This window comes from Salvia splendens, chromosome 14 (genome assembly GCF_004379255.2).
Source record: "Salvia splendens isolate huo1 chromosome 14, SspV2, whole genome shotgun sequence".
In the NCBI taxonomy this organism is placed as follows: Eukaryota; Viridiplantae; Streptophyta; class Magnoliopsida; order Lamiales; family Lamiaceae; genus Salvia; species Salvia splendens.
The window spans coordinates 8,202,140-8,274,228 of NC_056045.1; the positions used below are offsets into that span (position 1 = coordinate 8,202,140).

The window sequence follows — 72,089 nt, forward strand, 5'->3', positions numbered from 1 at the left end:
CTGTGAGGAAGCCACAGGACAGCAAAAGCATTCAAACAGTACACGCTATCAGCCCTCGGAAACAAAAGTATCCGGAAAAGAAATCCTTCAAAGAACCACCCTCTGGTTCCACTGAAGGTGAACAAGCCATTAGAAGGGCAATTATGGAATTTTACCAGCCGTCACAACCAGTCGAGTCAAGAGAGATTACCCAACTAAGAAGGGTCGAGAAACCACCTGACCAAGCAGCCCCATTGAAAGGAATGCTGAAGGAAGATCCCTCACCTACAAGGCAACTATTTTCCGTACCAGCATCGCCGATGACTCTCAAGAACCTTACCAACCAGGCCAGTCAAAAACCAGTCAAATCAAACCTGCAAGAACAAGGAGGACAGCTGATAGAAGAACTGAGGCTGAGTCAAGGGGTAGTCAAGTGGAAAACCCATGCCTTGATAGAAATTTACCCAGAGCTGTACATGCATCCCATGATAAAAAAGGGAGGGACGCCTCACTTTGATCGACAATGCAGATTTAGCCCTGCCCTGAGATTGGAAGAGTTCATGGTAGGGGAGGAAGAGTTATTCTTCCAGTGTCAACCGAAACTAACACCCAAAAGGCGGAATTCGAACTGGGCAGACCCTCGAATAATCAAGGCAATGCACGCGCAGGCAGTAAAACTTCCATGCTCAACCGACCAAGAGGAGGTCAGAACCTTTTTGGGACGCGCCGGAATCTATAGGAGATTCATCAAGAATTTCGTAAAAATAGCCCAGCCTCTGACGAAGCGTTTCCAGAACGACATGAGGATTGAATTCTCTGATGCCTGCAAGGCCGCGTTCACATTTCTGAAGTACTGATTTGTAAGTTCTCCGATTATACGCGTCCCCGACTGGAATTACCCCTTTGATTTGATGTGCAATGCTAGCGACTATGCTGTGAGGGCAGTGTTTTGTCAGAAAATCAAAGGAAAGAGTTACGTCGTCTTCTACGCGTCAAAAACATTGAACCAAGCACAAAGGAGCTATGATGTGACCGAAAGGGAAATGCTATCGGTAGTCCTCGCCTTTGAGAAGTTCAGACCATACCTGCTTGGGTCTGAGGTGATAGTTTATACAGACCATGCGGCCGTCAAACACATCTTAGCAAAAAAGGAATCAAAGCCGCGGAAGATCAGATGGGCACTCCTTCTATAGAAGTTTGATTGGGAAGCATTGGCTAAGAAAGGATGCGAGGACAGAGTGGCTGATCACCTGAGCCGAGTTTTGCAAGAAGATAACAGTGAAGGCATTCCAGACGTTTTTCCTGAAAAGCACCTGCACCTGATCAAGTCAACATCCGAAAAACAGTGGATCTACCAGGCAGGGAGAATTGCTCAACACGAATAAAAAATCAAGGAACAACACAAGCGGGAAGCGCCATGGTTCGCGGACAGGGCCGGCTACTTGGTGGCTAGCGAGTTGCCCGGAAGAGACGGAACGGAGGCAATTTGTAGTGGACGATAGTCCACTACTCATGCCTAACTCACACAAGTGAACAGGTAAAAGGAGTGATCGGGTGTTCATGGGTAGTCTGCTTGATCAAACAACAAATTCTGAATCTCTTAAACTGATCAAGTGACATCCCAGGGGACCCGGTCAAGTCCTAGTTACTGTAAATAGTTTTTCGTATGTTGATTTTTTAGAAAATTAAAAGTCGGAAGTAGAGGAAGGAACTGATCACGTGGAATTATGAGAATTTTATCTGGATTTGAGTGCCCACTTGGTCAGTATGATTTGAATTTAATTGGTGGTACAATGATTGAGTTGATAAGAGCAGGTGATGATAAGACGTGTGCAGTAATTAGAGAGGTGTCAGGTAGGGGTAGGAAATTATACCGAAATACCGTAATACCGGACTTACCGTACCGGAAAAATACAAAAAATACCGATTTTTCGGTATACCGCAGTTTCCGGTACGGTATGATACCGTACCGCAGTGTTTCGGTACGGTAACGGTATCAATTTTTCTATACCGCGGTATACCGAATCCACGGTATACCGGTATACCACGGTATACCGAAACTTCAGTATATACCGAATCCACGGTATACCGGTACACCGTGGTATACCGAATATTCGGTATACCGTGGTATACCGGCATACCGATAGATTATTATATATATATATATATATATTAATATTAAATATGTTGTAATATATATATTACATTTATATATATATTATATTAAAAAAAATTTAATACATCAATTAATACGATAAAATTAAACATTCAAATGATAATTTATTTAAACAAATTCAAAATTAACCTGAATTATTTTTTTATCAACTCATCCTATTAAATATAATAAACACAATACCACATAACACCGAAAGAAGATTGGAAATACGATATCGGGAATATGTTTCAACAGAGCACATTTGAAAGAATTTGTATTAACTCACACCATTTAGTATATGATTCTTTGTGTAATGTCATATTCCAAATATACAAAGTAATTAAAAATTTTGTTTTATTCTTCGTCCCACTTCATAAAATGTCAATTAAAAATATGTGCAGCTGAAAATGAATCAAATCGTTTAATTAGTGTTTAATTCATTGTATGTTATCTTATTTTATATACTACTTAAATTGAAGGATGAATAAATAGGATACTGATCAGTCATTCTTAATTCTTAAAGAGAAATAAATGTCCAATTTAAATTACTAACTAGTGTCACGCCCGTGCGATGCACGGGTCATTTTAAATATCAGACTTAAAATTAAAAAGCATTTTAAATCTGTGAAAATATAAATTAACCGTTGAGTTATAACTGTAGGAGCAAGTTTACGTTGCAATAATTTAATATTGCACTAGTGAGACACTTTCTAGTCGAGATTCATTTCATTGCAATATAGCGACCCTATACACTAAAAACCCAATCCTTGAAACCTAAATCCTAAACCCTTGACTTTAAAATATACTCATCATAACCAACAAATGAGCTAAATTTTGATATATGTTGAATTTTAGTATTTTCACATTAAAAAAATATTATTTGCTAGTATTTTAAAAATTTATTCAAATCAAAGGAAGACCGTGCCTTGTTAATATTTTTGAGAATTTGTATGCATGTTTATAATGATAGATTGAAATTAAAGTCAAGGGGGAAAAAATTGAATCTTTATTTCATTACACTTGTAAATCAAAATAGCCAAAAATAATCAATAAGTACCTTCATTTTATCATTAACCATGATTATGGGATAAAATTCTGAATATATGTAATCAAAATAATCCATAAATATATATTAAAAGATACTTAAAGATCAACATCTTCGGCAACAATAAATATAATATGATACTTGATAACATGCTAACCAAAATATAAAATTGAATAGAGTGATGGACGAATTACCGATAGCAAAAAATAATGAACAATCGAGAAACCAATTAGTAAATGAACAAATCAAGAAACCAATTGTTTTTCGGTATACCGAAACACGGTACGGTATACCGTAATAACGGTATGGTAACGGTATCAAAAAATATCATACCGAATTTCCGGTATACCGGAATTTCGGTATACCGAAAATTTGGTACGGTATCGGTATTGAATTTTGTCATACCGTACTTTCCGGTACGGTATGCGGTATGGCACGGTCGGTACGATATACCGTACCGACCCACCCCTAGTGTCAGGCGGCGCCAAAATGAAGGGACGTCTTGGAGAGAATGAGGAAGCGTATCGGAGAAGCTTTGCCACCTGGCACTCTGAAAAGGCGTGCATATGCGCAGAGAGTCGCAATGATCTCAACAGGCGGGGATCTCAACAGTCGGAACTTCAGTATAAAAAGGATCTCTCTAATCCCCCTTTTCATCAACCGCTGGCAGAATATTTGTGCTATCCTCATCTAATTCTCTCCAAATTCAAATCACCTCCAAGGAATCACCGGAAGGAGATGCAGAACATTCAACTCAATACTTCCCTTTCTTCCTCAGGAGTCGGTACCAATAGTGATAATCGGAGATCCTTGTCACCACTCGGCCCAGGAAGCTCTAACCTTTCCCCACCGACCACCAGAACCCCATTATCGCCTCCTAGATTCATCGGTCCACTCCAATGTGTAGACCCAGCTTACATAAGGCGTGTGGACTTCGTACTCAGAAATTGTCCCACCAGCACAGACCCCGCAGAGGGCACGCCCACTCAAGACACCCAGTTACCACCTAGTGGCGGGAACCTTACACACCTTCCCAAAGGGCTGCCTCTTCCCAGTGATCTCCTACTACGACGAAGGGAGGCAGAATGGAACCTCTCTTCGACTATAGAGGATGACTCCATCCCGAGAAGGACGCGCCGCCGGACGATGGACCAACTGCTTCTTGAAGCTGAGGGTTCAAGGTAGCAAGTGGATGAGAAGAGACAAGCAAACCAAGGGACCAGAGCAGTCATAGAAGCAAGCAAGACTGTCGAGGGCAACCAGGTGAGAGCAGAGGAAGAGAGCAAGAGGAAGGAGGAAGAAAGTATCCTTACACCCCCGAATATGGGCCACCGTACCAGTCGAAGTATGGGGCTAACCAACGCTGCCCAAGCTTACCCCTCCCCGCGAAGGAGATAGAGGAAAAGATACCAAGGAGGAGGAGCTCCGATAAACGCGGACGCCTTAGAGGCAATAAGGTAGGCCTGTGTAATGGAGGCTATAAGGAAGGCGTGCAACATCCCCTGATTCAACCATCTATAAGGAAGTAGTATCACCCTTAACTTTGTTTATTTGTGTAAATTATGTTTTTGACTCCGTTCTCACACTTAGTCCTGTTTATGGACTAAGTGTGAGAAGTTTATGGAAGTTATTGTCTGTTTTGCCTATGTGTTATGTTTTTCTATATTTGTTAGCATGCGTTGATCGCTGGCACGGTCTCACACTTAGCCAGTGTCTGGCCTAAGTGTGAGAAGTTTTCCTTGTTTGTTGTTGTGCCGTTGCTTGTGACTAACCCTTTTTTCCACTGCATCCAGTCCCTCGAGGACGAGTTCATATGTAGTAGGGAGGGGGGACAGGTTAGTTACAGTAGAATCATATATGCTAAAAACATTTACAAAAATAACAAATTCCAGTTAGTAATAAAATAGGCAATATGCATGAAATTGGATAAATGGAAGACTTGATTACTTTTTGGAAGAGTTAGAAAAAGGATTCAGTATGCTCACATGTAAAAACTTGATTGCAAAAACTTGATCAATTTGAACGACGCAAGTACGATGGAAACGCTCAATTTCTAAACCAACTGTGAAGCCTCTCTATATGTGAGTTATAAGACAAAAGTAGAACACTTTCTACTATTTTTACAAAAGAAAATTTTACGAGAGGCTGACTTTTAATATTGAGATGAAAATTGCACAAGTAGTAAGGACTAAAGGCACTAGGACTTAGCCTTTTGAGCCGTTTTTCTTCCTTCGTTCCGCAAATCCACCTCATTAATCAAGGCACCCCTTAGTTAACCACGTTTGAGCCCATACACTCTTACCCATCCTTTGAAGCCTTAAAACCAAATTCAAAGTTTCATATCACATGAGGAAAGAGGGTCAAAGAGATGAAGTTTGTCAAGGGAAACAAAAGGGGATATCAATAGAATGGTCGAAATAAAGGGTAGCCGGGTTGATCAAGTTAGACAATCGGGTTGATCATATTAATATATATATATATATATATATATATATATATATGGGCGCGTTATAATGATAACTCCAATTTGTGTGATAACCCTATAACTAAATCTCCACCACACATTTAAAAATATGTGGTCTGGATTTAATCTAACAAAACTATCATTTTAACAAATAAAACTATCATATTTCGGATATATTAAGGGTAAAATTGTCATTTCGTTATAAAATTGGGCGGGTAAGAAGAAAATGTGAATCAAACGCTGCATTCAAATGATAAAATGATAGTTTTACCGGATAGAATGATATTCTGAGTTGATAAAATGATAGTTTCAAATGATAATATGATACCAGGGATATCACTTTATCAACTCAGAGTATCATTCTATCCGGCAAAACTATCATTTTATCAACTCAGAGTATCATTCTATCCGGCAAAACTATCATTTTATCAACACAGAGTATCATTCTATCCGGCAAAACTATCATTTTATCAACTCAGAGTATCATTCTATCTGGCAAAACTATCATTGTATGCAGGAATGTACATACCTACAAATCAATAAAACTATCATTTTATCAACTCAGAGTATCATTCTATCCGGCAAAACTATCATTTTATCAACTCAGAGTATCATTCTATCCGGCAAAACTATCATTTTATTAACTCAAAGTATCATTCTATCCGGCAAAACTATCATTTTATCAACTCAGAGTATCATTCTATCCGGCAAAACTATCATTTTATCAACTCAGAGTATCATTCTATCCGGCAAAACTATCATTTTATCAACACAGAGTATCATTCTATCCGGCAAAACTATCATTTTATCAACTCAGAGTATCCTTCTATCCGGCAAAACTATCATTTTATCAACTCAGAGAATCGAACTGAAAGAGAGTGAAAGAGTGGAGCGAAATTCAGAAATTAAATGAGGGAAATGACATATTTACCCTCTGCGCCTTTTTTATGAAGTAAATCTAAGTTTGAATCTCAGCCACAAGATTAGAAAATATGTGTGGTCCAGATTTGGTTATAGGGTTATCACATAAATTGGGGGTTATCATATGATCACAACTATATATATATATATATATATATATATATATATATATATATATATATATATATAATGAATGAATGAATGAAGAAAAGGTTTGAGAAAAAGAAAGGGTAGGAAATAGTTGTAACCTGACCCAGGAAATCAAAAGTCAGAAAATAAGCCGAAAAGTTATAAGGCTAAAGGTCGAAATTTGACCGAGAAGGAGCATCAAGCAGGGAAAGAAATAAATATCCCAAATCAGATCCAGCGAGTTTAGTCAAATCTTTGGCTTTTTGACTCATTTGATTTTTCTTTTTATAATTTAAAGTTTTTATTTTGAACTTAGAACCCCTAGGACCCCACCCTAATACGTTACTACCCTTGAGACCTGTTACAACCAAAAATAATGACCTTAAGGAACTATCTTGTGCAGTTCGATTCAAGATATTAAATTTGTGGCAATACCGAGTGAACAGTCCTAACATCTCTGGTGAGAAATGAGTGACTGATTGAATCCAACAGTGGTTTTTAAATTGAGCAATCTTGACAAGGTGACACCATGATCAAGCAAAAGCGAAAAAGAAGGAACACAAGCTACTGGAAAATGGATTGACCTCGACCTTGGGTATGATTGTTGGAAAATTATTCGGTCTAATGCATACATGTGAATATGTGTTTTTGTTTCGAGTCCTGTTTTTCCTTTTCGTCTTCTTTTACTTATGAAATAAGTAAACCATGCCTGAAATTTGCCTTATCTTTTTTTTCTGTTTTCTTATACTTGAGGACAAGTATGTTCTAAGTGTGAGCAGTTTGATAAGGCTCATTTCATGCATCGGTTTAAGGGTAAAATGTACGCTGCTTGATCGGTTTATCGCGCAAAACATGTGCAAATGTGCAGGACTGCCGCTTGACCAAGGCAGCAAGGCCGAACTGATCAAGCAAGTACAAAAGGCGATAAAAGGCCAAGAATCGGGGGAGTTGATCAAGGGGGAGTAATCAAGCAGTTAGGCGGGGACCGCTGGCTTCTAGAAGAAGAACACGTGAGGAAATGAGATGGATGTGGCACACCATTCTGTTATCAAGGACGACGTTCTAGAAGGGGACACGTGCTAGCTTATGAGACGCAAGGACGTAGCTGAGTCATGAATCTGTTACTCAAAATCGTCGTCATTCTAGAAGAAGAGCACGTAGCAATCAATGAGTCGCTTATTCTCAGCATGAGTGAATATTCCCTGTCAAGATCGTTATCCAGCTGGAGGCCGAATCGAGCTTATAAATAGAGGGTGTGCCATCACAAGAAAGAATCCGATCTTTTACTTTCTGTCTAGTTTAGCTTAGTTTAGTTCTCTAGCTTAGTCCAGTTCTCTAGAATAGCTTAGCTTTAGATAAAGTAATGCGTAGTTAGAAAGGGAAATTAAAGAAGCGATACAGAATACTTGTTATCTGTCGGCGTATTCCTAAATTACCCGCCGAGATTCTTCTCGGTTTTACTTGCTTTCTTATTTTCCGAAGTATTAGCTTAGTTTCAATTTCACGCTGTACTGCTCTCAGTTTAGTTTAATCAAAGTAATTACGTTTTCATCCTCGCATTTACTGTTACGTTTTCACCTGAAATTCACTTGACCCAGTAGTTAAATTTACCTTAATCAAGTTAGCAAGTTTAATTCTGCCTAGAGTAAAAACAGTAGTTAAAAACTCCCAAGTTAAAGCGTGGCAGCAGCCAACCCCCTATTCACTACACACACTCTCGACACACCAACTTCTCTATGGGATCGACCCCGAACTTGCCGCTTTACTGTTAAAGTAGTGTAAAATTGGGAGTTTACAAATTACATTGGAAGGAAACGAGCGAGAGCGAGTTTGAATCGATCAAGTGGCAACGACATTTGCTAACTGATCCAATCGGTTCAGTTATTTTCAATATAACTTGGTCCGAATTCACGCCCCTCTCAATGCCTTCCATCATTCAATTTCATTTATTATTTTTATTTCTAACAAATTCAATTAATAAAAACACACTTCATTAAATAAAATAAAATTACAACTTAAAATCCTAAAAGAAAATACATAATTAAATTCGTGCAAAATAAATAAAAAAGACATAATTTAAAATACAATTTTATAGAAATTATACAAACTACTCCGTCGGCGAATCATCCCCCGAAGGCGGTGGCGGTGCACTCAAGCTACCTGGAGGCGGAATACCAATTTGTCTTGCCATATACTCAATTCCGGCAAGATGGACTTGATATTGTAGAGGCGTCATGCGGGAAGTGTCCGCCATCGTGGCGGTCAAGTACATGGACAATAGGGTGTTCGAGCCCGAGACTGAGCCCGAGTCAACCTGGCTTGATTCGCCTCGGCCCCTCCTCCCTCTAGCCGCCTTGGTCCCTTGCGGTTGACAGCGCCCATGGGAGGAGCACCCTGCATCGGTGGCCGTGTCCTCAACCTCTTGTGAGGCGCTGCCTGACCCGCCCTCACTAGACGAGTATTGGCCACCCGCCGTGTGCTTCGTGCGCTTCGAGCTCGAGCCCTTGCTGGACTGGACACCGTCGGCCCACCTTTCAACGTCTTTGACGGCCTCCCAAACATCGACATGTTTGAATTCTTTGTAGTTGTCGTCAAAGAAGACTCGCAATGTCGCTCTTATAATGTCGGCTTCACTGGCTCCGCTTTGGTATTGAGCTGCTTCATTCATGTAGATGCTGCAAATATTTTTTAAATCTCTGTCGAGAGGAAATGGAGATGATTTGACAATAATAGATGTGTGTTTGTGTGTATAATGAGGATGAAAAAGGAGTATTTATAGAGTAAAAAAAGAAAAAAAAAATTACCGTCCAACGGTAATATTACCTTCCTTGCTGGCCGACGAGTGGGCGTCACACCTATCGCCACGTGGCGCTGGCGCGTGGAGAACTGTCGCACGAGCGACCGGGACGGAAGGCTACAACACTGTCTCGCGGTCGTCTCGTCTCGGAGAGACGAGACCGAGACGCCCGCGAGACGCGTTGCGGATGCTCTAAAACTATAGGAACGCCAAACCATTCCGACATAAATTTCCTCACATTACTCATGCAAGACACCACCGGCAGCCTCCAAATTCTACGCCAACGCCAATGGCTCAACATCTCCCCAGTTCGCGGAACCCTCGTCGCCAATATTTGCTATCTCATGCAGGTACTCAAAAATTGAAAGATATAAACTGACATGCACGAGAATTACTCCATCCATCCCTTAACTTTTATTACATATTGACTATGCATGGGTTTATAAAAATGTAATGAAAATGGGTTGAAAAAGTTAGTGGAACGTGAGTCATACTTTTTAATACTATTAGTTTTATAATGCAGAGTGAGATTGAGTTAGTTTTATACATTTGTATTTTATTTTTATTTTATGGAGTAAATCTTAACTCATGTTTTCACATGTCAAAATTGATTATATGATCTATTATCATATATTAAAAATAATCAATAATAAAAAAATTATACTCTTATCCTAACTACAATAATTAATTGCTAACTCACTCTCTAGTTGCTAACTACAACTAATTTAAGACCATTGGATTTTAGAAATTTAGTGGTCTAAAATTTGTCACGTGTAGTTTTCATTTTTATTAATTAAATCGAAATAGATAAAAAAAACTACCAAATTATGATTTTGGATGAAAATGTCAATATAGTGTTTTGAAAATATCAACAGTTTGCTTTGAGAATGTCAACACATTGTTTTAAGAATGACATTCTACGTGTATTTTAATAAATAAATATTGGTTTTGCAAAAACATGATTTTAATATAGTACCTTTCCGTTGTTTAAATTATCTTTATTTACACACTTGTGATGTTTCATCGGATCGAGCTTCATGATCACGCATGATGCACATGGTGTGTTTGCTTTGATATTAGAAATAAAACCTCATCTTACTGGAAATGTTTATTGAGGGACGTCTTTCTCATTTTTAAAAAATGCAATCCAACACGGTTACGCGATAAATTATTGCATCGCACCATGTATTCGTGAGGGCTCTACTTCGACAATATTAAAATCAATGTAATGACAAGTACATATATAGGATATAGCCATCCAAGTTAGACCTCAATTACGTTTCTAATAGTAATATTAATTTCCCTAGAAACCCTAATGTTAATTAATTGAGTCACATACTTTAATTTTTAAAATACAATCCCAACGCATTGCACCTGCCCATGTTAGTGAGGGATCCTTTTATATAGCCAGCCAAATTAGACTCCCGGTTGCCAAGGCCTTTCTAATTACATCATCCATCCACTATAAACCTGCATCAGATACAAAGATACCCACTATTTATAAGCGGCTAAAAAAATCCTAAAAACAGAGTAAATAATTATTAAGAAAATTTAAAAAATAGCCCAAAAAAAAAGAAATTGTCTCATCTTCCTATCGGATGGCCGAAATCCATCATATATCTATCTTTGATTCTTCAACGCGATTCATAAGCACTATGCAAATTTCAAATCATTCCGAAAAATAGAACGTTTTTTTGCGCATTTTCAGCCTCAACGGCGTCTACGGTGAAACTACATCTTTAGGCTAGAGGTAATATTTTGTTATAATTAAATGCCAAAAACTCCCTGTGGGATATACTCCCTCCTTCCCATAATAGCTATCAAACTTTCATTTTTACTTTGTCCCATAAAAGGTACTATCACATTTCCTTTTCTAGAAAATATTTTTTATCTCACAATAATATAAATATAGTATTTTTTTTCTCCACTTAACACACAAACTTCTCCTAGATATTGTGCCATTATCCATGTGCCTGTCAATTAAAACGTATTTTTCATTTAATTTTTAATATTATTATATTTTATTTTTAGTTTCACCTATTATAAATAGTAAAATTAAATAATAAATTAAATGCAAAACTATATTTGGAAAAAAAATTTACAAATTTTATATTTACAAATTTGTACCACAAAGCTAAACATATACTCCCTCTGTCCCATAATAGATGTCACATTTTCTTTTTCTGTTTGTCTCACAAAAGATGTCACATTTCCTTTTTTTGGAAAAAGTTCCCTCTCGCATTAATATAAATATATTATTTTCTCTTTTCACTTAACACACAAAACAACACCTCCTAAAATCACGTGACAATCCCCAAGTGTGACATCTACTATGGGACGGAGGGAGTATTTTGTATTAAAATTAAATAATGTTTCACATAAAGCAACAAAACACTCTTTTAAGTGTAAAACTAATTTTCCCATATTGAATCACAAAGAAACTTGGAGTAGTCAACCTATCTATAAAACAACCATTTATCCCAAATCGAAGACTCAATGTGGATTTTAAGAAATGTAAAGAAAAATTAATGGAAAAAGTTATTGAAATGTGGATCCCTCGAGATATCTTGAAAAATCAAAAGCATATATGTACTTCCAAATTTACTAAATAAAAAGAACCGATCCACATCATGCATGATTTTTCGATCAAGTGGTGAATCGCATGTTTACTTGTACATAGCGATATGTCATTGTCATCAAATAATGGACATTCCTATAAGAGTAATGGCCAAAATTGGTCCTGAACATATGGTCATTTTACGTTTTTTGTCCTAAACATTATCTTTTAGATTTTTTGGTCCTGAACATATAAAAATTTGATCATTTTGGTCCTGGACTAACTGTTCCGTTAAAATCTAACGGTCAACGTAAAATGACCATATGTTCAAGACCAATTTTGGACTTTACTCTTAAATCCTAACTGATTAGTTGAAGTAATGTATGTATTTTGGCATGAATGTGGAGTGGAATCATGATGTAAAAGCTTTATTCGAAATCAATAGATTTAGTAATGTTTGAATTTCTTGGTAGTAAGGTATGTATTTTGAATGTGGAGTGAAGTAATGTATGGATTTTTTAACGTAATAGTTAGTCCAGGACCAAAATGATAAAATTTTCATATGTTCAGGACCAAAAAATCCAAAAGATAATGTTTAGGACCAAAAACATAAAATGACCATATGTTCAGGATCAATTTTGGCATTTACTCTTCCTATAATGAACAACAATAAATAAGATTGTCTTATAACAAAAAAATATCACTCTACTAAAAAAAACATAGCATGGCGATTTGTAGCAAATGAGACTACGAATGGGGAAGAGCGGTTCAAGAATTCGGCAAGACGAAAGCCGGCGTCAAGGGTCTGGCGGACGCGGGCGTGACCGAGCTGCCTCGTCTCTTCGTTCACCCGCCCGAGCATCTGATTTGCATTATTACAAGATACATTAAGTTTTTGTAGGATGCTAAATGCGCCATTAGAAGAGGAAAACTATGGTGATAAACTGTATTTCTTTAAATATACTATATATCAGTATTTCAATGGTTAAGATATATTGTTACATGGTGTGTCCAACCAATTACACCATGCACTGTGAATTTGACATATGCTTACCTTTAGTTATTTTACTGCTACATTGTTTACTCGCATTTTGTTTTAGTGCTTATAAATTGTGCATCAAGGTGGAGCGTACATGTTAAAAAGTTAATGACGTGACTGTTTAAGTGTATTAAACAGCGTCGTTCAAGTAGTTGAACATTTTGTCCAAATGGTATTTTCTGTTTGCCATATCATATATAATTTTCCTCAAATATGAGATTTTAGGACAATCAAGAAAAATGTCAAAGTTATAATATAATTGGAAATATGATTTAATGAAAGCACCAATTGATACATATTAATTCATAGATATTTTAGAATAGAGGGAGTAGGAGGGAGTAGTCGAAATGCATTTGTATTTTATTTTTATTTTATGGAGTAAATCTTAATTCATGTTTTAACATGTCAAAATTTATTATATGATCTATTATCATATGTTAAAAATAATCAATAATAAAAATTTTATACTCTTATCCTAACTACAATAATTAATTGCTAACTCACTCTCCAGTTGCTAACTACAACTAATTTAAGACCATTGGATTTTAGAAATTTAGTGGTCTAAAATTTGCCACGTGTAGTTTTCATTTATATTAATTAAATCGAAATAGATAAAAAAAACTACCAAATTATGATTTTGGATGAAAATGTCAATATAGTGTTTTGAAAATATCAACAGTTTGCTTTGAGAATGTCAACACATTGTTTTAAGAATGACATTCTACATGTATTTTAATGACATATTTTATATACTATGTTGACATTTGTTGGTGTACGAAAAAATTGAAATTTTTTGAATTTTTTCAAATTTTGACATCGGAACATATGCAAGTAAGTTTTCGCTAGAATCCTTATGAAATCATCTTTAATTTGATATATGTTGTGCAAAAAAATAATTTAAATCGAGAAAGTTATATGCGTTTTAAAGTTATGTGATATAACGCGATATAAGGAAATTCATACTGTTATCGTATCGAAAACTTACGTTACGATATCGCATCTTATCGAAAATTAAGATATACCAAAAATTTGATAATTTTTCAATATATTTCAATACGATACGAGCGATATATCATTTTTTCGATATTTTTCCCCAGCCCTATTCAATCATTTTAATTTGATGATAGTGAATTACTAGTTTAAATGGTAGTAGTATATTATCCAAGTCACCTACATTTTCCGTGATTTCCTCATATTTCTAATTATTCCTTAAGAAACTAGAGAGTTAAAAGGGATAATTACAGGGCGAGATCAAGTTAGAGACAAATGATTACCAAATAAAATTTTATGGCATGGAAAAAAAAGTCGAAAATCGGCTAACTATTAGTCTTTAAATTTGTGCATGGTGTACGCGTGGTTAAGTAATTTTAAATGTGAGCATTTAACTTTACTTTTCCCCTTCAACATGAATTTTAAGAAAGAAAATAATTCCAATAAATACGATGAAAATTAAAAATATCAGAGTTGAGATACATAAAAAGTTAGAAAAATATTTCATTTCTTCATTCTTAATTCTTATTAAATACTTTAATTATATTTATAATATACAAGAAGATATATTAAAATAAATCAAATCAAATCAAATCAACTACTATTGTAGTGTAAATCAAATCAAATCTTAATAATCATAAGAATAAATTAACATACAGCTAAATGGAGTAATATAGAATAGGGGTGGCAAATCGTGTGGATTGGGTCCTTATCGGGTCAACCTGATAACGACCCAACATAATAAGGCCTAACCCGAATCCGACCTGTTAATAAAACTGTCAATCCGAACATAAACCCGACCTGCTACCCTCAAATCCGAATACGATCTGAACTCGACACGAACCCGTTAATGACGCGATATAATATGGATTGACACGACACGATAACGACTCAAACCGATATTACACGATTAAAACTTGATATTACACGATTTAACCTAATTTTAAACTTGATTTATATGATAAAAAGCCATTTTCCACAATTTAATCTTGAATTACAAGACATTTGTAAAGCATTATTTATTTTAAAAATAATAAAAATAATGAAAATAATAATATTAATTTTTAATTGGTTATCCGTATCCAACCTGCATCCAACCCGAACCCAACCCGAATATTTCGGGTTCTTAACAGGTCAACCCAATATGGACACGAACTTAATAAGGCTTGACGCCAACCCATTATTTTCGTGCGGATTCGTTTCGGATTAACGTGTCGAGTCAAAAATTGTCAGCCCTAATATAGATGATATCATTTACTTTTAAAAATAGTATTCACCTCCATCTCAATCAGTATCAGAAGAGTGTGATATTATTCAGCAACAACTTCATGTTATTCACCTCCATCTCAATCGATATCAGAAACATTTTTACTTACAATAGATCAGGAGCATCAATACCAACATATAACCCAAATTAACATTATTTCTCTGCAACTTCAAAGATGAATGACCTTCTATCCATAAATATGTTCAAAACCACACGACACAATCAAACTAGGATATTCTCGGAAACACAATGAGAAAAAGGTTAGAGAAAAGATTGAGATATTGTAGATTTTGAAAAGAATGCAGATTGGAGATGAAACTGAAACAAAAGAAAAGAAAAAAAACGGAAACAGATTTGATGAGAGAACAGAGATTGAGATTGATATTTCAGATCCATAGAATCTTATTTCAATCTTTGAGAACAGAGAAAATAGAATTCAATCGGAGATTAAAATTGACAAACAAATTTGATATTTCAGATTCATAGAATCCTATTTCAATTTGTGAGAATAGAGGAAACCGAATTCAATTGGAGATTAAAATTGAGAAACGGATTTGATATTTCAGATTCATAAAATCCTATTTCAATCTGTGAGAATAGAGAAAACCGAATTTCTATCGGTGAAATCAGAGAGAACCGATTTAGATCGGTGAGAACAGAGAAATTTCAATGAGAAAAAAAAATTCAGATTGGCGAGATTCAAATCAACCGATTCAAAAATAGAAATGAAATATAGAGATTGATGAGAGAAAATTGAAAAACCTGAGAGGAGATCAAACACTTTTCCCGCTGGAGGTTAGTCGATCGGAGAACTCTCCGGAAACAAATCAACACGATTGTTCATTATGAACAAAGAGAAAATAGATCCGGATGTAAGAGTGATATGCATAAGATTTTCTCTGATACCATGTAAAATATTGAGAATTGACTAGGATGGAAACAAACACTATTGAAGGAGGATGAAGATTTTACAGAAACCCTAGATGTGAGAGGGAAGAGAAAAGAGAGAAAAATATCTTTAATGACTACATTTTTATTAATTGGTTGGTTCAGGTTTTTTTTCCTGAAACACCTTAGCGGTGGGGGATTAGGTTGACCTCCAACCTGTCCATACAAATAGAAGTCTCATACACACAAAGTCCAAGCCCAAAAGTGACTTGAACAAGAAACGAACAAGACTAAAAAACAAGCTAAGACAACCCCACAAGTCGGGTGTGCTATCTATGTATCCATCTAGCCAAGGTTATGAAACAAGTGAACGATGCATACAAACATGTGGCTGGCCCAAAAGTGACCAAGCCCAAAGGAAGAACAACGAAAAATAAATCATAAGACAAAAACCAAGTAGATCATATGTCCCGATACCTGAATCTGAATTTCGAATAGCCCAATTGGTCCATCCTCACAAGTGCCTTCAAGTATTGGGGTGTTGTATCCGCATCATAGAATGTGAGGGCAGGGGTCTGGACCCCCCTATGTGCTAAAAAATATGTTGCTCGATTGCCCTCTCGATGAATGTTAGAGAAGCGCGTCTACAGCTGTGAGAGCAAGGGACCGATGCGAGCCATGTGGTGTCTCACGTCCGCTGCTCCCCTCTGACCCGAAGTGAACAATGCGACCACTGCTGTTGCATCCATCTCGACCCAAACCTGTGTTGAGAACTCCATAGCCATCGTCAGACCGTGAAGCTCCGCCTCAAAGCCCGACGCAGCTACAAAGGGCGTGCAAAAGGCCCTCAAGAGAGAGCCATCTGGACCACAAACCACTCCCCCGCCACCAGCCAGTCCAGTCGAGGTAGAAAAGGCCCCATCAGTGTTCAACTTCACCGAAAGAGTCGGGTGGGTTCCAAAGAACGCTGAGGGACCTCAGAACTCGCCGGCGAGGAGGAGTCATAGGCATGAAATCGACAGCAGGGGTGCAACCGCGCCAATGAAGGGGGACTAGCACACCCGCCGCCACCAAAGTCCGCAACTGATGAATCACCTGCCAAATCACGTGGGAAGCACGAAAAGAAATGTCGCGGTGCTTGCAGCTATTTGTCCCCGTCCAAATGAACCAGTAGACCAAGCAAGAAATAATGAAACAAATGTGCAAGGTGGGAGCCCTGTGAGAGGACATCCACTAGAAACCTAATTTAAGTGCAAAGTCAGTGCACGTGTGAATGTGTGTGCGTATATTAGGAAACCAGCCATCAAAGTAGTCCCAAACAGACCTCGCCGACTGACTAGACACCAACAAGTAAAGACTCGACTTAATTTATCGCAGCAACAAGAAAATAGCAGTATAATATATAAAACGTGGTTCAACGTTGGCTGGCTTGCCGATTTTGTGTATATTGGTAATACCATTACCCACTTCCTAAAAACAATTTTAAAATAAGTGCCACAATATTGCTCATACAGCTTAATTTATAGGTATAACCACTCTCTTTCTCGTTGTGCATAATTATTTCAACACACGCACACTGCACCGACATCGATCACATACTAAAACATATACACTTTTTATAAAATAAAATAAAATAAAATAAAATAAAATAAAATAAAATAAAATAAAATAAAATAAAATAAAATAAAATAAAATAAAATAAAATAAAGTTACACCTATTGTAATCTAATTATTCGCTGTCACAAATCAACTTCACGTGGGACCGATCTGGAATTTCGGATCCACATTTGCTAATTTCATGACTACTGCCACATCCAAAAAGCAATTTACTTTATAATTACATTTACTTTGTTTTCATTCTAAATAAAATGGACTTTTATGATTCACCTAACTCATCCACACTCACGCTATTATATCATAAAATCAATATATAATCCACATTTCACTAATTCATTCGTTATATTTTTTCACAAAATTAATCAATTTCTTAAAACTCGTATCAGATCAAATGAGACTGTAAATAGCGGATGAAAGGGAGTAATTTTTTGTAACATGATCATACGCAGAACCAATCTAGTAGCTAGGGGAGTGAAAAAAAATACCCAATGATGTTTAGGTCCGTAGGATTCAACAATAAAACTCTGGCTTTGTTACTTCTTCTGTCAACATTGTAAGTCCAAAGTTTTCTATTTTAGCTCATCCTTTATTAATTGTCTCATTTCATTTATAGTGTAGTTGACAGTTGAGATTATACTCTCTTAGTCCCAATAAATATAAAACGTTTATTTTTCGACACGATTTTATGTAGTTATTGTTTTGTGAATTAAGAAAGGGAGAGTAGAGTAAGAGAGGGGAACAAGTTGAGATAATGTTATTTCTATTTTATGTAACGTTTTATTTTTTAAAGAGACAACTCAAAAATGAAAATATTTCATTTTTAGTGAGATATAGAGAAGTATTTAATCAACTGAGTCTCATTTTACTTGCATATAATGCTAGGTTCTACTCCCTCCGTCCCAATAAATATGGAACATTTGGTTTTCGGCACGAGATTTTATGTACTGTTGTTTTGTGGGTTAATAAATAGAGAGTAAAGTAAGAGAGATGAAAAAGTAGAGATGATGTTATTTCTATTTTGATAAACGTTTCATTTTTTTATGGGACAATCAAAAAAGGAAAATGTTTAATTTCTAATGGGATATTGGGAGTATATCAAATGGCCGTATGATATCACGCATCCTAGAGTCAATTTCGGCTGACTATCCATTTTCCACGTGTCAATACCTGATTTATTATATATGCGCAGATTGAGAAGCATAGCACAACACAATAACATTAGCTACTACTCTAAATCTTAAGTCTCAACCAATAGAAAACATGAAGATCCAAAAGATTAACACACAATTGATCAAACCACTCACCCCAACTCCTCCAAACCTCACCAACTACAAAATCTCCTTCCTAGACAAATGTCTCTCACCCATGAACTTGGCTGTTCTTCTCTTCTACCAATCCAAACCCGAATCCCAACCTCACTTGCAAGAATCACTTGCCCGAATCTTGGTGGACTTCTATCCACTCGCCGGAAGATACATCAAGGAACAAAGCCTTGTCCACTGCAACGACGACGGCGCCGAGTTCGTCACAGCACAAGCCACCGACGTCGACCTCAACGACGTTATCGGAACGAACGACGCCGACATTCTGCAACACGTGTATCCCGATTCCTACTACCGATGCGACGAGGATGCCTCGAACCCACTCCTGTCCATCCAGGCCACCCATTTCCCCTGCGGCGGCGCCATCATCGCCGTCAGCGTTTCCCACCGAATCTTCGACATACCGTCCATAACCACATTCATATCCGCCTGGTCAAGCGTCCACCATCCTAATAAATCTGTTCAGGTCAGATAGAAATCCACCGGTTTCCATCCTAAAAATAATTTATTATACAAAGATTTCAGTTATCTCTTTATATTAATATTTAATTATTTTTGTTTCAATTGCCAGGTCACGCCGTCTTTCAACATCCCGTCTCTGCTCCCCTGCAAAGAGCACAATTTTGGGGTGCATTTGAAGCGATCCAGCGCCGAGGAGCCCAAGATTATCGCCAAGAGGCTACTGTTCGACAAGGCGGCTTTAGCCAGCCTCAAGTCAAAATTAAAGCCAAACACGATCTCAGATGGTGAGATCGTGTCTGGTGTTATAGCAAAGGCCCTGGTCCGTCTGGACAGGGCCAAGCATGGGAAAAACAGAGAGTTTGTGGTTTTCCAACCGATTAACATGCGAGAGAGGACGATCCCGCCTCAGTCGAAGCACGTGTGCGCGAACCTGACATTCACCACGCTCACAGCTCCCGTGGCCGCCTCGGAGGAGATTGAAGTGCAGGAAATCGTTGATGTGATAGGCGAAGGCGTTCGGGCCAATGTAGCGGAGCTTGCGGGAATACTGTCTCGGGATACGGACGGACGAGATATCATCATAAAAAGCTTGGGGAGCTTGATGAAGGCGATTTCGAACCGGGAGACGAATTTCATAGTGTTTTCGGATTGCAGCGAGTTTGAATTCTACGAGGCGGATTTCGGGTGGGGGAAGCCGGTGTGGACGACCATCACACCGCAGCGGCTGCGCAGCAACGCCACGGTGCTGATGAGGAACAGAGAGGGAGATGGGATTGAGGCATGGGTTCATTTGTACCAAGATGACATGCCTCGCTTCCAGGAAGATGAGGATATCACACCATTTGCACATTAGGAAGGAAGGATTAATCATCCAAATATATTACTCCTCATGTATTTCATTCTGTTTGTTAGCTTTCATGTATTTGCTCCTCATTCCTGTTTTCAACAAATCAAAATAAAATAAATGAGAAACACCATATTTATAAATGGGGACGGTATTTAATTCAATAACAAATTCATAATACTCCATCCGTCTATAGTAAGAGAGAAAATAATGTAGAGAATAGTCTTATCTAAGTTATTCTCTCTCTTACTTTATAACTCGTTCTCTACTTCAACTATTTGTTATCATTTTTTCAAAACAAGAGCCGAAAATGAAACTACTTAATTATCACGGAACGAAGAGAGTAATAAATTTGTGAGTATGATAAGCTAGTGGAACGATGGAGTCTATTACTAAAAAAATACTACTGAGTATGCCTCAGTTTATGTCTATGGATAACAATTTCCCTAGAGGCCTAGGGCTCGAGTACAATTGACTTAAAATATTTCTTTGATTTATATCTTTTCGTTCAGACCATGTTTTTGCTTAATAATTCCAGTGCTTTTAACTTCCAATAAGGTACGACTTTTATTCGAGAGATGATTGTTGATACAAGTTGGGGATAGTTAAAACCTTAATTCTGTAGAATGGAGAGATGTTTGATGTATTGTGTGAGGACTGAGGACATTGAACTAATGCACTTTATGGAATTACTACATGCTAGGGGCTAACCATTTTAGACAACACTAGTGATCGTCTTGGTAAGGCTTGAGTAGGATGAACATTAGATCTATAAATTAAATTTGCAAAATAAATAATGAAATCTACATCTTAGGATTCCCCTCTTTTCTTTTTTATATTTCTATCTTTTATCTAATTTATTTAGTTTATTAATTAAATCTAAAAATAATGAAATTGATGTCTTAAGATCCGAAGGCTTGCTTTCTTACATGGATGGATGCACCATTCACGAGATTTGACTTGAAAATTTGGAGTTTCTTATTCTATGTGATCTCATCATTTATTTGGTGGCTCAGAATTAAAGTTATCTTTCAAAAAATGGAACCAAACTGGGAAACTGAGAAGAGACTCATTCTTTGGAGGCTTGAAGCATGGACTAAAGGGTGGTGTCCGGAATTTTCTTTTTCACCAGGCTAAATATGTGAGGACTTGCTTAAAGCTAGAAGATGGGCGGAGCATAATCAAAGAAGCAACTCTAGTATGCATAAAGGTGCAATGTAGCTCGCCCTACTTCCTGGTCAGTTATTGTTTGGTGGTTTTGATTGATGTTTGTTTAGTTTTTGGTTTCCTTGTTTTGCTTGGAGGATGCTTTTCTTAGGTCTCTCTTGGTTATCCTTTGTTTAGCTTACTTGTTTTGATTTGAGGTGTTTTTTCTTCTTCTTTTTTGGACTAATTTGTATGTTCTGAACTTTGATTCCTTTGCTCACCGATCTTAGAGCGATTTCAGCCTTTTCACACTTATAAAAAAAATCTAAAATCTCAATTTATTGATCATCTAGATAGTAAGATAGAATAATTAAATTTGTTAATGGTGTAGTAGCACTTAGACCTAGATCAGTGGTCCCTGATCTAAAAACATTATTTAACCTTATATAATAGTTTATGCATCATAATAGAATTAAATAACACTTTCAAGCTACGCATACAGAAAATCAATTACATTCGACTTTCGACATGTATATTATCACTTAACAAAATTTAATTTAATGTTTTCCATCCTTCTTTTCCATTACTCCCCCTGTCTCATGTTATTTGCATTTTTCTATCTCGACTCATCCAAAATTACTTACACTATTTCTATTTTAAGTAAGATTTAAAGTATTTAATTAATATATTTATGTTAGTTAAGTGTTCAATTCATCTTAAATTTACAGCCTAAAATGAAAAGTGCGACTAATATGGGCTGAAGGAGTATATATATAATATATTTCAACATTAGGTTAAATGTGGACATGGAAAAAGTGTTGGAAATAAAATTTGTTATTTTAATAAACTTTACCGTCTAAAATAAAAATTGCAACTAATATGAAAAATTGGAACTAATATGGGACTGAAGTAGTATATATATAATATATTTCAACATTAGGTTAAACGTGGACATGGAAAAAGTGTTGGTGAAATAAAATTTGTTATTTTAATAAGCGTGATTAGTGATCACTTTCAGCCACATTAGTCCACATATATGGACTCGTGAAATAAAATTTATATATAATATATTTCAACATTAAGTTAAACGTGGACATGGAAAAAGTTCTGGTGAAATAAAATTTGTTATTTTAATAAGCGTGATTAGTGATCACTTTCAGCCACATTAGTCCACATGTATGGACTCGTGAAATAAAATTTGTTATTTAAATAACCACGTTATTCCACATAAAGAAAGAAACTACCAGCATTATATATAGTGTGGACTCGTGATGTAGTCATATTGTATGTACCCACAATATATGGACAAGAAAATGTATTTATATTTTTGGAATTATATAGCATATTTTTTTTGTTTTTCCTATAAATCTTTGTTTTAATATTTGATTCAACTCAGTGAATTGTCGAGTAAATTTGTTATGCATAAACCGGTTTTAATTAATGCAGCGTAAAGCGTACTTCTCATTCATTCCTAATGCTAATAGAAAATACAATATCATGATTAAAAAATCTACCGCGCAATAAAAATTGATTCTCATCGTAACGTGTAATACTCCTTTCGTCCACCATTTAAAAAGTTATTTTTACCTCTATCTGGATTTAAAAATAATTACTTGATTCTATGAAGAAAAATCAAAAAGTAAAATAAAGTGAGAGTGAAACTCATTTTCTATACTATTAGTTTTATAATGAATGGTGAATGTATAAATATTAGTAGAAGGTAAGATTCATATATAAAAATATAAAAAATAAATAAATAATTCTTTAAATTGTGTGCAACTCAAAATAATAAAATACTCTCTCCATCCCATAAAGATTGTCTTATTTTTCTATTTCTGTCTGTTTCACAAAATTTGTCTTATTTCATTTTTTACTATTTTAGGTAGTGGACATCATATTCCACTAATTCATTCATACTCACATTTTAATGTAAAATTAATATATAAAGTAAGATTCACGTTCCACTAATTTTTACAACTCACTTTTTATTATATTTTTAAAAATTTGTGTATGATTAAAGTGAAACAATCTTTGTGGGATGGAGGGAGGTAGGGATGTCAATCGGGCCGGCCAGTCGGGTTTCGGGCCAACCCTACTCGGGTTGCGGGTCAATCGGGTGCGGGCTAATCGGGTTGTGATTTCTTTCGGGTTATAAAAGCTCAGCCCTGACCCTAAAAGCTCGGGTTTTGGGCTAGCCCAGCGGGTTAATCGGGTTGCTACCGATAATATTAACATGCGATCAATCCAATAAATAATGATTAAAATTATTAATATTCATACAATGTAAAACATTTAATTATGATATATTTGAGATATATGCTTAAACTCAATCATAAACATGATCAAATACTAATATTTGAGATATTTCGTAGAATTTTAATGCATGTTTTAGAAATCTAAATATTTTTTTTTGTGAATTTGAAGTTTTTAATTTATTTATCAATTATTATATTAATAAAAATTCAATATATAATTTGTATATTTAATATAAAATTGAAAGTTATTTTTTTAGTTAATATTAATAAATGAAAAGTCGAGTTAGGAGTAAAAAAAATAGAATAATAGAAATTTTATCGGGTTTTCGGGCCAGCCCATCGGGTTTTCGGGTCTGGCCCTAATGGGTTGCGGGTTAATCGGGTGCGGGCTAATCGGGTTTTGATTTTATCGGGCTAGAAATTTCCAACCCTAACCCTATAAATTTGGCGGGCTATTCGGGCCAGCCCACGGGTTACGGGCTACATTGACATCTCTAGAGGGAGGACTAACTTTTTAGTAGTGGAAAGAGGAACCAATCCTTATTTATCTTTTGAACTCGAGACATCATCATCGGGACCATGATATTATACGAAAGTTGTTTTTTTTCCTTTTTAATGTATAATAATCCTTATTGGCACACAATAATAGACAATTAATGTATCATTATGACTAGAATCATATAGAAATCTACTCACCAATATTTTAAAATTGCATGTGACTGGAGTGGTGGCAGATAAATAATGTCTCACATAGCCAGCCAAGTTAGACTTCAGCTCAAATTTTTTTAAAAACGATCAATAACTAATGTGAGTTACAAAATCCTTATTATCACTATTTAATTAACTTTTATTTGCTTCGGTGACAGAGTTTATTATATTAATCCATTTTTCTACACTCACAAAGAGAAATCAATAGCTAAAGCTATAGTCCAGCCACAAACTCCTCCTGTCACATCATCAGCACTAAAACTCCTCCTGACACATCATCAGCACTAAAACTCCTCCTGGCACATCATCAGGACAAGCAACTGGACAAGCAATAACCCAGTTATAGCCCAGCCATAATAAACAAAATTATAAAAATAACAATCACACAAAATACGGAATTCAACTTACGACACAGATACGCGAAAATGCAATAATTTCATTTAAATTAAAAAAAGGTACATTAAAAAAATTACAAAATTACAAAATTTTAAAAAAACTAACGCCGTGCAGTCCTCCGCGCCCACAACTCTTCAATTAAATCCTTTTGGAGTCGAATGCGAGCTTTCACTTGGCGCATGTCGGCATGTGCTTGGAGGCGGCAGTCTTCATCGTGAGGTACCCCACTTCGTACGCTGGGGGTGGCCACGCCGTGGCTTGGACCGGCTTCATTATCGTCATTGGACCAACTAGTCAGTTGTACACCTTCATCTTCGACAATCATGTTGTGCATGATAATACAGGCGTACATTATATCAGCAATGCAGTCGACATGCCACAAACGCGTTGGACCCCTAATTGCCGCCCATCGAGACTGGAGCACACCAAATGCGCACTCCACGTCCTTGCGCGCCGACTCCTGCCGTTCCGCAAAGTAGGTCTTCCTCTCATCTGATGCGCATCTGATCGTCTTCACAAAGACGAGCTACCTAGGATATATCCCATACGCCAAGTAGTAGCCCATATCATGCTGGTTCCCGTTGGCGACAAAACTGATGGCCGGACCGACGCCCTGGCACTGCTCGTTGAAAAGGGGCGACGAGTTGAGGACGTTGAGGTAGTTGTTCGACCCGGCTACCCCAAATTATGCATGCCAAATCCACAGCCGGTAATCAGCTACGTCCTCGAGGATCATCGTGGGATTCTTTCCCTTGTAGCCGGTCGTGTAGAACCCTTTTCCAGGCAGCGGGGCAGTTCTTCCACTACCAATGCACACAATCTATGTTGCCTAACATACCCGGGAACCCATGCTTCGCCCCGTGCATCTGCATCAGCTCCTGGCAGTCTTCGGGGGTAGGGCTTCGAAGGTACTGATCACCGAATATTTCAACCACGCCCTGACAGAAATACTTCATACATTCAAGGGCAGTCGACTCGCCGATGTGGAGGTACTCGTCCCACATGTCTGCCGCGCCTCCGTAGGCCAACTGCCTGATTGCCGCAGTGCACTTTTAAATAGGTGTGTGGCCGAGTCTGCCAGCCGCATCGTGCCTGAAGCGGAAACACAGATATTGACGCTCCAAAGCGTCAACAATACTCATAACAGGGCACTACTCATCTTAAAACGCCGTCTGAAAATATTGGCGTTAAACCGCGGCTCCGGTGCGAAGTAGTCGTCAAATAGCCGCTGATGTGCAGCTACGTGATCCCGATCAATCACTGCTCGGCGGTGGACAATGGGTCGAGGTCGAGGTACCGCCGGCTGCAAGGCCCGTTGTATCAGCCGGTCGATCTCTCGGGACGTATAGACCTCCAACTGTTCGTTCAAACGCCGTTCGAACTCCTCAGCATCCCCACCACTACCATTACCACCACTACCACCACTACTATCACCCGCGTTACCCATTTCGCGTTGTTGATCTTGTACAGAAATTAAGATAGAGAGAAAACTCGTTAAAACAAGTGGTGCAAATGAAATGACGTCCAGATCGCGTATATATAGTGTTTCGAAAATTAAATAATAAAAAAATCCCGCTCGCCGATCTGGAGCCTGCAATGGCGGCTAGGAGATCGGCGAGCGCATCGCCGAGCGCTCGGGAATCGGCGTGCGCTCGCCGTTTTACTCGCCGATATGACGCTCGTTGGCTGCAATGGTTCAACGAGCCGACCGGCGAGCGCCAAGAATCGGCTAGCCGGTGCGCTCGCCGCTAATAGAGATGGTCTAATGTGAGTTACAAAATCCTTATTGTCACTATTTAATTAATTTTTATTTGCTTCGGTGACAGGGTTTTTTATATTAATCCATTTTTCTACACTCACAAAGAGAAATCACAGGACAAGATATTATAAATAAAATAAGTGGCGCAGATGATCTTGACAAATAAATTAGATAGCTGTAAGAGTTAGGTAACAAGGGAAGATTGTGAAGCTGATTTTATAAGAACAAAATCAAATTAGTTGTAAAAATATTGTGGCGCAGATCTGGTTGATAATATTAGATTCGGGCAACTAGTCTAAAAAATTATTGGAAAATAAATGTTCATAATAGTACTAATAAATAAATTAATATAATATTAATCTATTAAATTAATTGGAAAATTTTAATAATTCCATTAAATAAATTAGCGGGTAGAGATTCTTCTTGCTCCAAGCCAATGAATCATACTCCTCTATCCCACAATAAAAGTCACATTTTGCTATTTCGACTCGTCTCAAAATAACAGTCACATTTCACTTTTACCATAAATAGTAAGTAGGTATCACGTTCAACTAACATACTTCAGTCACATCCTACTATAAAACCAATATAAAAAAATAGACCTCATAATCTACTAATTTTTTCAAGTCACTATTGTTTACATTTCTTAAAACTTATGTTCATATTAATTATGACTGTTATTGTGGGACATAGGGTAGTAGTATAGCTTAACGAATAAAAAATTTACACATGCAAAATATTGAGTTATAATTTAATGCATAGTCTACTATAAATAGTTGGCTATATCTTATGACAATTCATCAACTCTACACTACTCAACCATACATATTAGTACATAATAATTCAATTATCTTCATTTTCTGCATTCGATTTGGAAAATGGTGGGTGTTAGCAACGTAGATTTCGATTTGGTGAAAGAGGTTAAGGAATTCGACGAAAAAAAAACGGGAGTGAAGGGTCTGGTGGATGCGGGAGTGAAGGAGATTCCCCGTCTTTTCGTGCATCCACAGGAGATCATAGACAGTTACCCGACAGCCAAGGGTGCAGCGGTGAAGCTGCCCGTGATAGACCTGACTGGGGCGGAGAGTGGGGGAGCAAGGCGGAGGAAATTAGTGGAGGCAATCGGTAAGGCTGCCAGAGAATGGGGATTCTTCAGCATTATCAACTATGGCATTCCGTTGGAAACAATGAAAGCCATATTGGAATCTATAAATAGATTCCACAAGCTCTCAGACGAGGAGAAGGAGTCGCTCTACACATACGAGAGGAGCAAGCTGGTGAAGTGGAACAGCAACCTCCCCGCGCAGAAAGGCGATCCTACTTGTTGGAGGGATGTTTTGAATGTTGTTTACACTAACGATCATCTTGACCCTAATGAAATTCCTTCAGCATGCATGCATACTATTACAGACTCAATATCCCACATCGGTGGTCCCTGATCTAACAACATTATTTAACCTTATATAATAGTTTATGCATCATAATAGAATTAAATAACACTTTCAAGCTACGCATACAGAAAATCAATTACATTCGACTTTCGACATGTATATAATCACTTAACAAAATTTAATTTAATGTTTTCCTTTTCTTCAATTTTTCCATCCTTCTTTTCCATTACTCCCTCTATCTCTTGTTATTTGCATTTTTCTATTTCGGCTCATCCAAAATTACTTACACTATTTCTATTTTAAGTAAGATTTAGAGTATTTAATTAATATATTTATGTTAGTTAAGTGTTCAATTCATTTCAAATTTATGAAAAGTGCGATTAATATGGACTGAAGGAGTATATATATAATGTATTTGAACATTAGGTTAAATGTGAACATGGAAAAAGTGTTGGAAATAAAATTAGTTATATTAATAAAATTTACATTCTAAAATGAACAGTGCGACTAATATCAGACTGAAGGAGTATATATATAATATATTTCAACATTAGGTTAAACGTGGACATCGAAAAAGTGTTGGTGAAATAAAATTTGTTATTTTAATAAGCGTGATTAATGATCACTTTCAGCCACATTAGTCCACATATATGGACTCGTGAAATAAAATTTGTTATTTAAATAACCACGTTATTCCACATAAAGAAAGAAACTACCAGCATTATATATAGTGTGGACTCGTGATGTAGTCATATTGTAAAATAAAGTGAGAGTGAAACTCATTTTCTATACTATTAGTTTTATAATGAATGGTGAATGTATAAATATTAGTAGAAGGTAAGATTCATATATAAAAATATAAAAAAAATAATTCTTTAAATTGTGTGCAACTCAAAATAATAAAATACTATCTCCATCTCACAAAGATTGTCCCATTTTTTCTATTTCCGTCTGTCTCACAAAATTTGTCTTATTTCATTTTTTACTATTTTTGATAGTGAACCTCATATTCAACTAATTCATTCATACTCATATTTTATTATAAAATTAATATATAAAGTAAGACTCACGTTTTTACAACTCACTTTTTATTATATTTTTAGAAATTTGTGTATGGATTAACTTTTTAGTAGTTGACAGAGGAACCCATCCTTATTTATCTTTTGAACTCGAGATATCATCATCGGGACTATGATATTATATGAAAGTTGTTTTTTTTTGCTTTTTAATGTATAATAATCCTTATTGCACACAATAATAGACAATTAATTTATCATTATCACTAGAATCATACAGAAATCTACTGACCAATATTTTAAAATTGCATGTGACTGGAGTGGTGGCAGATAAATAATGTCTCACATAGCCAGCCAAGTTAGACTTCAGCTCAAATTTTAATTGGAAAATTAATCTATTAAATTAATTGGAAAATTTTAATAATTCCATTAAATAAATTAGCTGATAGAGATTCTTCTTGCTCCAAGCCAATGAATCATACTCCTCTATCACCCAATAAAAGTCACATTTTGCTATTTCAGTCCGTCCCACAAAAAGTCACATTTCATTTTTACCATCAATAGTAAGTAGGTATCACGTTCAACTAACATACTTTAGTCACATCCTACAATAAAACCAATATAAAAAGTAGACCTCCTAATCTACTAATTTTTTCAATCCACTATTATTTACATTTCTTTAAACTTGTATTCATATTAAATGTGACTGTTATTGTGGGACAGAGGAGGAAAGTAGTATAACTTTAGTTTCAATCAAGCTTCTTTTTGTACTAATTCGAAAATTTTGAACTTTTTAAATACAATATCAAGCACTCCGTTTTTGACCCTCTTGGTAAAGCTTAATGAAGAAATAATTTACACATGCAAAATACTGAGTTATAATTTAATGCATAGTCTACTATAAATAGTTGGCTATATCTTATGACAATTCATCAACTCTACACTACTCAACCATACATATTAGTACACAATAATTCAATTATCTTTATTTTCTGCATTCGATTTGGAAAATGGTGGCTGTTAGCAACATAGATTTCGATTGGGTGAAAGAAGTTAAGGAATTCGACGAAAGAAAAACGGGAGTTAAGGGTCTGGTGGATGTGGGAGTGAAGGAGATTCCCCATCTTTTCGTGCATCCACAGGAGGTCATAGACCGTTACCCGACAGCCAAGGGTGCAGCGGTGGAACTGCCCGTGATAGACCTGACTGGGGCGGAGAGTGGGGGAGCAAGGCGGAGGGAAGTGGTGGAGGCGATCGGTAAGGCTGCCAGAGAATGGGGATTCTTTAGCATCATCAACCATGGCGTTCCGTTGGAAACAATGAAAGCCATGTTGGAATCTATAAAGAGATTCCACGAGCTCCCAGACGAGGAGAAGGAGTCGCTCTACACATACGAGAGGAGTAAGCTAGTGAAGTGGAACAGCAACCTCCCCGCGCAGAAAGGCGATCCTGCTTGTTGGAGGGATGTTTTGAATGTTGTTTACACTAATGATCATCTTGACCCTAATGAAATTCCTTCAGCCTGCAGGTATACTATTACAGACTCAATATCCCACATCGATTGTAAAAGCAACTGGTGTGGAGTTTATAGCCCAAATAAGCTTTCTATTCTAACAGACTAATTTGTTGAGATGAGTTCACATGAATAGTTTGTAACAGATTAGTCTTTCAGGAGAGTTATCATCTGTCTTAATTTGTTTCGATTTGTAGGAAGGAAACGGAGGAGTATGTGAAGTACATGATTGAGGTGAGGGAACTAATGGCGGAGTTGTTCTCAGAGGCCTTAGGGCTTCCGAGTGATTACTTATCGAAAATGGAGTGCATGAAAAGCCAGTCCATTTCATGCTTGTATTACCCGGCTTGTCCCGAGCCTCACAAGACCTTAGGAGCCCCAAAGCATTCCGACACCACTTTCCTCACCTTGCTCATCCAGGACACCCTTGGTGGCCTCCAGATGCTTCGCGACAACCAATGGGTCGATGTACCACCCGTTCCTGGGGCCCTCATCGCCAACTTCGGTGATCTCATGCAGGTTCACTTAATTACAACCTGGCAACATGAATAATTATTGTTTGATTACGTAATTATAATTATCATTTGCAGATTCTTAGCAACGACGAGTTCATAAGCGTGGAGCACAGAGTGTTGTCCCAGTTGGCGGGGCCGAGGATCTCCGTGGCAACCTTCTCCACACCGAGCATCCGAGCAGCGGGGAAGCCGTTTGGTCCGATCAAAGAGCTGATCACCAAAGAGAAGCCTGCGGTCTATAGAGATTTCATGTTCGAAGAGTACTTCCAATACTACAAAACAAAAGGAGCTCGAGTTGAATCAGCCTTCGATTACTACAGGATTAATAAATAAATATTGGTTTTGCAAAAACATGATTTTAATATAGTACCTTTCTGTTGTTTAAATTATCTTTATTTACACTTGTGATGTTTCATCGGATCGAGCTTCATGATCATGCATGATGCACATGGTGTGTTTGCTTTGATAGCTTTAGAAATAAAACCTCATCTTACTGGAAATGTTTATTGAGGGACGTCTTTCTCATTTTTAAAAAATGCAATCCAACACGGTTACGCGATAAATTATTGCATCGCACCATGTATTCGTGAGGGCTCTACTTCGGCAATATTAAAATCAATGTAATGACAAGTACATATATAGGATATAGCCATCCAAGTTAGACCTCAATTGCGTTTCTAATAGTAATATTAATTTCCTTAGAAACCCTAAAGTTAATTAATTTGAGTCACATACTTTAATTTTTAAAATACAATCCCAAAACATTGCAACTGCCCATGTTAGTGAGGGATCCTTTTATATAGCCAGCCAAATTAGACCCCCGGTTGCCCAGGCCTTTCTAATTACATCATCCATCCACTATAAGAGCATCAGCAGCGGTTGAAGGATGGCGTTCGTCCGTCCGTGCCAGCGGCACGGTGCCTGCTGTCCGCCGCTGTGCTCTCGCCGCTGGCGCGGCGGTGCTCGATGCATCGGGCACGTCCCTGCCAGCGAACAGCTGACGTGGCGCGTTCTGATTGGCCAACGGCATTTCCGTTGGAAATTCATTTTATTTTTTAAATCGAAAATAATACCAAAAATAAAAAAAAAAATTATTTTCAGATTCCCAAAAATATGGCCGTTTTTTACCGTTTTTCTAGATTTTTTTTGATATTTTTTTTATTTTTATTCCCAAAATCATCTATAAATACACACAATTATCATCCATTTTTCACATCAAATCATCTCTCATTCATCTCTCATTCATATTTTTTCATACAACTTATCTACATCTTCCTCTCTCACTCAAACCCTCTCAAATGGATTTCACCAATCTCGTTGCGGAAGCGGACCGCAAAGAACAAGAATACTATGAACAATATCGTGCCGCCTATGAAGCCTATGCCACCGCGAATACCCTTGCCCCTCCTCCTCGACCAACTAGATCAACTCGCTGCTACATCCATCGTGACCGGGAGGGAGCCAACGAAAGGCTCGTTGCCGACTATTTTTCCGACCAGCCGCGGTTTTCGGAAGATTACTTTCGGCGCCATTTTCGCATGTCAAAACGCTTGTTTATGCGTATTGTCAACACATTATCTGCACGTGTTGAATACTTTCAAACAAGTACAGACGCAACCGGTCGGAAATGTCTCTCGGCGTTGCAGAAGTGTACGTATGCCATCCGACAACTTGCTACTGGGCAAACGGCTGACCTCTTCGACAAGTATTTGCATGTCGGTGAGTCAACTGGAATCCTTTGCCTTAAAAATTTTTGCGACGCATTTGTTCAGCTTTCAGTGATGAATTCCTTCGGGCACCCACCACCGATGATTGCCAACGGTTGTTTCGTCTTCACGAAACAGTCCATGGTTTTCCCGGTATGCTTGGCAGCATTAACAGCATGCATTGGAGATGGAAGAATTGCCCGACTCCTTGGAGGGGGCAACACTTAAGCGGCCACAAAGGCGGCGGCCTGGCGAGGTTTTATGAACGACAAGCGCAAATTCAGACCAAGTTATATGGAAAGATAACTGAACCGGTTGGATCAGTTAGCAAATGTCGTTGCCACTTGATCAATTCGATCTCGCTTACGCTCGTTTACCCACCAAAGTAATTTATAACTCTCAATATTGCACTACTTTAACAGTAAAGCCGAAAGTTATCCCGAAGAGAAATTGGTGTATCAAGTGTGTGAATAGTGAACAGGGGGTTGGCTGCTGCCACGCTTTAACTTGGGAGATTTTAACTACTGATTTTACTCTAGACAGAATTTAACTGGCCAATTTGAACAAGGTAAATTTAACTAATGGATCAAGTGCGTCATAACGAAACTGAAACTAAAGCAGTAAATGCGAGGATGAAAATGAAAACAACTTCGATTAAACTAGAACAGTACAGCGTGAATTTCAAACTAAGCTAACACTCTGGAAACTTTTAAAGCAAGTAAAACCGAGAAGAGCCTCGGCGGGAAACTTAAGACTATGGGGACATATAACAAGTATTCTGCAACGCTTCTTCAGTCGCCCTTTCTAACTAAGTATAACTTTATCTAAGATAAGCTACGCTATTCTAGAGAACTGAACTATGCTATAGAACAAAGCTAAACTAGGCGGAAAGTAAAGGATCAGATCTCCTTCATGTGGTGGCACATTCTCTATTTATAGGCTCGGCACGACCTCCAGCTGGATAACGATCTTGGCAATTTCCATCATACTTACGTCGTTCAAACTGATCAAGTTTTTGCAATTAAGTTTCTACATGTAAGCATACTGAGTCCTTTTTCTAACTCTTCCCAAAGTAATCAAGTCTTCCATTTATTCAATTTCATGCATATTGCCCATTTATTACTAACTGATATTTTGTATTTTCAAAACTTTTGACATGTATGATTTTTATTTTCTGGAACTAACCCTCCCCCCTCCCCCTGCATATGAACTCGTCCTCGAGGGACTGGATGCAGTAGAAAAAGGGCTAGGCACAGGCAGCGGTATAACAACAAACAAGAGAAACTTCTCAAACTTAGACCGGACACTGGGCTAAGTGTGAGAAGTGCCAACAAAAAAAAACCCAACATAAACTAAAACAGGTATAGGCAAACAACATTGAAAGTAAAATAGGGATGCATACTTCTCACACTTAGACCCAACACAGGTCTAATTGTGATGTGGAGTGGAATATCAGTTATACATACGATAAATAAATTAAAAGTTTTGAGATTAACAAAAAAAGTTGAGATCGTGGGGGTTGTACTTAGGATTCCCTAGGGGGTTGACTTGGAGATGCGGAGGGGGGCCTGGAGGATGATGGACGACGGGGTCGAGGAGAGCTTGTAGAGGGAGGTGGTGGTTGCATAGCAAGGGTCAGTTAGCGGATAGCCTCCAGAATCCTAGCTTGAGCAACCAGCTGGGCGTGTGAGTTCTCCACCAGCGGCGTAAGCATCTGCTCCATGCGGAGCCTCCATTCGTTGTTCGTTTGCGCAGCCTCCTCTGGGTCTGTTACTGGCATCATTTCCAACCTTTGCCTCTGCGGCCTTGCTGGGCTCGCCAGGCGATCAGCCGGCCTCCTTCTTTTCTCGCGTCTGGTCTCCGCAGTTCTTCCTGCCTGGTCTCCTGCTGCTCTATCTGTCTCTCCTTCCGAGCCTTTGAGTTGAAGTGAAGTCTCCCGTCGCGCAGCCGTTCAAGTACCTGAATTCTTACAAAGAAATCAATGTTAAACAATTCTGTCTTTGGGCAGCGACTGGGAAGCTCCACACCCTCCTGGAATTCCAAGGTCCAATTTCGCCTTAGGTAGGCTCCGAGAAGGTGGCAGATGTTGAGGTGGCGGGCAGGGCGATTGGCAATCTGACTTATCGAGTGAACAATCCAGTAGCCCAGCTGCACCCTCCTTTGCTCTTTCATGCTCCACATAAAGTAGAGCTCGGCCAGAGTAATGATCGCCAATGTATTGGCTTGGCCAAGGAGATTGCAGGCTAGGTAGACTTGGGAAAGGCGGAGGGCCGGATCAGCAATATGGTCCCCTCTGGACTCAGAAGCTTTAAACTCGGGGGCACGTCCGTTGCACAAGACCTGCCAGACCGCCTGCTGATCAAAATCCGGCCTCCTCTGAGGAAGGCCAATGTCCCGCCCGAACCATTCTCCACTAGCAACCTGGGCCTCTGTATAGAGTCCCATCCTTACAGAAAACTCATTCAGGCTCATCTCCTGCTGACGCCCGAACACCCGAAAAGAGACGCTCCTGGCCTCCAAGTTTGTACTCTCGGTAAACCGGAAGGACGTGAAAAATTCCTTAGCCAGGTTCTTTGGCACAAAGGTCTCCTCAATCTCCAACAGCCAGTCAAAAACAATTCCAGTAATGTACTGGGTGAACTTCTCCTCAAACCGTATAGTCGCCAGGGCTGGCTGGTGGACTTTCTTGCCGACCTTCAGAAAGGCGATTTGTGGGCGTCTCTATCTGGTGGATCTCCTCGTTCCACTAGGGGTTGTCAAATATCAGCATCTGATTGAGGAGATCCGTGGTCAATACCACAGTTTGTTTGGAATAGTCTACGGTGGGGGGTGGTGCAGGCCTTCCTTGTTGCCTGTGGGATGTCCGAGCCCACCGGATCTCTCCCCTCTGTATCACTGCCCTCCTCTCCTTCTTGTGGAGGGGCAGGTTAGTCTGCATTAGAAATTTCAATGCCCCGAGTTGCGGGGCACATCCTTTTTGGGGAAGGCAAAACAGTCCCCTTCCCTTTCTTCTTCCTTTCAGCCTTCTGACGGCTGTCCTCAATTGCTTCGGCCTCTTGGTTTATCTCCCCAACGGCTCCTTGGTTTTCCGGCTCCTCCGGCTCATCCAATATCGACCGCACTACGCGGGGTCTCTCCACCTGCTCCTCCCCCGCCCTCTATATGCTGGCCACCCCGGCCTCCACCTCCTCTATCCACCGGTTGATCTCCATTCTGCGCGTCCGACGGCGCAACGACTCCCCCTCCCTATCCGGGACTGATTAATCTTCTGCATGTGTAATGAAGTTCCATTCTTCCATCTTTTGTTGAAGTATTTCATTGGGAGGAGGCAGAAGATCCTCCGTAGAATCGTCGTCAATATTTACAACCTCGATCGGTTGTGTCGGTCCTAGGAGAGTATGGGAGTTGGAGCTTCCGCCACTTGGTGGTGTCGGAGTGTTGGGAGTAGTCGTACCCTCTGCCACTCCAGTTTTTGGGAGGGTTTTTGGGAGGATTTTGGGGTGTGGAAGTTGTGGCTCGGTCCCTTGACATGGAAATCCCCAGTCGGGCTTTAATGGTGGCGTAAACGGTCGGAATATCCGTATCGGAGGGCATGCTCTGAAGGATCCTATCTAGGTGCCTGATAGCTTCTTCGTCCACCTCGGGAGGCTGAGCGGCGCTTGTTTGTGGTGGAGGCGAGGAGGATGGGCTAGGATTTTCTATTTGGGCTTGGGAGGAGGCTTCTTGGTTATCACTGTCGGTACGGGCACTGGAAGACGAGGATGAAGTTGGGATTTGTTCGATCAGCATTTTTATTGATAATGTGGGTAGGTCTTGGTAGAGAAGACGATGTTTTGGAGAGAGAGTTTTGAACTTTGGGAGAATTCTTGACGGGAGCAATAAGAATGTACTGTAGGCGGCTTGGGTGAAAGTGGCATACGGATTTGAAATCTTTCTTTTATAATGATATCGCGACTGCTGGGATTCTCTACTGTTGAGATCCCTGTGGCTCTTCACGTACAGGCGCGCCTTTTCAGAGTGCCAGCTGGCTTACCTTCCTCGATACGCTTCATGTGCCAGTTGGCGTCGTCTGACACCCTTCCAACGTCTGCACTCGTCCTTTCATCACCTGCCCCTAATCAACTCAATCACTGTACTACCCATTAAATTCAAATTGCACTGATCAAGTGGACAAGTAATTTTGGATAAAAACCCAAATAGTTCCACTTGATCAGTTTCCTTCCTTCCGTCTAACTTTTAATTAACTAAGAAAATAAAACTAACACACGAAAAAACTATTTACACTAACTACTAAGGACTTGATCGGGTTCTTTAAGGATGTCACTAGATCAGTTTAATGGATTAGAATTTGTTGCTTGATCAAACAGACTACCCACGAGTACCCGATCATTCCTTTTACCTGGTCACTGGATAGGATTAAGCAGGATCAGTGGAATTTCTTCCATTGTGCCCGCTTCGGTCTTGTCTCTGTAGGGCTCAACCCTATTACTCTTCAACACGAAGGAGAACGAATTGGGGGGGTCTCCTTGGATGTTCGCCTCCTGTGTGTGCACTGCCGTGGTGGTACGAGGGTCTGCCCATCTCGAACTCCTCCTTCTGGATATCAGTTTGAGTTGGCACTGGAAGAGTAGCTCCTTCTGCCCCACTATGAACTCTTCCTTCCTCAGAGTGGGGTCGAGCCTGCATTGTCGATCAAGATGGGGTGCCACTTCTTCTTCTAACATGGCAGAATGCATACACGGATCTGGGTCAATTTCTGTTGTTTTCCACGTGACCACCTCTTGACCTGACCTCAGTTCTTCCTTCAATTGTCCTTCCTGTTCTTGCATATTTGGTTTGACTGGTTTGTGATACGTCTGGCTGGACAGGTCCTTGAGGCTAACTGGCGACACAGGTAGAGGCAATAGCTGCCTTGCAGGCGAGGGGTTCTCCTTCAGCATTCTTCTTAAGGGGGCGGCTTGGTCGGGTGGTTTTTCGACCTTTTTCGGTTGAGTGATCTCTTTTGACTTAGCTGATTTATAGAAATCCATAATTGCCCTTTCGATGGCTTGATCATCCAATTCTCCAGTCATCGTTGCATCAAACTATTCAGTTGCTTCCCTCTTAAGCTTTTCATCTTCAGTGGAACCAGAGGGTGGTTCTTTGAAGGGTTCATTTTCTAGATACTTTTGTTCCCGATGACTGATAGCGTCTACTGATTGAATGCTCTCGCTGTCCTGTGGCTTCCTCACGGCTTTATCAATTTCGAATTTAAGATGTTCTCCATTAAAACCCAACTTCATCGTCACATGGCGAATGTCGATGACTGTGCTGGCTGTGGATAGGAATGGCCTTCCCAAAATGATGCCAACAGACTCTTCCGCTTCTGGTTCTGTCGTTTTTATGACGAAGAAGTCGGCAGGGTACATGAATTTGCTCACCTGGACGATTTCATCTTCCAGAACTCCCTCGGGGTAAATGCAAGACCCGTCTGCTAGCTGTATCTCCATATCGGTTTTGATAAGCTTAACATCTTCCAGCTTCTCGTATATAGAATACGTCATAATATTGATGGAAGCCCCTAGGGTGCACATAGCGTGCTTCATTTGGACGTCTCTGATGGAAATTGGGAGCGTGAACAACCCTGGGTCAGTCTTCTTGGGTGGAAAATCACTAGGTTGGATCACCACGGCTATGTTTTCTGCTTCGACCATCCTTCCTTTCTCAGTGACTTGTTCAAGGGTACTGGACTGGAGGCCTTCTTCATGATTGGGCCCGTCTGTGGGTGCTGGAGAAGTTGCAGATGGGATTTGATAAACTCCTTCTGATTTCAGAGAGACTGCATTGACATTCTCTCGCTTAGGTGGTGGTTGTACTGTAGTCGAAATCCTTCCTTCATTTCCCCTCAGTTCGCCCGGTGACATGGCGACTTGAGATAACTGCTTTGTGAGCATATCCAGTGCAGCCCTCTATTCCTTCTGGGCTTCTTGTATTTCTCGCATTGCATCATGGGGCTGATGCGGGGTCATCACATCCCCTGGACTTTCATTTTGCTGCTTGTTATATCTTTGATTGAAACGTCCTCCCCCATGGCCTTGCTGGTAGTAGCCGGAAGATCCATACTGCTCTGGTTGGTTTTGGAGAAAGTGATTCTGTTGGTTTCCTTGGAAGTACTGTGGGTTCCCTTGGGTTTGCTGGTTTCCTCTTTGGTACTGGAGAACATAACTCACCATTCGATTATTCGGTTGTCTTCCCTGGTTGCTAAACTGAGGGACTTGGTATTGGTACCCCCATTCTCCTTCCTGTTGTCGACTTGACCAGTTCCCTTGAGGTCCACTTGACCACCCTGCCTGACCTCTGTGCATTCTGTTTCCTCCAGTGTTTGGCATATCTTAGATTCGAGCAGGCCAGTTGGGCTGCCCGTCAGAGGGTTGTATCTGCTGTGTCGAGGGTGGTTGGCTTTGATTTAGATCACTCCATCTGAAGTTAGGATGGTCTCTCCATGGAGCGTCTCTCTGTTTACCCTGGATCCAGTTGCCATTCGCATTCCAGTGGCCGACAGCATTCCATTGCCATTCCACTGGCGCGGCGGTGCTCGATGCATCGGGCACGTCCCTGCCAGCGAGCAGCTGACGTGGCACGTTCTGATTGGCCAACGGCATTTCCGTTGGAAATTCATTTTATTTTTTAAATCGAAAATAATACCAAAAATAAAAAAAAATTTATTTTCAGATTCCCAAAAATATGGCCGTTTTTTACCGTTTTTCTAGATTTTTTTTGATATTTTTTTTATTTTTATTCCCAAAATCATCTATAAATACACACAATTATCATTCATTTTTCACATCAAATCATCTCTCATTCATCTCTCATTCATATTTTTTCATACAACTTATCTACATCTTCCTCTCTCACTCAAACCCTCTCAAATGGATTTCACCAATCTCGTTGCGGAAGTGGACCACAAAGAACAAGAATACTATGAACAATATCGTGCCGCCTATGAAGCCTATGTCACCGCGAATACCCTTGCCCCTCCGACGCATTTGTTCAGCTTTCAGTGATGAATTCTTTCGGGCACCCACCACCGATGATTGCCAACGGTTGTTTCGTCTTCACGAAACAGTCCATGGTTTTCCCGGTATGCTTGGCAGCATTAACAGCATGCATTGGAGATGGAAGAATTGCCCGACTCCTTGGAGGGGGCAACACTTAAGCGGCCACAAAGGCGGCGGCCTGGCGAGGTTTTAAGAACGACAAGCGCGAATTCAGACCAAGTTATATGGAAAGATAACTGAACCGGTTGGATCAGTTAGCAAATGTCGTTGCCACTTGATCAAGTCGATCTCGCTTACGCTCGTTTACCCACCAAAGTAATTTATAACTCTCAATATTGCACTACTTTAACAGTAAAGCCGCAAGTTCGGGGTCGATCCCGCAGAGAAGTTGGTGTATCAAGTGTGTGAATAGTGAACAGGGGGTTGGCTGCTGCCACGCTTTAACTTGGGAGATTTTAACTACTGATTTTACTCTAGACAGAATTTAACTGGCCAATTTGAACAAGGTAAATTTAACTAATGGATCAAGTGCGTCATAACAAAACTGAAACTAAAGCAGTAAATGCGAGGATGAAAATGAAAACAACTTCGATTAAACTAGAACAGTACAGCGTGAATTTCAAACTAAGCTAACACTCTGGAAACTTTTAAAGCAAGTAAAACCGAGAAGAGCCTCGGCGGGAAACTTAAGACTATGCCGACATATAACAAGTATTCTGCAGCGCTTCTTCAGTCGCCCTTTCTAACTAAGTATAACTTTATCTAAGATAAGCTACGCTATTCTAGAGAACTGAACTAAGCTATAGAACAAAGCTAAACTAGGCAGAAAGTAAAGGATCAGATCTCCTTCATGTGGTGGCACATTCTCTATTTATAGGCTCGGCACGACCTCCAGCTGGATAACGATCTTGGCAATTTCCATCATACTTACGTCGTTCAAACTGATCAAGTTTTTGCAATTAAGTTTCTACATGTAAGCATACTGAGTCCTTTTTCTAACTCTTCCCAAAGTAATCAAGTCTTCCATTTATCCAATTTCATGCATATTGCCCATTTATTACTAACTGATATTTTGTATTTTCAAAACTTTTGACATGTATGATTTTTATTTTCTGGAACTAACCCTTCCCCCTCCCCCTGCATATGAACTCGTCCTCGAGGGACTGGATGCAGTAGAAAAAGGGCTAGGCACAGGCAGCGGTATAACAACAAACAAGAGAAACTTCTCACACTTAGACCGGACACTGGGCTAAGTGTGGGAAGTGCCAACAAAAAAAAACCCAACATAAACTAAAACAGGTATAGGCAAACAACATTGAAAGTAAAATAGGGATGCATACTTCTCACACTTAGACCCAACACAGGTCTAATTGTGATGTGGAGTGGAATATCAGTTATACATACGATAAACAAATTAAAAAGTTTTGAGATTAACAAAAAAAGTTGAGATCGTGGGGGTTGTACTTAGGATTCCCTGGGGGGTTGACTTGGAGATGCGAAGGGGGGCCTGGAGGATGATGGACGCCGGGGTCGAGGAGAGCTTGTAGAGGGAGGTGGTGGTTGCATAGCAAGGGTCAGTTGGCGGATAGCCTCCAGAATCCTAGCTTGAGCAACCAGCTGGGCGTGTGAGTTCTCCACCAGCTGCGTAAGCATCTGCTCCATGCGGAGCCTCCATTCGTTGTTCGTTTGCGCAGCCTCTTCTGGGTCTGTTACTGGCATCGTTTCCAACCTTTGCCTCTGCGGCCTTGCTGGGATCGCCAGGCGATCAGCCGGCCTCCTTCTTTTCTCGCGTCTGGTCTCCGCAGTTCTTCCTGCCTGGTCTCCTGCTGCTCTATCTGTCTCTCCTTCCGAGCCTTTGAGTTGAAGTGAAGTCTCCCGTCGCGCAGCCGTTCAAGTACCTGAATTCTTACAAAGAAATCAATGTTAAACAATTATGTCTTTGGGCAGCGACTGGGAAGCTCCACACCCTCCTGGAATTCCAGGGTCCAATTTCGCCTTAGGTAGGCTCCGAGAAGGTGGCAGATGTTGAGGTGGCGGGCAGGGCGATTGGCAATCTGACTTATCGAGTGAGCAATCCAGTAGCCCAGCTGCACCCTCCTTTGCTCCTTCATGCTCCACATAAAGTAGAGCTCAGCCAGAGTAATGATCGCCAATGTATTGGCTTGGCCAAGGAGATTGCAGGCTAGGTAGACTTGGAAAGGCGGAGGGCAGGATCAGCAATATGGTCCCCTCTGGACTCAGAAGCTTTAAACTCGGGGGCACGTCTGTTGCACAAGGCCTGCCAGACCGCCTGCTGATCAAAATCCGGCCTCCTCTGAGGAAGGCCAATGTCCCGCCCGAACCATTCTCCACTAGCAACCTGGGCCTCTGTATAGAGTCTCATCCTTACAGAAAACTCATTCAGGCTCATCTCCTGCTGACGCCCGAACACCCGAAAAGAGACGCTCCTGGCCTCCAAGTTTGTACTCCCGGTAAACCGGAAGGACGTGAAAAATTCCTTAGCCAGGTTCTTTGGCACAAAGGTCTCCTCAATCTCCAGCAGCCAGTCAAAAACAATTCCTGTAATGTACTGGGTGAACTTCTCCTCAAACCGGATAGTCGCCAGGGCTGGCTGGTGGACTTTCTTGCCGACCTTCAGAAAGGCGATTTGTGGGCGTCTCTATCTGGTGGATCTCCTCGTTCCACTAGGGGTTGTCAAATATCAGCATCTGATTGAGGAGATCCGTGGTCAATACCACAGTTTGTTTGGAATAGTCTACGGCGGGGGGTGGTGCAGGCCTTCCTTGTTGCCTGTGGGATGTCCGAGCCCACCGGATCTCTCCCCTCTGTATCACTGCCCTCCTCTCCTTCTTGTGGAGGGGCAGGTTAGTCTGCATTAGAAATTTCAATGCCCCGAGTTGCGGGGCACATCCTTTTTGGGGAAGGCAAAACAGTCCCCTTCCCTTTCTTCTTCCTTTCAGCCTTCTGACGGCTGTCCTCAATTGCTTCGGCCTCTTGGTTTATCGCCCCAACGGCTCCTTGGTTTTCCGGCTCCTCCGGCTCATCCAATATCAACCGCACTACGCGGGGTCTCTCCACCTGCTCCTCCCCCGCCCTCTATATGCTAGCCACCCCGGCCTCCACCTCCTCTATCAACCGGTTGATCTCCATTCTGCGCGTCCGACGGCGCAACGACTCCCCCTCCCTATCCGGGACTGATTAATCTTCTGCATGTGTAATGAAGTTCCATTCTGCCATCTTTTGTTGAAGTATTTCATTGGGAGGAGGCAGAAGATCCTCCGTAGAATCGTCGTCAATATTTACAACCTCGATCGGTTGTGTCGGTCCTAGGAGAGTACGGGAGTTGGAGCTTCCGCCACTTGGTGGTGTCGGAGTTTTGGGAGTAGTCGTACCCTCTGCATGCGGTTGTGCCGGCACGGCCTCTGTTTCGGCGACTGGAGTGGCGGCCGGCTGCGCCTCTTCTTCATCAGAATCGTCTCCACTATACTGTACTAGTGGAAACCCGGGTGTAGGCGTAGGGGTGTGACGGAGGGCCGGTGTTTGGGAAGAGGATGGAGGGTTTTTGGGAGGGTTTTTGGGAGGATTTTGGGGTGTGGAAGTTGTGGCTCGGTCCCTTGACATGGAAATCCCCAGTCGGGCTTTAATGGTGGCGTAAACGGTCGGAATATCCGTATCGGAGGGCATGCTCTGAAGGATCCTATCTAGGTTCCTGATAGCTTCTTCGTCCACCTCGGGAGGCTGAGCGGCGCTTGTTTGTGGTGGAGGCGAGGAGGATGGGCCAGGATTTTCTATTTGGGCTTGGGAGGAGGCTTCTTGGTTATCACTATCGGTACGGGCACTGGAAGACGAGGATGAAGTTGGGATTTGTTCGATCAGCATTTTTATTGATAATGTGGGTAGGTCTTGGTAGAGAAGACGATGTTTTGGAGAGAGAGTTTTGAACTTTGGGAGAATTCTTGACGGGAGCAATAAGAATGTACTGTAGGCGGCTTGGGTGAAAGTGGCATACGGATTTGAAATCTTTCTTTTATAATGATATCGCGACTGCTGGGATTCTCTACTGTTGAGATCCCTGTGGCTCTTCACGTACAGGCGCGCCTTTTCAGAGTGCCAGCTGGCTTACCTTCCTCGATACGCTTCATGTGCCAGTTGGCGTCGTCTGACACCCTTCCAACGTCTGCACTCGTCCTTTCATCACCTGCCCCTAATCAACTCAATCAATGTACTACCCATTAAATTCAAATTGCACTGATCAAGTGGAACAGGAATTTTGGATAAAAACCCAAATAGTTCCACTTGATCAGTTTCCTTCCTTCCGTCTAACTTTTAATTAACTAAGAAAATAAAACTAACACACGAAAAAACTATTTACACTAACTACTAAGGACTTGATCGGGTTCTTTAAGGATGTCACTTGATCAGTTTAATGGATTAGAATTTGTTGCTTGATCAAACAGACTACCCACGAGTACCCGATCATTCCTTTTACATGTTCACTGGATAGGATTAAGCAGGATCAGTGGAATTTCTTCCATTGTACCCGCTTCGGTCTTGTCTCTGTAGGGCTCAACCCTATTACTCTTCAACACGAAGGAGAACGAATTGGGGGGGGGGGTCTCCTTGGATGTTCGCCTCCTGTGTGTGCACTGCCGTGGTGGTACGAGGGTCTGCCCATCTCGAACTCCTCCTTCTGGATATCAGTTTGAGTTGGCACTGGAAGAGTAGCTCCTTCTGCCCCACTATGAACTTTTCCTTCCTCAGAGTGGGGTCGAGCCTGCATTGTCGATCAAGGTGGGGTGCCACTTCTTCTTCTAACATGGCAGAATGCATACACGGATCTGGGTCAATTTATGTTGTTTTCCACGTGACCACCTCTTGACCTGACCTCAGTTCTTCCTTCAATTGTCCTTCCTGTTCTTGCATATTTGGTTTGACTGGTTTGTGATACGTCTGGCTGGACAGGTCCTTGAGGCTAACTGGCGACACAGGTAGAGGCAATAGCTGCCTTGCAGGCGAGGGGTTCTCCTTCAGCATTCTTCTTAAGGGGGCGGCTTGGTCGGGTGGTTTTTCGACCTTTTTCGGTTGAGTGATCTCTTTTGACTTAGCTGATTTATAGAAATCCATAATTGCCCTTTCGATGGCTTGATCATCCAATTCTCCAGTCATCGTTGCATCAAACTATTCAGTTGCTTCCCTCTTAAGCTTTTCATCTTCAGTGGAACCAGAGGGTGGTTCTTTGAAGGGTTCATTTTCTAGATACTTTTGTTCCCGATGACTGATAGCGTCTACTGATTGATTGCTCTCGCTGTCCTGTGGCTTCCTCACGGCTTTATCAATTTCGAATGTAAGATGTTCTCCATTAAAACCCAACTTCATCGTCACATGGCGAATGTCGATGACTGTGCTGGCTGTGGATAGGAATGGCCTTCCCAAAAGGATGCCAACAGACTCTTCCGCTTCTGGCTCTGTCGTTTTTATGACGAAGAAGTCGGCAGGGTACATGAATTTGCTCACCTGGACGATTTCATCTTCCAGAACTCCCTCGGGGTAAATGCAAGACCCGTCTGCTAGCTGTATCTCCATATCGGTTTTGATAAGCTTAACATCTTCCAGCTTCTCGTATATAGAATACGTCATAATATTGATGGAAGCCCCTAGGGTGCACATAGCGTGCTTCATTTGGACGTCTCTGATGGAAATTGGGAGCGTGAACAACCCTGGGTCAGTCTTCTTGGGTGGAAAATCACTAGGTTGGATCACCACGGCTATGTTTTCTGCTTCGACCATCCTTCCTTTCTCAGTGACTTGTTCAAGGGTACTGGACTGGAGGCCTTCTTCATGATTGGGCCCGTCTGTGGGTGCTGGAGAAGTTGCAGATGGGATTTGATAAACTCCTTCTAATTTCAGAGAGACTGCATTGACATTCTCTCGCTTAGGTGGTGGTTGTACTGTAGTCGAAATCCTTCCTTCATTTCCCCTCAGTTCGCCCGGTGACATGGCGACTTGAGATAACTGCTTTGTGAGCATATCCAGTGCAGCCCTCTATTCCTTCTGGGCTTCTTGTATTTCTCGCATTGCATCATGGGGCTGATGCGGGGTCATCACATCCCCTGGACTTTCATTTTGCTGCTTGTTATATCTTTGATTGAAACGTCCTCCCCCATGGCCTTGCTGGTAGTAGCCGGAAGATCCATACTGCTCTGGTTGGTTTTGGAGAAAGTGATTCTGTTGGTTTCCTTGGAAGTACTGTGGGTTCCCTTGGGTTTGCTGGTTTCCTCTTTGGTACTGGGGAACATAACTCACCATTCGATTATTCGGTTGTCTTCCCTGGTTGCTAAACTGAGGGACTTGGTATTGGTACCCCCATTCTCCTTCCTGTTGTCGACTTGACCAGTTAGACTGTCCTCCACTTGACCAGTTCCCTTGAGGTCCACTTGACCACCCTGCCTGACCTCTGTGCATTCTGTTTCCTCCAGTGTTTGGCATATCCTAGATTCGAGCAGGCCAGTTGGGCTGCCCGTCAGAGGGTTGTATCTGCTGTGTCGAGGGTGGTTGGCTTTGATTTAGATCACTCCATCTGAAGTTAGGGTGGTCTCTCCATGGAGCGTCTCTCTGTTTACCCTGGATCCAGTTGCCATTCGCATTCCAGTGGCCGACAGCATTCCATTGCCATTCCGCTGGCGCGGCGGTGCTCGATGCATCGGGCACGTCCCTGCCAGCGAGCAGCTGACGTGGCGCGTTCTGATTGGCCAACGGCATTTCCGTTGGAAATTCATTTTATTTTTTAAATCGAAAATAATACCAAAAATAAAAAAAAAATTATTTTCAGATTCCCAAAAATATGGCCGTTTTTTACCATTTTTCTAGATTTTTTTGATATTTTTTTTATTTTTATTCCCAAAATCATCTATAAATACACACAATTATCATTCATTTTTCACATCAAATCATCTCTCATTCATCTCTCATTCATATTTTTTCATACAACTTATCTACATCTTCCTCTCTCACTCAAACCCTCTCAAATGGATTTCACCAATCTCGTTGCGGAAGCGGACCGCTAAGAACAAGAATACTATGAACAATATCGTGCCGCCTATGAAGCCTATGCCACCGCGAATACCCTTGCCCCTCCTCCTCGACCAACTAGATCAACTCGCTGCTACATCCATCGTGACCGGGAGGGAGCCAACGAAAGGCTCGTTGCCGACTATTTTTCCGACCAGCCGCGGTTTTCGGAAGATTACTTTCGGCGCCGTTTTCACATGTCAAAACGCTTGTTTATGCATATTGTCAACACATTATCTGCAGGTGTTGAATACTTTCAAACAAGTATAGACGCAACCGGTCGGAAAAGTCTCTCGGCGTTGCAGAAGTGTACGTATGCCATCCGACAACTTGCTACTGGGCAAACGACTGACCTCTTCGACAAGTATTTGCATGTCGGTGAGTCAACTGGAATCCTTTGCCTTAAAAATTTTTGCGACGCATTTGTTCAGCTTTCAGTGATGAATTCCTTCGGGCACCCACCACCGATGATTGCCAACGGTTGTTTCGTCTTCACGAAACAGTCCATGGTTTTCCCGGTATGCTTGGCAGCATTAACAGCATGCATTGGAGATGGAAGAATTGCCCGACTCCTTGGAGGGGGCAACACTTAAGCGACCACAAAGGCGGCGGCCTGGCAAGATTTTATGAACGACAAGCGCGAATTCAGACCAAGTTATATGGAAAGATAACTGAACCGGTTGGATCAGTTAGCAAATGTCGTTGCCACTTGATCAAGTCGATCTCGCTTACGCTCGTTTACCCACCAAAGTAATTTATAACTCTCAATATTGCACTACTTTAACAGTAAAGCCGCAAGTTCGGGGTCGATCCCGCAGAGAAGTTGGTGTATCAAGTGTGTGAATAGTGAACAGGGGGTTGGCTGCTGCCACGCTTTAACTTGGGAGATTTTAACTACTGATTTTACTCTAGACAGAATTTAACTGGCCAATTTGAACAAGGTAAATTTAACTAATGGATCAAGTGCGTCATAACAAAACTGAAACTAAAGCAGTAAATGCGAGGATGAAAATGAAAACAACTTCGATTAAACTAGAACAGTACAGCGTGAATTTCAAACTAAGCTAACACTCTGGAAACTTTTAAAGCAAGTAAAACCGAGAAGAGCCTCGGCGGGAAACTTAAGACTATGCCGACATATAACAAGTATTCTGCAGCGCTTCTTCAGTCACCCTTTCTAACTAAGTATAACTTTATTTAAGATAAGCTACGCTATTCTAGAGAACTGAACTAAGCTATAGAACAAAGCTAAACTAGGCGGAAAGTAAAGGATCAGATCTCCTTCATGTGGTGGCACATTCTCTATTTATAGGCTCGGCACGACCTCCAGCTGGATAACGATCTTGGCAATTTCCATCATACTTACGTCGTTCAAACTGATCAAGTTTTTGCAATTAAGTTTCTACATGTAAGCATACTGAGTCCTTTTTCTAACTCTTCCCAAAGTAATCAAGTCTTCCATTTATCCAATTTCATGCATATTGCCCATTTATTACTAACTGATATTTTGTATTTTCAAAACTTTTGACATGTATGATTTTTATTTTCTGGAACTAACCCTTCCCCCTCCCCCTGCATATGAACTCGTCCTCGAGGGACTGGATGCAGTAGAAAAATAGCTAGGCACAGGCAGCGGTATAACAACAAACAAGAGAAACTTCTCACACTTAGACCGGACACTGGGCTAAGTGTGGGAAGTGCCAACAAAAAAAAACCCAACATAAACTAAAACAGGTATAGGCAAACAACATTGAAAGTAAAATAGGGATGCATACTTCTCACACTTAGACCCAACACAGGTCTAATTGTGATGTGGAGTGGAATATCAGTTATACATACGATAAACAAATTAAAAAGTTTTGAGATTAACAAAAAAAAGTTGAGATCGTGGGGGTTGTACTTAGGATTCCCTGGGGGGTTGACTTGGAGATGCGGAGGGGGGCCTGGAGGATGATGGACGCCGGGGTCGAGGAGAGCTTGTAGAGGGAGGTGGTGGTTGCATAGCAAGGGTCAGTTTGCGGATAGCCTCCAGAATCCTAGCTTGAGCAACCAGCTGGGCGTGTGAATTCTCCACCAGCTGCGTAAGCATCTGCTCCATGCGGAGCCTCCATTCGTTGTTCGTTTGCGCAGCCTCCTCTGGGTCTGTTACTGGCATCGTTTCCAACCTTTGCCTCTGCGGCCTTGCTGGGATCGCCAGGCGATCAGCCGGCCTCCTTCTTTTCTCGCGTCTGGTCTCCGCAGTTCTTCCTGCCTGGTCTCCTGCTGCTCTATCTGTCTCTCCTTCCGAGCCTTTGAGTTAAAGTGAAGTCTCCCGTCGCGCAGCCGTTCAAGTACCTGAATTCTTACAAAGAAATCAATGTTAAACAATTCTGTCTTTGGGCAGCGACTGGGAAGCTCCACACCCTCCTGGAATTCCAGGGTCCAATTTCGCCTTAGGAAGGCTCCGAGAAGGTGGCAGATGTTGAGGTGGCGGGCAGGGCGATTGGCAATCTGACTTATCGAGTGAGCAATCCAGTAGCCCAGCTGCACCCTCCTTTGCTCCTTCATGCTCCACATAAAGTAGAGCTTAGCCAGAGTAATGATCGCCAATGTATTGGCTTGGCCAAGGAGATTGCAGGCTAGGTAGACTTGGAAAGGCGGAGGGCCGGATCAGCAATATGGTCCCCTCTGGACTCAGAAGCTTTAAACTCGGGGGCACGTCCGTTGCACAAGGCCTGCCAGACCGCCTGCTGATCAAAATCCGGCCTCCTCTGAGGAAGGCCAATGTCCCGCCCGAACCATTCTCCACTAGCAACCTGGGCCTCTGTATAGAGTCTCATCCTTACAGAAAACTCATTCAGGCTCATCTCCTGCTGACGCCCGAACACCCGAAAAGAGACGCTCCTGGCCTCCAAGTTTGTACTCCCGGTAAACCGGAAGGACGTGAAAAATTCCTTAGCCAGGTTCTTTGGCACAAAGGTCTCCTCAATCTCCAGCAGCCAGTCAAAAACAATTCCTGTAATGTACTGGGTGAACTTCTCCTCAAACCGGATAGTCGCCAGGGCTGGCTGGTGGACTTTCTTGCCGACCTTCAGAAAGGCGATTTGTGGGCGTCTCTGTCTGGTGGATCTCCTCGTTCCACTAGGGGTTGTCAAATATCAGCATCTGATTTAGGAGATCTGTGGTCAATACCACAGTTTGTTTGGAATAGTCTACGGCGGGGGGTGGTGCAGGCCTTCCTTGTTGCCTGTGGGATGTCCAAGCCCACCGGATCTCTCCCCTCTGTATCACTGCCCTCCTCTCCTTCTTGTGGAGGGGCAGGTTAGTCTGCATTAGAAATTTCAATGCCCCGAGTTGCGGGGCACATCCTTTTTGGGGAAGGCAAAACAGTCCCCTTCCCTTTCTTCTTCCTTTCAGCCTTCTGACGGTTGTCCTCAATTGCTTCGGCCTCTTGGTTTATCGCCCCAACGGCTCCTTGGTTTTCCGGCTCCTCCGGCTCATCCAATATCGACCGCACTACGCGGGGTCTCTCCACCTGCTCCTCCCCCGCCCTCTATATGCTGGCCACCCCGGCCCCACCTCCTCTATCAACCGGTTGATCTCCATTCTGCGCGTCCGACGGCGCAACGGCTCCCCCTCCCTATCCGGGACTGATTAATCTTCTGCATGTGTAATGAAGTTCCATTCTGCCATCTTTTGTTGAAGTATTTCGTTGGGAGGAGGCAGAAGATCCTCCGTAGAATCGTCGTCAATATTTACAACCTCGATCGGTTGTGTCGGTCCTAGGAGAGTACGGGAGTTGGAGCTTCCGCCACTTGGTGGTGTCGGAGTGTTGGGAGTAGTCGTACCCTCTGCATGCGGTTGTGCCGGCACGGCCTCTGTTTCGGCGACTGGAGTGGCGGCCGGCTGCGCCTCTTCTTCATCAGAATCGTCTCCACTATACTGTACTAGTGGAAACCCGGGTGTAGGCGTAGGGGTGTGACGGAGGGTCGGTGTTTGGGAAGAGGATGGAGGGTTTTTGGGAGGGTTTTTGGGAGGATTTTGGGGTGTGGAAGTTGTGGCTCGGTCCCTTGACATGGAAATTCCCAGTCGGGCTTTAATGGTGGCGTAAACGGTCGGAATATTCGTATCGGAGGGCATGCTCTGAAGGATCCTATCTAGGTGCCTGATAGCTTCTTCGTCCACCTCGGGAGGCTGAGCGGCGCTTGTTTGTGGTGGAGGTGAGGAGGATGGGCTAGGATTTTCTATTTGGGCTTGGGAGGAGGCTTCTTGGTTATCACTATCGGTACGGGCACTGGAAAACGAGGATGAAGTTGGGATTTGTTCGATCTGCATTTTTATTGATAATGTGGGTAGGTCTTGGTAGAGAAGACGATGTTTTGGAGAGAGAGTTTTGAACTTTGGGAGAATTCTTGACGGGAGCAATAAGAATGTACTGTAGGCGGCTTGGGTGAAAGTGGCATACGGATTTGAAATCTTTCTTTTATAATGATATCGCGACTGCTGGGATTCTCTACTGTTGAGATCCCTATGGCTCTTCACGTACAGGCGCGCCTTTTCAGAGTGCCAGCTGGCTTACCTTCCTCGATACGCTTCATGTGCCAGTTGGCGTCGTCTGACACCCTTCCAACGTCTGCACTCGTCCTTTCATCACCTGCCCCTAATCAACTCAATCACTGTACTACCCATTAAATTCAAATTGCACTGATCAAGTGGACAAGTAATTTTGGATAAAAACCCAAATAGTTCCACTTGATCAGTTTCCTTCCTTCCGTCTAACTTTTAATTAACTAAGAAAATAAAACTAACACACGAAAAAACTATTTACACTAACTACTAAGGACTTGATCGGGTTCTTTAAGGATGTCACTTGATCAGTTTAATGGATTAGAATTTGTTGCTTGATCAAACAGACTACCCACGAGTACCCGATCATTCCTTTTACCTGTTCACTGGATAGGATTAAGCAGGATCAGTGGAATTTCTTCCATTGTGCCCGCTTCGGTCTTGTCTCTGTAGGGCTCAACCCTATTACTCTTCAACACGAACGAGAACGAATTGGGGGGTCTCCTTGGATGTTCGCCTCCTGTGTGTGCACTGCCATGGTGGTACGAGGGTCTGCCCATCTCGAACTCCGCCTTCTGGATATCAGTTTGAGTTGGCACTGGAAGAGTAGCTCATTCTGCCCCACTATGAACTCTTCCTTCCTCAGAGTGGGGTCGAGCCTGCATTGTCGATCAAGGTGGGGTGCCACTCCTTCTTCTAACATGGCAGAATGCATACACGGATCTGGGTCAATTTCTGTTGTTTTCCACGTGACCACCTCTTGACCTGACCTCAGTTCTTCCTTCAATTGTCCTTCCTGTTCTTGCATATTTGGTTTGACTGGTTTGTGATACGTCTGGCTGGACAGGTCCTTGAGGCTAACTGGCGACACAGGTAGAGGCAATAGCTGCCTTGCAGGCGAGGGGTTCTCCTTCAGCATTCTTCTTAAGGGGGCGGCTTGGTCGGGTGGTTTTTCGACCTTTTTCAGTTGAGTGATCTCTTTTGACTTAGCTGATTTATAGAAATCCATAATTGCCCTTTCGATGGCTTGATCATCCATTTCTCCAGTCATCGTTGCATCATTCAGTTGCTTCCCTCTTAAGCTTTTCATCTTCAGTGGAACCAGAGGGTGGTTCTTTGAAGGGTTCATTTTCTAGATACTTTTGTTCCCGATGACTGATAGCGTCTACTGATTGAATGCTCTCGCTGTCCTGTGGCTTCCTCACGGCTTTATCAATTTCGAATGTAAGATGTTCTCCATTAAAACCCAACTTCATCGTCACATGGCGAATGTCGATGACTGTGCTGGCTGTGGATAGGAATGGCCTTCCCAATAGGATGCCAACAGACTCTTCCGCTTCTGGCTCTGTTGTTTTTATGACGAAGAAGTCGGCAGGGTACGAATTTGCTCACCTGGACGATTTCATCTTCCAGAACTCCCTCGGGGTAAATGCAAGACCCGTCTGCTAGCTGTATCTCCATATCGGTTTTGATAAGCTTAACATCTTCCAGCTTCTCGTATATAGAATACGTCATAATATTGATGGAAGCCCCTAGGGTGCACATAGCGTGCTTCATTTGGACGTCTCTAATGGAAATTGGGAGCGTGAACAACCCTGGGTCAGTCTTCTTGGGTGGAAAATCACTAGGTTGGATCACCACGGCTATGTTTTCTGCTTCGACCATCCTTCCTTTCTCAGTGACTTGTTCAAGGGTACTGGACTGGAGGCCTTCTTCATGATTGGGCCCGTCTGTGGGTGCTGGAGAAGTTGTAGATGGGATTTGATAAACTCCTTCTGATTTCAGAGAGACTGCATTGACATTCTCTCGCTTAGGTGGTGGTTGTACTGTAGTCGAAATCCTTCCTTCATTTCCCCTCAGTTCGCCCGGTTACATGGCGACTTGAGATAACTGCTTTGTGAGCATATCCAGTGCAGCCCTCTATTCCTTCTGGGCTTCTTGTATTTCTCGCATTGCATCATGGGGCTGATGCGGGGTCATCACATCCCCTGGACTTTCATTTTGCTGCTTGTTATATCTTTGATTGAAACGTCCTCCTCCATGGCCTTGCTGGTAGTAGCCGGAAGATCCATACTGCTCTGGTTGGTTTTGGAGAAAGTGATTCTGTTGGTTTCCTTGGAAGTACTGTGGGTTCCCTTGGGTTTGCTGGTTTCCTCTTTGGTACTGGGGAACATAACTCATCATTCGATTATTCGGTTGTCTTCCCTGGTTGCTAAACTGAGGGACTTGGTATTGGTACCCCCATTCTCCTTCCTGTTGTCGACTTGACCAGTTAGACTGTCCTCCACTTGACCAGTTCCCTTGAAGACCACTTGACCACCTTGCCTGACCTCTGTGCATTCTGTTTCCTCCAGTGTTTGGCATATCCTAGATTCGAGCAGGCCAGTTGGGCTACCCGTCAGAGGGTTGTATCTGCTGTGTCGAGGGTGGTTGGCTTTGATTTAGATCACTCCATCTGAAGTTAGGGTGGTCTCTCAATGGAGCGTCTCTCTGTTTACCCTAGATCCAGTTGCCATTCGCATTCCAGTGGCCGACAGCATTCACTTGGGCTTGCGGCTCCGCCTCAGGGGGAAACTCGCAATAGTAATAATGATGCTCTTCTGGCGGAGGTGGTGGCGGCGCATACTGCGTCTCTTTCGGTGCAGGTGGTGGAGGCGGTCTGGCTTTCTCCACTGCCTCAAGCAGCTTCTTCTCCATTTGCTCAAATCGAGCCTCCAACTTTTCATCATTGCGCGCCTCTGCTATGTGCACTGCCCCTCTTCTATATTGTCCTCGAGACGTCTCGTACGAGCGTTTGGCCTCAATCAATCTCTCCAGTATATTTTTGGCTTGGCTAAATGGAGTTTTCGAGAAATCCCCTTGAGCTGTGAGGTTTAGGTAGTTCTTGCTGTCGACTGTCAATCCACCATAGCTTGTTGTTGGAGCATGCTTGAAGCAGCCCTTGGAATCTATCCCAATACTGGCCTAGGGGCTCATCGTACTCCTGTCTGGCTTCTGTAATCTCCCTTTCCAGGGCACTCGTTTTTTACGCGGGAAAGAAACGATCTAGGAAGATCACTCGAAACTCGGCCCATGTTTTGATGGACCCTTCTGGCAGTCTCGACAGCCATACTCCAGCTTCGCCCTTAAAAATGAAGGGGATAGCTTTGAGCGTGTTATCTTCGGATGTGGATCCAGCCGGCACGGGTTGAATATCACAGTATCGGCATAACTCCTCCAGAAAAACGTATGGACACTCCTTCGAAAGACCATAGAAGTGGGAAAAAACGGCCAGCACTCCTGACTTAATCGCGATGGTCCGCATCCCAGGAGTAGCGGCGATGGCATGTGTGGGCTCCTTTTCGTCATGAGCATGCAGAGAGTCGATTCCAGAGTCATTGTCGACGAGGGCCATCTCTGCTTGTTCAGGTGGTGGTTGTTTAGGCTGTTCAGCGGCTGCTGCTGCTTCTAATGCTGCTCTGTGACGAGTGGTGACAACGCTGGCTTCCTGGACTCTCCAATGAGCGTTATTCTCTCTGTATGGAAAGGGGTGATTCCAGTGTCCACCGCGTTGGTACCTTCTCACCAACAGTAAAAAAAACAAATGAGAAAACAAAGAATGTAAGATTATATACACCTACGCACTATGCTTCCCCGGCAACGGCGCCATTTTGGCGAGGTTTTATGAACGACAAGCGCGAATTCAGACAAAGTTATATGGAAAGATAACTGAACCGGTTGGATCAGTTAGCAAATGTCGTTGCCACTTGATCAAGTCGATCTCGCTTACGCTCGTTTACCCACCAAAGTAATTTATAACTCCCAATTTTGCACTACTTTAACAGTAAAGCGGCAAGTTCGGGGTCGATCCCACAGAGAAGTTGGTGTATCAATTGTGTGAATAGTGAACAGGAGGTTGGCTGCTGCCACGTTTTAACTTGGGAGATTTTAACTCTAGATTTTACTCTAGACAAAATTTAACTGGCCAATTTGAACAAGGTAAATTTACTACTGGATCAAGTGCGTCATAACGAAACTGAAACTAAAGCAGTAAATGCGAGGATAAAAACGAAAACAACTTCGATTAAATTAGAACAGTATAGCGTGAATTTTAAACTAAGCTAACACTCTGGAAACTACGAAAGCAAGTAAAACCGAGAAGAGCCTCAGCGGGAAACTTAAGACTATGCCGACAGATAACAAGTATTCTGCAGCGCTTATTCAGTCGCCCTTTCTAACTAAGCATTACTTTATCTAAGCTAAGCTACGCTATTCTAGAGAACTGAACTAAGCTATAGAACTAAGCTAAACTAGGAGGAAAGTAAAGGACCGGATCTCCTTCATGTGGTGGCACATTCTCTATTTATAGGCTCAGCACGACCTCCAGCTGGATAACGATCTTGGCAGGGAATATTCGCTCATGCTGAGAGTGAGCGACTCATTGATTGCTACGTGCTCTTCTTCTAGAACGATGACGCTTTTTAGTAACAAATTCGTGACTCAGCTCCGTCCTTGCGTCTCATATATCAGCATGTGTCCCCTTCTAGAATGTTGTCCTTGATAACAGAATGCTGCGCACCATCCAGCTCATAGCCTCGCGTGTCCTTCTTCTGACATCCAGTGGTCCCCTGCTTAACTGCTTGATTACTCCCCTTGATCAACTTCCCCCGAAATCTGGCCTTTTTCGCCTATTGTACTCGCTTGATCAATTTGGTCTTGTTGCTTTGGTCAAGCGGCATTCCTACACATTTAACACTTGCTTTGCGCGATAAACCGATCAAGTAGAGTACATTTTACCGTTAAACCGATGCATGAAATGAGCCTTATCACGTCCCAACACTTATCCTTGAAGCGGTCGCTGACTACCGCCTATGGATTTGGCATGCATATTTTGGTATTGCCGGATCCAACAACGACTTGAACGTGCTCTATTCTTCACCACTCTTCAATGATGTTTTGAATGGTATAGCACCGGCGATCGACTTCACCATCAACGGAAATGCATACCACATGGGTTACTATCTCGCCGATAGTATCTACCCAAGGTGGTCGACTTTCGTGAAGAAGCTCAGCAACCCGCAAGACCCGAGATAGGTTCTTTTTGCGCAGCGTCAAGAGTCCGCTCGGAAAGACGTCAAAAGAGCTTTTGGGGTCCTTCAAGCCAGATTCAACATTGTGAAAGCCCCGTCTCGGCTATGGTACGTGAAAAATATCACCGACATCATGTACACATGTATTATCTTTCACAACGTGATTATAGTTGACGAAGGACCGATGGCGGATAGCTTTTACGATGAGGGTGAAGTCAGAAGCACAACCGCGAGGTCCCCCCACGCCAAGGTGTGCATACGACGGTGGGCGAGAGGATCGAAATACGGAACAGAATGCGTGATACCCGAGCCCACATTGAGCTACAAGAAGACCTAATCAAACACATTTGGGCAAAATTCCGCCACGAGTAGTAGGTTTTATAATTTTATGAATTTAATTATGTAATTTTTAATTTTTAGGATTTTAATTATGTACTTTTTAATTTTTAGGATTTTAATTATGTAATTTTTAATTTTTTTGTAATTTGTAATAGTATTCCGGATATTTTTAATGCATTTAATTTTGTGGAAATGTTTTTATTTAAATTGAATAATAGAATGGTGGGACCCTTGAGCTTGTCCTTAGGGAAGATCACGGATGTGGGTGTTGTGCTCTTGCCTAAGAGCAGGGAGTAAAAGTGGGTTCGGACCCACATCCGTGCTCGTTGGCAAGAGCACGGATGGGGATGCTCTAAACCTGCATCAGATACAAAGATACCCACTATTTATAAGCGGCTAAAAAATTCCTAAAAACACAAAGTAAATAATTATTAAGAAAATTTAAAAAATAGCCCCCCCCCCCCAAAAAAAAATTGTCTTGTCTTCCTATCGGATGGCCGAAATCCATCATATATCTAACTTTGATTCTTCAACGCGATTCATAAGCACTATGCGAATTTCAAGTCATTCAGAAAAATAGAACTTTTTTTGCGCATTTTCAGCGTCAACGGCGTCTACGGTGAACCTGCATCTTTAGGCTAGAGGTAATATTTTGTTATAATTAAATGCCAAAAACTCCCTATGGAATATACTCCCTCCTTCCCATAATAGCTATCAAACTTTCCTTTTTACTTTGTCCCCCATGATAGCTATCAAACTTTCTTTTTTACTTTACTCATAAAAGGTACTATCATATTTCCTTTTCTAGAATTTTTTTTATCTCACAATAATATAAATATAATATTTTTCTCCACTTAACACACAAACATCTCCTAGATATTGTGCCATTATCCATGTGCCTATCAATTAAAACCTATTTTCATTTAATTTTTAATGTTATTATATTTTATTTTTAGTTTCACCTATTATAAATAGTAAAATTAAATAATAAATCAAATGCAAAACTTAATTTGGAAAAAAAGTTACAAATTTTATATTTACAAATTTTTACCACTAAGCTAAACATATACTTCCACTGTCCCATAATAGATGTCACATTTTCCTTTTTAGTTTGTCTCACAAAAGATGTCACATTTCCTTTTTTTAGAAAAAGTTCCCTCTCGCATTAATATAAATATATTATTTTCTCTTTCCACTTAACATACAAAACAACACCTCCTAAAATCACGTGACAATCCCCAAGTGTGACATCTACTATGGGACGGAGGGAGTACTTTGTATTGAAATTAAATAAAGTTTCACATAAAGCAACAAAAACACTCTTTTAAGTGTAAAACTAATTTTCCCATATCGAATCACAATGAAACTTGGAGTTGAAAACCTATCTATAAAACAACCATTTATCCCAAATCGAAGTCAAAATGAAAGTTGGAGTTGAAAACCTATCTATAAAAGATTTACTCAAGCAATGCAGAGCTTACTCATATAGTATGAAGGATTATATTCTACAAAATGTAATTTTCCACTAATTCAAGGATCCGTCATTTTGTATGGATCATTGTGAAATTATAGTTTTTTATTTTATTTTAAAAATATTTTTTTTAATTAAAAATTTATTTAATTTTTGTCGTCCGTCGTCTGTGCTCCTGAAGTGGGCGGACGGGGAGACGGACAACATTCGGCCGCCCCTTCATCTGCGACTGAACTTATTGGCGTGTGGCTCGTCCGGACGATCGTCTGTCGACCTGCAATAGTTGGCCTCGTCTGGACGAAAAATCAACCATTGTGGATGCTCTAATAGGACATTATTGAAGAATAGAATTGGACACTAGTAACTACCCTTTTATACCACAAAATCTTACTCCCTTCGTTCGTGAAATGCTGTCCATATTTGACTCGATGTGGATTTTAAGAAATGTAAAGAAAAATGAGTGAAAAAAGTTATTGGAACGTGGATCCCTCAATATATCTGGAAAAATCAAAAGCATATATGTACTTCCAAATTTACTAAATAAAATGAACCGATCCACATCATGCATGATTTTCTGATCAAGTGGTGAATCGCATGTTTACTTGTACATAGCGATATGTCATTTGTTAGGATCGTCGACTGCAACATTAGTTTGATATTGTCCGCTTTGGGTCAAGCCCGCACGGATTTATTTTTGGGTCACTCCCAAAAGGCCTCAAACTAATTGGGGTTGGACAGGAATTATATACACCTTCCAACTTCCCTCCCTCATCCGATGTGGGATGGGTTTGTAACCCAACAAACCTCCCCTCAAACCGAGACCACATCGGGAACGCAGTCGACACGAACATGGGTCGTTCCAGCCCTGGCCCCTGGGTCATCCTGGGCCCGACTCTAACCCGAGTTCTTCAGGGCCCGACCCTAACCGGGGCTCATCCAGGCACAACCCATAGCCACCTGGGCTCTGATACCACTTGTTAGGATCGTCGACTGCAACATTAGTTTGATATTGTCCGCTTTGGGTCAAGCCCGCACGGATTTGTTTTTGGGTCACTCCCAAAAGGCCTCAAACTAATTGGGGTTGGACAGGAATTATATACACCTTCCAACTTCCCTCCCTCATCCGATGTGGGATGGGTTTGTAACCCAACAAACCTCCCCTCAAACCGAGACCACATCGGGAACGCAGTCGACACGAACATGGGTTGTTCCAGCCCTGGCCCCTGGATCATCCTGGGCCCGACTCTAACTCTGAGTCCTTCAGGGCCCGACCCTAACCGGGGCTCATCCAGGCACAACCCATAGCCACCTGGGCTCTGATACCACTTGTTAGGATCGTCGACTGCAACATTAGTTTGATATTGTCCGCTTTGGGTCAAGCCCGCACGGATTTGTTTTTGGGTCACTCCCAAAAGGCCTCAAACTAATTGGGGTTGGACAGGAATTATATACAACTTCCAACTTCCCTCCCTCATCCGATATGGGATGGGTTTGTAACCCAACATCATTGTCATCAAATAATGGACATTCCTATAATGAACAACAATAAATAAGATTGTCTTATAACAAAAAAAATATCAGTCTACTAAAAAAACATAGCATGGCGATTTGTAGCAAAGGGGACTACGATTGGGGAAGAGCGGCCAAGAATTCGACGAGACGAAAGCCGGCGTCAAGGGTCTGGTGGACGCGGGCATGACCGAGCTGCCTCGTCTCTTCGTTCACCCGCCCGAGGATCTGCAAGGCCATCCGGCCAACGGAGAGGGAGAGCCGGAGATGCCGACGATAGATTTGGGAGGAGGGCGGAGGGAGGTGGTGGAGGAGATAGAAAGGGTGGCGGCGGAGTGGGGGTTCTTCCGCATCATCAACCAGGGGATTCCGGTGGAGACGATGGATGCAATGTTGGAAGGAGTGAAGCGGTTTCATGAGCTGCCGTCGGAGGAGAAGATGCCTTTCTATTCCTCCGGCGGTGAGGCTAAATAGCGGCCTCCCCGTGAGAGAAAATGATCCGGCCAGTTGGAGGGATATTTTGGCATGTGCGTTTAGAGATGACCAAATTGATCCACAAGATATACCTTCATCATGCAGGTACATGATCAATTTTTGAACTTTTTTTTACTACAAATTGCTTTTTCTTGATTACATAATCAAACTTGTTTTTACCTTAACATGCCACCATGTATGATGGTATACTATTTATTTTTAATGCTATATCGTATTGTTTTTCAGAGCATCTCCAACGATTTACATTAAAATTAAACTCATTTTAGTGTAAATGTTACGTTAAATATGATTTTACTCCAATCATTTACACTAAGATCAAATTTCAAGGAATATTCTCTATATTATGTCTTTTTACTCATAAAATTTGAAAAAGTATTTTATTTTGTTTTAGTGCAAACCTAAAAATAGGTACTATATTTTTTAATTAAAAACCAAAATAGGATTGATTATGCAGTACCGTTGGAGCTAATTGTATATTTCATTTTAGGTTTTATGTACCATAGGAGATGGTCTTAGCACAGATGAAAACTAAACCAAACTTGTTTTAACTCCTTATGTGTCATTAGTGTTGGAACATTCTTTTTGGATAAAGAGATTAAGGGATAAAGATTTAGTGGGTAAACTAGAGAGAATAAAGTTTGAGGGGGAATATGAGATAATAAAGTTTGAGAGAGTAAAAAAATAAGAAAGAATAAAGTAAGAGATATTGAGCAAATTTACCAAAAAGGAAATGGATGAACTGTAATGGAACAACCTAAAAGGAAATATTGTAACGCCCCACTTTTAGAACTCTAATTTTTGAACCCTAAAGTACATGTATTTGATGCTATTGATATTGCGAGGTCCGCAAATTAATTATCGAGTAGAATTATTGGAATTGTGACTGGGTCAACTTTGTTGAATATGTGACGTGGCTACTTGAATAATTGAATGTGGGGTGAAATTAAAGGTTTTTGAATAATTGATTAATTGTTATGAGAGCTAGAAATTATGAAATAAATTACAATGCGAATTTAAATAATTCCCTTTCCGTGAGGAATATGTATTGGACTCAATTCTGTGTTGGATCCGATAAATTAAATAAATAGTATGAAAGTCCAATCCGTGATAAATAAATTGTGTACTGCACAATTTAAAATAAAATATAATGGGTTGTGAATTAAACTAAACTAACTAAAATAAAATATCTTTGATTCCAATTTTAATTAAAGATTCTGCGCAGATTTTCCTCCTCCGTGAGTAGATATTCCTCTTCCTTAATCTGCAAATAAAACACCAAAAACAAATCTAATTTCAGCCAAATCACGTTTAATAAAAAGGAGGAAGAATTCGAAATTTATCTCCCTAATCCCACGTTGAAACCGTTCCCCTCTCTCCCACAAATCTCTCCTGTATCTCAACCCCCTTTCCCCTATATTAAATCCTTAACCAGTTACTTCTTTTTCCTCACCTATCGTCTCTGTAAGCAAGAAAGCAAGAACCATTCTTCAACTTCTACTCAAGGTAAACTATTTCCTATCGATTTGTATCTAAATTGCTCCTACTTTGGAATCTAACACCAGATCGCTATCAACAGAAATCGAAATCCTTTCAGCTTTAAGAACCTGCCTTTTTAGCTTTGTGAACTTCACAACCCAAATTCAATTCACAGAGGTAATTTTCTACCCAGATTTGAAACATGAATTATCGCATTCTGCATCCATATATCACGTACCCAGCATCAACTCCCCTCTGCAATTGCTTAATTTTTCTACATATCATGAAATTTGAAATCCATCTCTAATCGGATAACCGAAGCAACCGAATTAAGAACCCGACGTAAATAAGTCAAAATCGTACCTTTAATGTGGAATCGAGGCAGTTTGGGTTAGTTGCGGAATGTTTCGGGTTGGTTTTGGGGCTGCGCGGTGTCGTTTCGGAGGCTATCGAACAGTGAGGGGTGGTGGACGAATCAGTCGCGCCGTGAACTCCTCCAGACCGACGGAGCAGCGGCGAACAGCAGCCGACGGCAACGGCAGCGCGGCTCTGTGCAGTGACAGCAGCCCTCCCGGCGAGCAGCGGCCGGCGGCGGTGGATGTGGAGCCGGAGAAGCCGACGGATCTATCCATTTTGTCGATGGGAGAGAAAGAAGAAGAGGGGGAGAGAAGAGAAAGAACCGAGAGTGAGGATATGAGATTTTAATATTGGGCTTTTTAAGTTAAAATGGGATGATGATCTTGGGCCTTTTGTTTTTAATGGAATTGGACTTAATAAATTAATTTGGGTGATCTATTTAAAGTTTGGGCCTTCTTTTAGTAGGAGTATTAATTAAATTGAAGACATAAGGTGGGGAAAGAATTAAGTTTTGGCCCGATAATTAATCGTGGCGAATATTTAATTATCTCCAGTATAATTCGAAGAGGGAATAATTTTATCTTATGTCGAAAATAATTAATTTGAAGAGAAATAATTGCGGGGATTTAATTACGAGCTTAAATAAATATTGGGAATTAATTTCTATATTTTGGAGGAAAGTACGAGGAGCCAACGGAGGAATTATGGGCACAAGCGGCCGCCGAATAATCGAAAATATGCGAAAAATCGAGAGAACAAGATAAAAGACTTCAACTAGGGTGCATGCATTTTTTTTATTTTATCTAATTGGAAAGTATGTTGATATATGTATTATTTAAATTCTAAAGGTGAGACTTCGCAAGTGAATCGAGATACCAAAGGGAAGGAAGTGTAGAAAATTAAGCAATTGAGGTGGGCTTTCTAACTAAGTATTTTGTGGGCTTTCTTTTAAATAAGGACAACGCCCTAAATATTTTATCGATGGAAATGAAACTGTATTTATCATGCCATGGTTTGATTTTTATGTGCCTATCTGATGGGGCTTTATGCCATTATTATATAAATCGAATTCGGGTCCTTGTAGGGCCGCAAACCCTACTTACACCTATGGTAGATCGTGTGCTAGCGTACGGGCTAGCCGGTCTAGTGGCTTGGTTTGTGGCCACATTCCAAGTCATGTATTGGCAGATATGGTAAACGTCTATGGGAAAATGACTGATCAGTCGATGTTTGAAATGGAAATGATTTTGAGTGCCTCGGGCATTTCTAAAGCTAAACTCCGATGGTTACTTGTGAATAGCATGATAAATTACTCTTTATTGAAAAATGTTTTCGGCATGAGCCACTGAGTATTCTTATAATACTCAGCCCTTCATGTGTTTTCCCTATGTGCAGGTTGAGCGGCGACGAGGATGTGGTGGTGTTGAGCAAGTGAATTTAAGATATTATGGTTGTTTTTGAACCTTGGGTGTCGTTGTGTCTTCACACATGACGTCACTCTTTCTCTTGGTCGTTTACGCTGTGACATTGCTTTCACTTATCCTTTATTAGGCTTGCAAACTTTATTTGTCTGGATATTGAATATTTGAGATTTTGTTGGATAATGTCAAACTCTTGGTCATTTTCTTTGAATATTAATTGTTGGTCAAACCCTTTATTGAAACCCTAGTTCTCTTCGTCTGTTTATTAAATTCTTTTAATCACGATCGCTCGTATTTATTAACCCTAAAGGGCGGTCGTGACAAATACTCTCTCCATCCAATAAAAATAGTCTTCTTTTTCCATTTTAGTTCTTCCCACAAAAATAGCCCCTTTCTATTTCTTAGCAAGTATTTTTTTCTCTCATATAAGGTGAGCTCATTCTCCACTAACAATACTTCTATCACTTTGATGATTTTATCGGTTATTTGTAAAGTTATGAGACGAACCAAAATTTGACCTAACTTCATGATTTTTTTGGCTAATATCCCTGTCTATAAGGATGTTCCACTCTTTCATACCATCTAACAATATACTGTAATATTTTCAGAAAAGAGATGCTATTTGAAAAACTTGATCAAAGTGAGGGAGATGTTGAGCGAGCTACTCTCGGAAGCCTTACGGCTTCCAAGTGATTACCTATCAAACATACAGTGTATGAAAAGCCAATCACTAGCATGTTTGTATTACCCAGTTAGCCCTCAACCACATAAAACTCTAGGAACGCCAAACCATTCCGACATAACTTTCCTCACATTACTCATGCAAGACACCACCGTTGGCCTCCAAATTCTACGCCATCGCCAATGGCTCAACGTCTCCCCGGTTCGCGGAGCCCTCATCGCCAATATTGGCGATCTCATGCAGGTACTCAAAAATTGAAAGATATCAACTAATATGCATGAGAATTACTCCATCCATCCCTTAAATTTTGTTACATTTTGACTGATCACGGGTTTTAATAAAATGTAATGAAAAATTGGTTGAAAAAGTTAGTGGAACGTGAGTCATACTTTTTAATACTATTAGTTTTATAATACAAAGTGAGATTGAATTAGTGGAATGAGAGATCCACTGCCAAAAATGGTAAAAGTGAAATGTGACAGATTTTTTGGGACGGACGAAAATATAAATATATTTGATCATGTTTGTGATTGTAAGTAGATTATTAGCAATGGCAAGTTCATCAGCGTGCAACACAGAGTGCGGGTGCATGCGGAAGTGGCGAGGGTATCGGTGGCAGCTTTCGTCGGTCCGAGCGTGAGAGCTTCGGCAAAAGCATTTGGTCCCATAAAAGAGTTGCTTTCGCTTGAGAATACGGCCGCCTATAGAGAGGTTTTCCTATATGAATATATAAACCATTACAAGAACAAAGCCGAGCGAGTTGCATCTGCCTTGCATTATTACAAGATACATTAAGTTTTTGTATGATGCTCAATGCGCCATTAGAAGAGGAAAATTATGGCACTAAACTGTATTTCTTTAAATATACTATATATTAGTATTTCAGTGGTCAAGATATATTGTTACATGGTGTGTCCAACCAATCACACCATGCACTGTGAATTTGACATATGCTTACCTTTAGTTATTCTACTGCTACATTGTATACTCGCATTTTTTTAGTGCTTATAAATTGTGCATCAAGGTAGAGCGTACATGTGGGAAAATTAATGACGTGACTGTCTAAGTGTATTAAACAGCGTCGTTCAAGTAGTTGAACATTTTATCCACATGGTATTTTCTGTTTGCCACATCATATATAATTTTCAAATATGAGATTTTAGGACAATCAAGAAAAATGTCAAAGTTATAATATAATTGAAAATATGATTTAATGAAAGCACCAATTGATACATATTAATTCATACATATTGAGGATATTTTAGAATAGAAGGAGTAGGAGGGAGTAGTCGAAATGCATTTGTATTTTATTTTTATTTTATGGAGTAAATCTTAACTCATGTTTTAACATGTCAAAATTTATTATATGATCTATTATCATAAGTTAAAAATAATCAATAATAAAAAATTTATACTATTATCCTATATCAGCTTTTCAAATTTTATACTAGTGACAATGATGTGAATCCAGGTATTCACAATCATAGAATGCAACGATGTCGAGGGTCATGGGTTGATTGGGGTCCGAGAAGAGGGTGGAGACATGGCAAGGAGCCTAGCCGGATTGGGAGGTCTGATTCAAACCAGAATTTGCCTATGAAGATAAAGTCCAAATCCTCTCTTAAGATAGCCATTGTCTTCATCGTCGAAAGAGCTTCACGTGGGTATCTTGCATGCATCAATCGGAGCCAGAATGAGGAAGTTATGATCGTTTTAAGAAAGTCGCGCAGTGTAGAACAAAACGCGCGGGCGAGCATTTTTCCTCATGCAAAACGCCCGGTCGGGCGTTTTTGTCGAGAGATCAGTTTTTCTCCAGAAAATTCGCTCGGGCGGGCGAAATGAACCTAGAGAAACGCCCGGTCGGGCGTTTTGTCCGGGATGTGTCTTTTTTACCAAGAATTATTTTATTTTGCTCTTTTTTCACCTCTAGTATAAATAGACATGTTAGGGATTTTTCTTGAGCAGCTTTGAACATTTTGTAAACCTACCAAAGACTCCATTGTGAGCATTCCTCTTCATCTTTGAAGATTTATCAAAATCCCTTGTGGTTGCATTTTAATCTATTGTCGGGCTTAGATTGAATGTTAAGGTATGCAATTCTAGTTCTTGTGTTGCTAGTTTTGTGGAGCCATTAGATTCTTGCTTTGGTGAAAGTTGTCTTGGGTTGTCTTCATTGTTTTGTAGAAGGTCCATAGGTTCCAAGCATCTATCTAAGTCATAACACCTTCACCTTCTCCCTTTTCCACCATTTTTATTGTTTCATTTCTTGTGTGGGTTTGTTTGGGTTGTTGAAATATTTACAAGAGCAAGTCCGGGGCAAACATATGTGTCTTGAATCCTTAAGATTCACATTATTTGGTATCAAGAGCCATTGGTTCTTGTTCTTGTAATTGTTAGAAACTTATCAAAAAAAAAAGAAAAAGAAAAAAAAAGAGATACTTCAAAATATATCCATGGGCTTTAGCTATATATCGGTATATATATTGTTGGGTATGTCAAATTGATTATTCCAAAGTTGTAGACCAATTGTTGGGTCTATTGTTATTGGGTGTAATTGTGCAAACAAAGTGTTTGTTGATTTGTCCCATTGGCCTAGCACCTTACTTTCACTTATCTTTTTGGCTTTTAGAACTAGTAATTACTTGCCTAGTTGCATATTTTGTTTGTGAATTGTGCTACCCTTGTGGATTATCATCGTTGAGAGCAAGTGAGGGAGAGTATCCTAGCCACCAAAATTTCTAAGCCCTCCGAGCGACATTGGGTGTGAGTTTTGGGGAAAGGGGTACATATTATGGGAAATGAGCTCCTCACTAAATTCTCCATTCTCGGGTGTGTGTGTTGTTTGTGTTACTAACAAAAAGGGACTTGTCCCTAGTCTTGTGCTATTTTTTTTGTTTTGTAGGTACTTGAAATGGTGAATTCTAGGCATGACTCGCCTATAAATCAAGTTGCCTCACCATCCGATGTTACTATTGAAGAGATGTTCTCCTCAATCATGAAGGAGATGCATGAGGTGCGGGACAATGTGAATGCTATGCAAGGAGAATTTACGGCATTTCATGAGGATATAAACCTTCTTAGAGATAGAGTCAGACATAACCATTCCATACCACCTAGTGTCCGAGAGAGACATGGTAGGAGTGACTACAAGTCGAGATACCATGATGATGGACTTGTTATAGGGAGTAGAAGGGAACGAGTTTCAAAGTTCCATGGAGAGTCACACTCTAGGAGGATGAGGGATCATGGTCATCATAAGGTGCATGAGTGGTTAATGGGGGAAGAAACCTCAAGTAAAGCAAGAAAGAGCTCAAACTCTCGACATTATGGTTGTGGCACAAGCGGAAGAGGTATCCCACCAAAGAAGGTGGACCTATCTCATCCTAGCTATCACACGAAGATTTCGTCGTGGTTGTCATCCAATTTTCCTCTTTCAAATAGCTTGATTCAAAGTGAGTGTGACAATGTTAACTACGTTGTTAAAGAGCGTGTCAAGCATATGGTGGATTTTGTTGCCGATGATGATGAAGAGCAATGTGAGGATGAAAAAGAGTCCATGGTCATGCATGAATTAGACGCACGCCCAACTTTTAGTGATGGTGTGTCTAGCATAGTGGAAGTCGAAGACGAGTGTGAGCCATTAAAAGCCCTTCAAGTCTTGAGCATTGAAACGAAGCCCAATGAGATTGCTAAAGTAAATGACTACTTGGGGAATGAGCAAGAGAGAAAAGAAAATATAGAGTGTGAGAAAAGGCTAAAAAGTGAGATGCAAAAGCCAAGAGAGAGTGGTGGGGGTGAGTGTGAATCAAACAAACCAAGAGAGAAAAACTACAAGCATGTGAGGAAAAAAAGTTGCTTGTTAGATTCTAATATCAACCTTGAGAGGGCTCTAAATCTATCACGCCCGCATTTTCTAAGGATAGAAAACACGGTTGATCGCGACTAGGTGAAGATTAAAGAAACGGGGAAGATAGGGGAAACAATCAAGGGGTACGATATGTAGATCAAGAGATGAAACTTTATTACCAAATTATAGTCTGAAATAACGAAGCAACAAAGTTCGTAGGAAAAATAGTCCAACAAAACAAAGATAACATCAGAGTTCTAAAACTTGCGTAGCGGAAGCATTTGAGAGTTAGCTACTACTATGTATGAAGACACAATAGCAACCGGAACGTTAATTGAATATGGTCTCGGTCCAATGCTCAACATCCTCCGTCTCTCGTCCACGCTCAACCTGCACATAGGGAAAACATATGCAGGGGCTGAGTACTTGATGCACTCAGTGAACTCATGCCCAAAATACATTTCATCAATAACGTTATGTCAAGCCACCGTTGAGTGAAACTCGGGTTTTACTTTAAAATGCCGAGAAACACTAAAATCATTTCCATAAAAAGGTGCATGCGCATGCAAACATCATCGTCATCCTCCATCATGTACAATATCTGAACCATCATGTGAAACGAGAATGTGGCCACAAACTCGATCACTGGACCGGCCGACCACAAAGGACGGCTCACGATCCCCATCAGTGCACTAGTCCAAGTAGGGAATCACTCCCTAGTCAGACCCGAATTCGTTAACCATCAAAGTCTAGTAGGACATTATCCTAGTAGACAATCAGATAGGCAATTCAAAACATAAAATACGGCATGACATACCATTTAAACCACTCTTATCTCACCATTTACATATCATTGCAAATAAAGGAGTTTAAGTAATAAAGCCCACCTCAAAAGCTTTGAGTTTTCCTTAAGTAGCTTCTCGTTCCGACTTTAGCGGCCGTGCTAACCACCTTTTCGAAAAATACATAAAGTTCACATCAAATCTCGATAACGAAGGTATTTAGAATGCATGCACTCTAATTAAAATCTTTTAATTTGTTTCCTCGGTTTTTCGTGCATTTTCGATTATTCGGCGGCCGCCCAAGGCGTCGCGTGCTACGCCGGTCGGCCGCTTACGCCCATTCTTTCCTCCGTTGGCTCCTCGCATTTTCCCACGGCGTTGAAATAAATTTCCAAAAATATTTTAAGCGTATAATTAAATTACCGCACTATTTCTCTTCGCCAAATTGTTTTTGGGCTCATTTGGTTGTAAGGCCCAAATTTGTATAATTATTAATTGGTTGGACTTGTTGATTATTATGGCCCAAAGCCATTTTAAATAAACATTTGGACTCTAATTCATCATTTGAGAATTCCAAGTGTATTATTATTATTTTGCATTCTTGTTCACTAATTAAAGTTCGTAAACCTTAATTAAATTTTTTTTTGTTCGTTTCCTTCCGTTTAGACAAATTTTTATTTGTCTCGCAGTAACTTGGTGTTGTTCCAAGTACCATAAATACTATACTTTATAAAAACAGAACGAGGAGCAAAGAATGACGACAACATTTTATTTTTATTAAAACAAGACATATTAATTTAGTACTTAAAAAGTAAGGACGTTACAAAATCACCCTATTCCTTTTGCCATTGATGAGGAGAATGACCCTTATTTTACTAACTCTTATGACTTGTCTTTTCTCTTTGATGACTTTAGGAGACAAGAATTGGGAGGATTAGAATGTGAACCCGAGTCGTGGATGTACCGAGTAACTTCTTACCGGTAATAAGATCATGGAAGCAATGTCAAGATGAATCACTCATTTCCCAAGGTTCAAGTACACTATCCTTGCTTCCTTGTGATGTTTCTTTGAAGTGCTTAGATAAGATTGATGTGTTGGACAATAATTTGCTTTTGATAATTGATTTGAACCATGTTGATCCTATCTTGTACTTAAAGCATGATTTCGTAAATTCAAGAGTGACACATGTGAATAAGATTGATTTTGCAAAGCCAACTTGTGATGATAGCTTTGTCATTGGTGATTTGTGGCATCGAGAGCTTGAATCTTCAAATGCCAAGTCTATCTTTGCCTCATATGTTGACCCTTTCTTGATAAATCCATACATTGATAGGCATGTCATTTCCCTTATGGATTCTAACTCGAAAGATGAAATGACTTCCTTGCATACGAAGATGTCTAAGTCTTCACTTGTTTGTCATTTTAAGTTTCATAAATATGTGGATGAGAATGGTAGGACCGAGAGAATTAAAATTGTTGATGACTTTATAACTTGGTACTTGCTATGTTTTCATTGTAAAATGGTTAGACCCTTCAATGAGATTGGGATGTTCTATGGTCGTTTTGTGAGGGACTTTTCCACTCACATGTCTTTTGTGGGTTATGTTGTGATTAAAATCATAGTAAAGCCTTGTTCCCATGTGTGTACCCATGTCTTGAAATTGTTAGAGCAATTGCGAGGGACTTATTTTGATAAGTTTCTTATGTTAATTGATATTATGTTTTACAAGATTCATGTGGTGTTATACAAGGTTCACATGTCTTGTGTTGAGCATGTAGGTGTTGAGCATACCCTACATGCTATGCATAATAGTTTTTTGTCACATTCTTCTCATAATAATGATCACTTCTTCAAAGTGTTGGAGCAATTAAGTAAGCATCACGTTGACAACCTTGATTCTATACTTGGTATAATTCCTTGTAAGCTTCAAGAAAATAATCTTAAGATTGAGGTCTCCTTTGTTCTCATAGTTAAATTCAATCTTGAATGTGATGGTGGAAGTTGGTTCGTTGATTGTGATTGTGAGAATCATCTCATTATTAGTGAAATACCTTTTGGGTTCCAAAGTGAAATCAACCTCTTGTATGGTACTATGATATTTGATTTGGACTCGCTCGATTTTGTAGGTGTACTTGATCGGGATTTGAGGACAAATCCTTCAAAAGAAGGAGGGGGATGATGTGAATCCGGGTGTCATAAATAAGAATCGAAGAACCGGATTTGAGGACAAATCCTTTCACAAAGAAGGAGAGGATGATGTGAATCCAGGTATTCACAATCATAGAGTGCAACGATGTCGAGGGTCATGGGTTGATTGGGGCCCGAGAAGAGGGTGGAGACAAGGCAAGGAGCCTAGCCGAATTGGGAGGTCTGATTCAAACCGGAATTTGCCTATGAAGATAAAGTCCAAATCCTCTCCTAAGACAACCATTGTCTTCATCGTCGAAAGAGCTTCGCGTGGGTATCTTGCATGCCTCAATCGGAGCCCGAATGAGGAAGTTATGATCGTTTTAAGAAAGCCGCGCAGTGCAGAACAAAACGCGCAGGCGGGCGTTTTTCCTCATGCAAAACGCCCGGTCGGGCGTTTTTGTCGAGAGATCAGTTTTTCTCCAGACAATTCGCTCGGGCGGGCGAAATGAACCTAGAGAAACGCCCGGTCGGGCGGTTTGTCCGGGATGTGTCTTTTTTACCAAGAATTGTTTTATTTTGCTCTTTTTTCACCTCTAGTATAAATAGACATGTTAGGGTTTTTTCTTGAGCAGCTTTGAACATTTTGTAAACCTACCAAAGACTCCATTGTGAGCATTCCTCTTCATCTTTGAAGATTTATCAAAATCCCTTGTGGTTGCATTTTAATCTATTGTCGGGCTTAGATTGAATGTTAAGGTATGCAATTCTAGTTCTTGTGTTGCTAGTTTTGTGAAGCCATTAGATTCTTACTTTGGTGAAAGTTGCCTTGGGTTGTCTTCATTGTTTTGTAGAAGGTTCATAGGTTCCAAGCATCTATCTAAATCATAACACCTTCACCTTCTCCCTTTTCCACCATTTTTATTGTTTCATTTCTTGTTGGGTTTGTTTGGGTTGTTGAAATATTTACAAGAGCAAGTC

At 40.8% G+C, this 72,089-nt stretch overlaps 5 protein-coding genes, 1 long non-coding RNA gene and 1 pseudogene across 6 annotated transcripts; 5 read left to right on the plus strand and 2 right to left on the minus strand.

Annotated features, from left to right (window-relative positions):
• Positions 1 to 19,071: 19,071 nt before the first annotated feature.
• LOC121763883 (pelargonidin 3-O-(6-caffeoylglucoside) 5-O-(6-O-malonylglucoside) 4'''-malonyltransferase-like) lies at positions 19,072 to 20,619 on the plus strand. The gene is made up of 2 exons (XM_042159980.1): positions 19,072 to 19,636; positions 19,742 to 20,619. The coding sequence occupies exons 1-2, from the start codon at positions 19,109 to 19,111 to the stop codon at positions 20,483 to 20,485; spliced, it is 1,272 nt and encodes a 423-aa protein (XP_042015914.1). The 5' UTR covers positions 19,072 to 19,108; the 3' UTR covers positions 20,486 to 20,619.
• A 6,999-nt stretch (positions 20,620 to 27,618) lies between these two features.
• Positions 27,619 to 28,179, plus strand: LOC121764121 (deacetoxyvindoline 4-hydroxylase-like). Its single transcript, XM_042160191.1, has one exon. The coding sequence runs from the start codon at positions 27,619 to 27,621 to the stop codon at positions 28,177 to 28,179; it is 561 nt and encodes a 186-aa protein (XP_042016125.1).
• A 1,884-nt stretch (positions 28,180 to 30,063) lies between these two features.
• LOC121763780 (1-aminocyclopropane-1-carboxylate oxidase homolog 1-like) lies at positions 30,064 to 31,675 on the plus strand. The gene is made up of 3 exons (XM_042159861.1): positions 30,064 to 30,675; positions 30,858 to 31,179; positions 31,251 to 31,675. The coding sequence occupies exons 1-3, from the start codon at positions 30,158 to 30,160 to the stop codon at positions 31,506 to 31,508; spliced, it is 1,098 nt and encodes a 365-aa protein (XP_042015795.1). The 5' UTR covers positions 30,064 to 30,157; the 3' UTR covers positions 31,509 to 31,675.
• An 11,441-nt stretch (positions 31,676 to 43,116) lies between these two features.
• LOC121764122 (mucin-7-like) lies at positions 43,117 to 43,797 on the minus strand. The gene has a single exon (XM_042160192.1). It carries the CDS (start codon positions 43,795 to 43,797, stop codon positions 43,117 to 43,119), a length of 681 nt encoding a protein of 226 aa, XP_042016126.1.
• A 6,822-nt stretch (positions 43,798 to 50,619) lies between these two features.
• Positions 50,620 to 51,300, minus strand: LOC121764123 (proline-rich protein 36-like). Its single transcript, XM_042160194.1, has one exon. The coding sequence runs from the start codon at positions 51,298 to 51,300 to the stop codon at positions 50,620 to 50,622; it is 681 nt and encodes a 226-aa protein (XP_042016128.1).
• An 8,710-nt stretch (positions 51,301 to 60,010) lies between these two features.
• LOC121763665 lies at positions 60,011 to 65,319 on the plus strand (annotated as a pseudogene).
• On the plus strand, positions 61,716 to 63,879 carry LOC121763666. The gene is made up of 4 exons (XR_006042459.1): positions 61,716 to 61,917; positions 61,991 to 62,067; positions 63,096 to 63,159; positions 63,643 to 63,879. It is a non-coding gene; the product is annotated as an uncharacterized LOC121763666 (long non-coding RNA).
• Positions 65,320 to 72,089: the final 6,770 nt, after the last annotated feature.

Excerpts from the sequence above, each read along its gene's own strand:
- LOC121763883 (XM_042159980.1), top strand. The coding sequence starts at position 19,109 with ATGAAGATCCAAAAGATTAACACACAATTGATCAAACCACTCACCCCA. Across the intron at positions 19,637-19,741 it reads ATCCTAATAAATCTGTTCAG|GTCACGCCGTCTTTCAACAT; the intron begins GTCAGATAGAAA and ends TTCAATTGCCAG.
- LOC121764121 (XM_042160191.1), top strand. The coding sequence starts at position 27,619 with ATGGTGGGTGTTAGCAACGTAGATTTCGATTTGGTGAAAGAGGTTAAG.
- LOC121763780 (XM_042159861.1), top strand. The coding sequence starts at position 30,158 with ATGGTGGCTGTTAGCAACATAGATTTCGATTGGGTGAAAGAAGTTAAG. Across the intron at positions 30,676-30,857 it reads GAAATTCCTTCAGCCTGCAG|GAAGGAAACGGAGGAGTATG; the intron begins GTATACTATTAC and ends TTCGATTTGTAG. Across the intron at positions 31,180-31,250 it reads ACTTCGGTGATCTCATGCAG|ATTCTTAGCAACGACGAGTT; the intron begins GTTCACTTAATT and ends TATCATTTGCAG.
- LOC121764122 (XM_042160192.1), bottom strand. The coding sequence starts at position 43,797 with ATGCTGATCGAACAAATCCCAACTTCATCCTCGTCTTCCAGTGCCCGT.
- LOC121764123 (XM_042160194.1), bottom strand. The coding sequence starts at position 51,300 with ATGCAGATCGAACAAATCCCAACTTCATCCTCGTTTTCCAGTGCCCGT.